The sequence below is a fragment of the Dendropsophus ebraccatus genome, chromosome 3 (genome assembly GCF_027789765.1).
Source record: "Dendropsophus ebraccatus isolate aDenEbr1 chromosome 3, aDenEbr1.pat, whole genome shotgun sequence".
In the NCBI taxonomy this organism is placed as follows: Eukaryota; Metazoa; Chordata; class Amphibia; order Anura; family Hylidae; genus Dendropsophus; species Dendropsophus ebraccatus.
In genome coordinates, this window is record NC_091456.1 from 115,674,050 (window position 1) to 115,746,138 (window position 72,089).

Below are 72,089 nucleotides of genomic sequence, written 5' to 3' on the forward strand. Positions count from 1 at the left end.
GTCCTGCACTGTGCAGTGGAATATGTAGACTTTCCGTACCTTTGTCATATGGGGTCAGTTCCTATGATTGCTGAAGTAACTGCCCTGCACTTTTAGGCTATGTTCACACTACGTATATTTGAGGCTGTATATTTGAGGCTGTATAGCAACCAAAACAAGGAGTGGATTGAAAACACAGAAAGGCTCTGTTCACATAATGTTGTAATTGAGTGGATGGCCGTCATTTAATGGCAAATATGTGCTGTTATTTTAAAACAACGGCTGTTGTATTGAAATAATGGAAGTTATTTACCGTTATATGGCAGCCATCCACTCAATTACAACATTATGTGAACAGAGCCTTTCTGTGTTTTCAATCCACTCCTGGTTTTGGTTGCTATGAGGACCTGACATGAGGACCAAATACAGCCTCAAATATACATAGTGTAAACCCAGCCTTAGAGAGGTCCCTGTATGGCTTCTCTCCCCTTGTAGAGTTCTAGCACTGCATAGTGGTTCTCTTACGGTGCTCATACGGAAGAAACTGTAGCTTTGCTTAGTTGTGTCCCTCTCACACTACATTCAGGCTACAACTGAACTGACTCCTCCCACCAGGAACTAAGTCCTAAATACAGGGGTCCCTCTAACCCTGCCTGTGATTGGTGTGCTGTGTGTGCAAAGAAAGAGAGTGAAGAATATGGGAGAATCACTCCGAAATTTGTCCCGCAAAGTTCGTGAATATTTGCACGAATTTGTGGTTATTCACGAATTGCATTGAATCGAATTTCATTAAAAATAGTGGCGAGCGAACATGTTTGTAAATGTTTGTATATAGGAATTTGTATAGGAATGGTTATAACAATAAGTTTTGAATATGCGAACGCTTATCTTGTGATGTACGCAGTTACGTAATATGCGTAACTGCGTAATATTAGCATCTGTGTAATGTTAGCAACTGCGTAATGTTAGCAACTGCGTAATGTTAGCAACTGCATAGGTAGAAGCTAACATGTGCTAACATGTGCGGCCGCCATGTTTAACGAATTTGCGAAGAGAATCTGGCAAATTTGCAAATCACAATAAGCCGAATGAAACACCCGATTTGCTGCTTCGCTCATCTCTAATATATATATATATATATATATATATACACATATATATATATATATATATATATATATACACACAACCCTAATAAAGCATATGTGAACTCTGTGGGGGGGATTTATCAAGACGAGAATTCTCATACGCTGCTCTTAAATTAGGCCCTGCCCTCTTTTTTCCTGGCTGGATTGACTAAGAGGCACTGTGGGCCCGATCCTGTGCCCGGCGCAACAAATATACACCTGCTTCCAGCAGGTGTAGATTGGGATCAAGAATTAAGCCTGCGTGCACGGATGAAGAAACCCCGCTTGGGTGAGAAGATCCAGGCGTACTGGAAGACTCCTGTAGCAACCCCTCGAAAGCCATAATGCGAGAGGGAACCAGGCCCTTCTGGGCCAGAATGGGAGAACCGCTATGACCGTGGCCTGGTCGTCCAGAATCTTCTTGAGAATTCTCGGGATCATCGGAAAGGGAGGAAAGAGATAGATCAGCTTGTTCTTCCAACTGATGGATAGTCCGTCTATATAATCCGGATGGTCTTGCTTGTAGATTGAACAGAAAGCTCTCACCTTCCTGTTCTTTCTTGTTGCCATCACAAGATGTTGGTTATCCAAGAAAAGACCTCGGGATGGAGACTCCATTCTGACTGGCATAGTTGATTCCTGCTCAGCCAGTCCGCTGTTGTATTCAGGACTCCTCTGATATGTACTGCTTTCAATTCCTGCAGATTCTCCTCTGCCCACGCCATCAGACACTGACATTCCTTGATCAGCCCGGGGGACTTGGTACCCCCCTGTTTGTTCAAATAGAACACGGTTGCTGAATTGTCCGACTGGATCAGGACATGCCGGTTTTGGACATGTTGAGAGAACAAGACCAGGGCACGATGAACCGCTCATAATTCCCTCAGGTTCGATGAACTCTGACCCTCCTCTGTGGTCCACGCCTGCTGGACCCATAGTTCTCCCATATGTGCTCCCCAACCTACCTTGGAGGCATCGGTGGTGATCAATATCTGAGGAGCACTGGAAAGTGACCTCCCCATGCAAACTTTGTCCCGTCTCAACCACCATAAAAGGTCTTGCCGGGTAGCACTGAGGAGAGACAGAGGCGGTTCCACCTGGAGAGAATGTCCTGTTGGAGCAATCTCATATGTGCGCATGCCCAAGGCACGGCCTCCAGTGAGGCTGTCATCGACCCTAGAACTCGCATGCCCATTCTGATCGTTATTTGGGGACAAGAGAGCAGAGACTGCACTTCCAACATCAGCTTGCATGATCTCTCTTCCGTTAGGTAGAGCTTCATTTCCCGCGAATCCATGATGAAGCCTAGGAACCTGCACACTTGGGAAGGTACTAGGTTTGATTTGTTCAGGTTTAGGATAAAACCATGACTCTCCAGAACTTGTCTGGTCATCTGGATATGAATCAGAAGACTCTCTTTGGACGAAGCTTTGATGAACCAATCGTCCAGATAGGGGACGATAAATACCCCTTGAAGCCTGAGATGAGCTGCTAGGATGACGATGATTTTGGTGAAAACTCTCGGCGCTGTAGACAGGCCGAAAGGAAGGCATCTGAACTGGTAGTGAAGAGTTTTCTTCCCTTTGAGTATGGCCACTCGGAGAAATCTGCGATGTGACGGCAGTATGGGGATGTGTAGATACGCATCCTTTAAGTCTATGGTGGCAGCAAAATTGTCTTTCTGGAGAATGGCAATGACTAATTTGAACTTCTTGCAAATGATAAAACGGTTCAGAAAAGACAGGTCTATTACTAGACGCCAACTGCCTTCTTTTTTGGGTACTGCGAATATTCTGGAGTAGACTCCTCTGCCCTGTTGATGAAGAGGAACTCTCTCTAATGCGTTTTTTTGTAAGAACTCTGATAGGAGCGCATGAAGTTTTTGGACTGTCTCTGTTGCGAAAGAACACGTTTGGGGCAAAGTGAGAAAACTCTATGGAGTATCCTCTCGAGATTACGGAATTGGCCCATGCGTCTGAAGTAGTTTTTCCCCATACTGATGCGAGTCTGGCTCCTACCTCTATAGGGAAAGATCTGGCGTCATTGTTTTTTATCTTTGTCCTCTGAAAATGTTTTTTTCTTCCTCGAGGTCTAAATCTGTTCTGTCTCCCCTGGGGAGCTCGCTTACCCGCTGGTGACCTTCGGAAGGTTTTACGAAAGGGACGATTCTGCTTTCTTTTGGGGTATGGAAAGGAAATTCCTTTAGATTCGTTGAGGGATTTCAATATGCCCTCTAACTGTGGCCCAAATAAGCCTTCCGGTTGGAACGGGAGGGAACAGAAATGAGTTTTTGAAGATAAATCTCCAGGCCAGTCCTTCAGCCACAAACTTCTTCGAGCAGTAGTGGCCATAGCCATGACTTTAGAATTTAGGCGCAGAGAGTCTAGAGGGAAGTCTGCCAGAAAATCTGAAGCAAGTTTCATTGTTTGAACATCCTTCAGCAAATCTTCTCTTTTGATTCCTCGTTCAATGTCTCTAGTCAGTTAGCTGAGCCAAACCCTTAAGGCTCGTCCTACTGATACTGTTGACAATGCTGCTTTAGCATTCAGCGCTGATGTAGAATCAATCTTTTTAAGAGTAGAGTCCGTCTTGCGATCTAGAGGATCCTTAAGTAGAGAGGCTTCCTCTGTAGGATACAGTGACTTCTTGGAGAGACGGGCAACCGCCAGATCTATTTTTGGTGGATTGACCGATAACTCAGAAGCTTCTGCAGAAAGACTGTATGCTGCCTTGAAACGAGAACTCGGATCAAACTTCTTCTCAGGCTTTTGCCAATCTTGTTCCATGAAGTCCTTCAGGAGCTTGTGGGAAGGAAGCACAGTATGTTCGGTTTTGGGAAAAAAGAAAAGCGCCTCTTTCTTTGGCAAACTGGAAGTAGAGGGTTCCCCCTCTAAAGTGTCTTTCACTGATTTGATGAGTTTCCTGGCATTCTCCTTTTTGAATAAAAAGAGATCCTCCGGAGAGCCTTTATCAGATGCTTCTGAGGCTGAAGAGATAACTTCTCCTTCTGACAAGACCTCTTCCTCCAAATCCGAGGAAGAAGCAACGGATGGTATCTTGATATGTTTAGCCCTCTTAGCTGGTTTTTGGGTAACTTCGCTCAGAGTCTCAGACAGCTGAGACTTGAACCATCCAAAAAACTGCTGAGCCTCTGACTGGAATGCAGAGCTCCCGGAAGCAGGAGCACAGATGATGCAAACATCCTTTCCATAGTCATCTGGTAGGGGCTGGGAACATGATTTACAGAGCCTGTGACAGGCTTTACTCCTCTTTTTACCCGCAGTATGCCGACTGGCCATCTAGAAAAACGAGGCAGAAAAACACATCCAGTAACAGCTACAAGATCTGAGAAGATACCACACTCTGACATAGAACCCTATGCAGAGATAGATACCTTCAAAATCCAATGACTGATGCTGCCCGGCAGAGTGCTGGATAGAGCAACCGCTCACCAGCACAGCTTTAAAGCATGTGAAGGATCCAGGCAGGATGGACCTGCGCAGGTGCAGAGAAGAGACCTAATGCGCATGCGCCTCCAAAGGATCCCGCCCCCTCAATTAGCCGAGAAGCAGAGGATGCAAATCTGCACTTAGACCTGCCTAATATTAGCAGGTAACATATATATTGTACGCCAGTACCTTTATCTTCAGAAGGAAGGAGATGCCAGCCGAGAACGGGATCAGATTACTGCTCCGCCGCACAGCACCACCTCCAAGATGGCGCTGATTACCGAAGACCGGAAGTCCCGCCTCCCTTGTGAGTCACCTCCTGCAAGATGGCGCCGGCGCTTCCGGTCTGGCTAGCCTACACACGGGAGATTCGGGACCCGATGCGAGGCCCGCGATCTACCGTACGCCATACCAGGAGTGCCGGGATTAACTGCATATAACTCGAACTGGTAGGCAGCCAAGACGGAGGACACACAGAACCCTGTGGTCAGTGCCGTCCGGCCTCCCTGAAGCCAAGGTAAGGCCATCCAGATAGCAGGGGAAGAGGCTGACTCCTCCATTCACAGGACCGAGGAGCAGCCTTATTACTTCAAATATAAAAAAATAAAAAAAAAGAACTTCTGCCTGCAGAAGAAACAAAACACGTCTGTTCCTTGTCTCTGGCGGGGTTTTATGGTGCTGGACCTAATGGTTTAATTGATTAATTGCCTTGATTTATTAATCTTGTTTCTTCTGCCTGGCAGTAGGGGATAATCTGGTTAACCCTTATGTCTCTGTGCTGCCGTAGGACGATATGGAAATGGCATATTCCTCTTGGGCGTTTCTAAGATTGGCCAAGATCTTTTCATCATTTACTAGCGAGTACTCCTTCTTGATCCTCCTCCTTCCTAGACTCCTTTTTCTTTACAGCTATATCTTTAAAATATAATCCCCTAATATAAGCCTTCAGGGCGTCCCATACTATCTGGACACTGGCTGTACCTGTGTTACGTTGCAAGAATTCTTCTAGCTCTTTACTAATCCTCTGTTCATTATCTAAAATGTGCAGCCATTGAAGATTTTTTTTTTTTTTAAAAAAACCTTTATTTAACAGTTTTCACAATATCAGTACATACAGCCACACATATGGCATAACCAAAGCAGCAGTGCACAATTCGTAGCACATCATACAGCAAGTGCAGGCAGTATACATGAAGTATTAACAGGGTGCAGTGCACCGGCAAACCAAAGGGGGATACAAAAATTTAGAAAATGAACAATCAACTGAGGACAAACTTGACACACACAAAAACATTCACTCAATGCGCTCCCTTCCCCACCCCGTGGGACCATGCTGGTTGAACCCGATACGGCTACAGAAACTTAGCTGGACCTTACATTAGTCGCTTCCAGAGATATCCAATGGATCCATATCTTTTTGAATTTTTGTGGGCATTTTCTGCTCTCATACAAAGCTTGGTACAGTGGGACATATGTGTTGACTAATCGTATCCACCTAGTTAATGATGGAACATCAGGACTTTTCCATTCCATTATAATGACTTTGCGGGCACAAAACAGAAGGAAACAAATGAACAATCTATAGTATTTGCTGTGTGTCACCTCGTTGATGAGACCCAGCAAACAGATCTCAGGTGAGCAGATATGAGGAAATTCAAAGTGTTCGGCCATAAAGGCCATAACTTCCCTCCAAAAAGGCGTAACTCTCGGGCAGTCCCAGACCGCATGCAAAAATCACCCCACTGCCCCTTGACAACTGAAGCAGACAGCGGATGTCATAACACCCATCTTGTATAGACGCTCAGGGGTATAGTATAACCTAAGTAGAAAAGTAAACTGTATGAGCACATCTCTAGAATTTACAACTGTGGGATAGAAAGCGGCTTCAACCTCTTTCCAGTGATTTGCTGTCAGGGTCGGAATGTCTTGCGCCCACACCTCAAGGGCTCTGGCAAAGGGGGAAGCACCCTCTGATTGCAACAGTTGATATGCTTGCGTCAGTGGCTTGGGCAGGTCCGCAGCACCCAGGAGAAGTTCCGGCTCAGAAAATGCCAAGGGGAGCATGAGTGTGTTAAATTGAGATCTCACCGCATGCCGTAGTTGAAGATATTGAAAAAGGCTGTCTGTGGTACCAGATTTCATTTGGTCAAAGGATAAAAATTAATGTGACTCAGAGAACAGGTGAGAGGGGAATTTTACACCATGTTTGCCCCACAAGACAGAGCCAGGGAGCAATAGCAAATTCGGTAGATGAGGATTAAGCCACAGGGGCATTCTAGGGGAGGATTTATCATTAGGCTTCATCCTGTGAGCCACAGACCATACCCTTGCCACAGTCAGAATTGGGGCTACGTACGAGGAGGAAGGAGTATAATGATAAAGGGCATTCGAGAGCCCTTCATAAGAGCCCATTAAGGCACCTGCCAAATTCACCGCGGGGTTTCTCAGGTCTAGGTCCAACCACCAATGAGCATATACAAGCTGGGAGGCAAGGAAATAGTTTTGGACATTAGGAGCAGCCAACCCGCCCTGACGTTTGCACGCCTGCAGCAAAGCTAACTTGATTCGCGGGGGTTTCCCCTGCCAATAAAACGATCTTAACATTCTCTCAATGCGCTTAAAAAAGGCACGGCTTGGGAAAGAGGGGGACGCATGAAATAAGTAAATAAATTTAGGCAGATAAATCACTTTGAAGATATTAACTCTCCCCATCAGGGATAAGGGCAGAGAAGACCACGCTCGAAGACGAGCCTCGATAGTGGTTACCAGGAGCTCCAGGTTCAGAGGAATGTAACTCTCAAGGGACGCAGTGACTTCAACCCCCAAATACCTAAATCGCTGAACCACCTGCAGAGGGACAGGAAGTGGGGACACGCTGGTGTAGGCAGCCGAAAGAGGGAGCTGGGAGGATTTAGACCAATTGACCCTTAGGCCAGACACAGCACCAAAGGAGTCAAGAACGGTCATCAAGTTCCTTAAGTAGGAATCTACATCAGCCAAATACACCAGCGTGTCATCCGCGTACATTGATACCTTCTCCACCAGGGTGCCCCTTGTAATGCCACATATTGAGGGAGAGACATGGATGGCCGCTGCTAAAGGCTCCATAGCTATCGCAAATAGAAAGGGGGAGAGCGGGCATCCCTGTCTCGTCCCTCGTTCCAGGGGAAAGGGTGTAGAAATATCTAAGTTAGTTCGAATTCGGGCCAGTGGAGCGGCATACAGCAAACGAACCCAGGCAATGAATTCGGGACCAAATCGAAGTCCCGCCAGGAGTGTCCACAGATATGGCCATTCTACCGAGTCAAATGCTTTACATATGTCAAGGCTAAGGACAAAGCCCGGAGAGGCATCTGCACTGGCAGCAGCTATGTTCAGGTGGAGGCGTTGAATATTAATATCTGTGGCCCGACCCGGCATGAACCCGGTCTGGTCCGGATGTATTATAGAATTGATGACAGTAACCAGGCGGGTTGGAAGAATTTTAGCTAGAACCTTCGCGTTGAAGTTTAACCCCTTCAAGACCGAGCCTATTTGCACCTAAAAGACCAGGCTCATTTTTCAAAATCTGACCTGTCTCACTTTATGCGCTTATAGCTCAGTGATGCTTTAACGTATGCTAGCGATTCTGAGATTGTTTTTTCGTCACATATGGCACTTTATATTAGTGGCAAAATTTGGTCACTACTTTGTGTGTTTTTTGTGAAAAACATCAAAATATCATGAAAAATTGAAAAAATTAGCATTTTATGAACTTTGAAATTCTCTGCTTCTAAAAAAAGAAAGTTGTATTACATAAATTAGTTACTAAGTCACATTACCAATATGTCCTCTTTATTCTGGCTTCATTTCATAAACATATTTTACTTTTTTAGGGTGTTACGGGGGTTAGAAATGTATCAGTAAATTACCACATTTTCGTGAAAGTTTCCAAAACTGATTTTTTTTAGGGACCAGTTCTTATTTTAAGTTGATTTAGGAGGTTTGTATACTAGAAACCCCCATAAGTGACCCCATTTTGGAAACTAGACACCATAAAGAATTAATCTAGGGGTATAATGAGCATTTTAACCCTACAGGGGCTGGAGGAAAGTATTCAACATTAGGCTGTAAAAAAATGAAAAATTAAAATTTTCCAATAATATATACATTTAGATTAAAGTTTCTCATTTTCAAAAGGAACATGAGAGAAAAAGCACCCCAAAATTTGTAACACATGTTCTCTTGAGTACTACGGTACCCCATATGTGGGCGTAAACCACTGCATGGGCACACAGCGGGGCTCAGAAGAGAAGGAGCGCCAATTAGCTTTTCCATTGCAGATTTTGCTGAAGAAGTTTCCGAGCGCCAGGTGCATTTGCAGTGCCCCTGTAGTGTCAGCAGAGAGAAAAAACCCCATAAGTCACCCCATTTTGGAAAGTACACCCCTCAAAGAATTCATCTTGGGGTGTGGTGAGCATTTTGACCCCACAGGTATTAGAGGAAAGTATTCAAAAGTAGACAGTAAAAATGAAAAACTCAAATTTTCCCAATAATATGTTCGTTTAGTTTGAAATTTCTCAATTTCACGAGGAACAAGAGAAAAAAAGTACCCCAAAATTTGTAACGCAGGTTCTCCTGAGTAAAAAGGTACCTCATATGTCGGTATAAGCCACTGTATGGGCACACATCAGGGCTCAGAAGGGAAGGAGCGCCAATTAGCTTTTTCAATGCAGATTTTGCTGAAGAAGTTTCTGAGCGCCAGGTGGGTTTGCAGAGCCCCTGTAGTGTCAGCAGAGAGAAAACCCCCCATAAGTCACCCCATTTTGGAAAGTGCACCCCTCAAGGAATTCATCTTGGTGTGTGGTGAGCATTTTGACCCCACAGGAATTAGAGGAAAGTATTCAAAAGTAGACAGTAAAAATGAAAAACTCGAATTTTTCCAATAATATGTTCCTTTAGTTGGAAATTTCTCAATTTCACGAGGAACAGGAGAGAAAATTCACCCCAAAATCTGTAACGCAGGGTCTCCTAAGTAGAACGGTACCCCATATGTGGGCATAAACCACTGTATGGGCACACAGCCGGGCTCAGAAGGGAAGGAGCGCCAATTAGCATTTTCTCTGCAGATTTTTCTGAAGAAATTTCTGAGCACCAGGTGCATTTGCAGCGCCCCTGTAGTGTCTACAGAATAGAATCCCCCCAAAAATCACCCCATTTCGGAAAGTACACCCCTAAAAGAATTCATATTGGGGTAGGATGAGCATTTTGGCCCCACAGGTATTAGAGGAAAGTATTCAAAATTGGCCAGTAAAAATGAAAAACTTGAATTTTTCCAATAATATGCTGGTTTAGTTTGAAATTTCTAAATTTCACAAGGAACAGAATAAAAAAATTTACCCCAAAATCTGTAACGCAGGTTCTCCTGAGTACAACGGTACCCCATATGTGGGCATAAACCACTGTATGGGCACACAGCAGGGCTCAGAAGGGAAGGAGCGCCAATTTGCTGGAGCAAAACCGCAGCTAGTAACAGTTATTAGAATAGCGCAGTTACTAAAATACAATAAAAAAAATTAGATTACAGGTAATGTGGGGTGGTTACGGGTAATCTGGGGTGGTTCCGGGTAATCTAGAGGTGGTTTCGGGCAGTCTGAGGTGGTTACGGGCAGTCTGGGGTGGTTACGGGCAGTCTGGGGTGGTTACGGGCAGTCTGGGGTGGTTACGGGTAATCTGGGGTGGATACGGTCAACATGGGGTGGTCACAGGCAACCTGCTGTGGTTACGGCAACCTGGGGTGGTTACAGGCAACCTGGTGTGGTTAGAGGCAACCTGGTGTGGTTAGAGGCAACCTGGGGTGGTTAGAGGCAACCTGGGGTGGTTAGAGGCAACGTGGGGTAAATACGGACAACCTGCTGTGGTTGCAGACAATCTGGTATGGTTACAGGCAACCTGCTGTGGTTACGGACAATCTGGGGTGGTTGTGGACAATCTGGGGTGGTTACAGGCAACCTGCTGTGGTTACGGATAAACTGAAGTGCTAATAGGTAATCTGAGGTGGGTACCTGTAATCTGGCGTGGTTACGGGCAATCTGGAGGGGGTCACTGGCAATTTGGGGTGGTTAGAGGCAAGGTGCAGTGTTCAGAGGCAAGGTGCGGTGGTCAGATGCAAGGTGCGGTGGTCATAGACGACGTGCGGTGGTCATAGGCGACGTGCGGTGGTCAAAGGCGACGTGCGGTGGTCAGAGGCGACGTGCGGTGGTCAGAGGCGACGTGCGGTGGTCAGAGGCGACGTGCGGTGGTCAGAGGCGACGTGCGGTGGTCAGAGGCGACGTGCGGTGGTCAGAGGCGACGTGCGGTGGTCAGAGGCTACGTACGGTGGTCAGAGGCGAGGTGCGGTGGTCAGAGGCAAGGTGCGGTGGTCAGAGGCAACCTGCGGTGGTTGCGTGCAATCTGGGGGGTTACATGTAATCTGGCATGATTACGGGCAATCTGGGGTGGTTATGCCCAACCTGGGGTGGTTATGCCCAACCTGCGGTGGTTAGGGGCAACCTGGAGGGGTTACAGACAATCTAGAATTGTTACGGATAGAGTGATTACATGTAATTTGGGGTGGTTACAGGCAATCTGGGGTGATTACGGACAATCTGGAGGGGGTCACTGGCAACGTGTGGTGGTTACGGGCAACGTGCGGTGGTTACGGGCAACGTGCGGTGGTTACGGGTAATCTGGGGGGTTACGTGCAATCTGACGTGATTACGGACAACCTGGGGTGGTTACGGGCAACGTGCGGTGGTTACGGGCAACCTGTGGTGGTTACGGGTAATCTGGGGGGGGGGGGGGGGGGGGGGTTAGGGGTAATCTGGGAGTAAACTGTAATTATTACTATAATAAAAAGTGTGTGTTTTATTTTTTTGTATGTTTGTCACTTTTTGTACTTTATACATTCATTTTCACTGTATTACTATGATTACTGTGATATTTTCTATTATCCAATTTGGTCTCTGTCACTTTAAATTTTCAGAGCTTGGCTGGTTGTGGAGCGCATGCGCACTTCATAACCAGCCAGGACGTCGAGGAGGAAGGAGCTCCGTGTATCCGGTGAGTATATGGGGAAGGGGGGGTGACTGGGGGACGGGGGTGACAGGGGGGGTGGGGGGCGACTTGGGGGGTGGGGGGACATCACTTTTTATCCCCTGTCGCCAATCATTCATGGTGACAGGGGATAAAAAGTGCCGGCGGCACATGGCACAAGCGATCAGCGGTATATCGTATATACCGCTGATCGCTTGTACCGGGACCCCACAGGGGGGGTCCCGATGACTGCCCCATGCTCTCCGCTACCTCCGGTGGCGGAGAGCATGGGGCTTTCATTCATTTTTCTTGCTTGATCACTGTGAACAGACATTAGTCTGTTCACAGTGATCGCGGCGGCCATCTTGGATCCGATGGCCGCCGCGGGAGGGGGGGTTAGTGACTGGGGCACTAGGGGGCTGATCTGGGGTCTGATTTTTACTTATTTCATCTCCCCCCACCGTGGATTCACGGTGGGGGGAGATGAAATACAGCGGCGGCACCGGCCCATTAGTGACCGCCGTTTCAGCGGTCACTAAGGGGTTAATGGGGGTCAGCTGCGGGATCGCAGCTGATCCTCATTATCTCCGGTGCTGTACACAGATGAGAACGGGATCGCTGTCCCTGCAGCGATCCCGTTCTCATCACAAAGCCCCGTCAAAGTAGGAACGTATATGTACATTCCTACTGCACGGGACATGTGCAATAGGAACGTATATATACAGATGGCTGACGTGAAGGGGTTAATATAGAGATTGGACGATAGGAGTCAGGTAACCTGGCGTCCTTACCCGGTTTTAGTAATAAAATAATAAGAGCCTCCCTGAGGGAATCCGAGAGCATACCAGAGTCCAGGGCACCCTGAAATAGGGAGAGCAACCAAGGGGCCAGAAGCTCACCATTGAGCTGATACCATTCGCCCCAAGCCCATCCAACCCAGGGGTCTTTCCCGGTGGCATTGCATTAATGGCTTCCACTACTTCCTCCACAGTAATAGGGGAATCTAAAAGCCCTGCTTGGGAATCCGTGAGGGGTGTTAAGGGGAGGTCTGCAAGAAACTCTTCGATGTCCTGAGGTGTTAGTGTATATTTAGAAGAATATAAGTCTTTATAGAAGTTAAGAAAAACTCTATTCACGTCTACAGGGTTAGTAACCTCATCACCACTGAAGTCCAGCACTAATGGAATAGATGTGAGAGGCCGCTCATTCCTGGCTAGATAGGCTAGTAGTCTGCCATTTTTATCCCCAAATTCAAATATAGAGGCTTCTCTGGCTAATAATTTCCTGTCTGTCCGCTCCTTCTGAACAACAAGAAGGGCTCTCTGTTTTTTGGCCCACACTCTATAATTATCATCCGAAGGGTCAGAGACAAGACGTGCCTCAGCTTGCAACATTTCCATGCTCAGCGTCTCTTCCCTTTCCCTACACCGAGCCCGCACTAACACTGGTGACGAAGGCATCCCGGATGGTAGCTTTATACGCATCCCAGCGTATCAGGGGATCAGTATAATCAGAGTTGTGCTCCCAGTAACTAGTGTGTGCAGAATGCAGTGCATCCTGCACATCAGGGGAGCTCAGCCAACCGGGGTGCATTCGCCACACTATCAGTGAGGGGTGAGAGTTCAAGCGCACAGAGAGAATGACAGCAGAATGGTCTGATATCCCCCGTGCAGTATACTCAATAGAGTGGATAAACGGCAAAAGATCAGGGGATACCAGAGCAAGATCTATTCTTGAAAAGGATGTATGCACTGAGGAGTAAAAGGAATACCTGGTGTCCGTTGGATATTTCCAGCGCCAAATGTCAGTGAGGTTGAGGGCCGAACTCCAAGACAGAAAGGGCGGGCCTTCTGCATCCACACCACTGGACCTATCTAATTGAGGATGAAGGACAGCATTAAAATCACCTATGTATATGACAGGATCTGGAGGAAAAGAAGCCAGTTTCCCAGAGATTTGCTCCAGTAAAGATATGGAGAAGGGAGGGGGAACATAGACACTAACAAGGTTAAAGGACAGAGAGTTATACCTGCAGTGAATAATAACATAGCGGCCGAAATGATCACAGGCCACCTGGGTGACGTCAATGGGCAAAGCCTTGGATATTAGGACAGAGACTCCCCTGGCATATGTAGAGTAAGTAGCATGATAGCCTCTAGCTAGCCACGCTTTCTTGAGTACCAGGACATTCTGGCCTGTAATATGAGTCTCAGAGAGACATACAATGTGAGGGGCATGTTTTTTTAATAAAATCAAAACATAGAGCACGTTTGTGTTTAGAATTAAGCCCTCTCACATTCTAACTAAAAATCTTTAGAGTGGCCATATTAGGGGAAGGTAAATTATATCATGCGGGTATCAATATCAGAGAATCCAAGATAACAGGGGAGGGAGGCCCACCATACATTCACATAAGCACACGACAAACACATAAACAAAACAGTAAACATTTTCAACTACTCTAAGATGAACCCGTAGAGCAACTATTCTGAAAAACTGAAGAAAATAAACACCCTGTCTAACACTACAACCTGTGCAGACCTATACCCTCAACTAATGAACCCCCTTGGGGCAAAGTCTCTGCCCTAACTGAAACTGAAACTAACTGTCAGACTAACACAGACACAACCAGACAGTGGGCCCTATCTGAACCACCCACTGTCCCTGCCTAATTGCCTCAGCCGACCCTAGGCGGTCGCGGACAACCACGGAGACGTTCCCTGCGCTATATACGTGATACACAAAACAATACGGACAGACAAACACAATAAGGAATAGTAAACCAGGCCGGGTCAAACCACACGAGCAACGCAGTACAAAATCAGCAATCCAAAAGAGTAGTCACAAGTCAGGCGGGAGGTCAGAATAACGAGTCGAGCAGTAGGAGGGATAGGACGGGGAACGCAGGAATATACAAGGGAGAGCTGGGACCAGGAATACACCTAATAGCCAGCGATCAGTGAATGACCGCTGGCTCTTTAAATACAGGACCAGGAGCCCAGACCAGGATGTGATTGGTCCGGACTCCTGATCAATTCACATGTGTAGGCTGCAAGCCGGGTGGCAGAGGCGTCTGCCACTCAGCTTGAGCCTAATACTACTCAGCTGAGCATACAACGCTCAGCTGAGCCGCCGCGCATCTTCGGAGCCCGCGGCGTCCCTGGTAACCAAGGACGCCGTCGGGTCTCCGTGACGTCACCCGTCATGGTTATCCTTAAGGGCAGTGATATGGTTAGATGGGGTACGACCTTTTGCTAGGTTGGCAAGTAACTTACCCGCCTTGTTCCCATATTTATGAAGGGTGGCCTCCAGTTCAGTCTGGAAGAAGCTCTCCCTCTGCACAGCCCAGTCATCAAAGACGTGTTTGGCCTGTACCCATGCCTCTTTGGTGTTGGAATCTGGATTCTGTAAAAAAGCAGTATAGCAAGTTCTGAGATGTTTACTATTATTTTCGTAATTCTTAAGTATATCTTTCTTTTTAGCAGATGTGTAAGCTATTATGTGACCACGGATGACCGCTTTTGCTGTGTCCCAGAAGAGGGCCGGATTGTCCCTGTGGGCGTTGTTATCAGTGGTGTAAGACATCCACCAACCTTTGAGGAAAGAGACAAAGGACTCGTCTGTGCCAAGAGAGGAAGGGAAGCGCCATAAGATATCCGTTCCTTTGAGGAACTGTTCTAGTAGTGAGATTGTTATTGGAGAATGATCGGAGATTACTAGAGGTTCTATGCTTGCGTGTCCAACTTTCGTGTAGAGGTTTTGCGAAACTAAAATATAATCAATACGAGACCATGAGTGTCTCTCGGCGCTGAGTAAAAGGTATATGCTCTCTACTGGGTTGTGAGATCGCCAGGAGTCCATCAGATTGGTGGACCTTAGCAAAGGTGGGAGTACCTTGTCTCTTCCCTGCGCTGGGGGACCAAACGTCCCTGATGTCCTATCTTCCAGTGGGTGTAGAACCGTGTTTAAGTCCCCCCCCCCTACTATCCTGTGCGGTACAGTGTCTGCTAGGAGGGATGTTTCCAAGTTTGCAAAGAAGGGGGCGTTTTCCCCATTTGGGGCATATACATTATAGATGCTCAAAACACCACAAGGCGAGTTCAGAATCATGTGATGTATACGTCCCTCATTGTCATGGTCTGTATTTACCAAGGAGTGCACCAGGTTTCTGTGTACCAAGGTTATGACCCCTGCTTTTTTGTTTACCGCCGGGGACCCAAATACCTCCCCCACCCAGAGTTTTTTCATTCTAACAAAATCCCCTTCCTCTAGATGTGACTCTTGCAATCGGGCTATGTCAGCCTTAAGTTTTTTAAGGTGCCAAAGCACCATCATGCGCTTCTGAGGGGAACGTAACCCCTTAATGTTCCAGGCTATAACTCTCATAATGTGTTAGTTGATAGGAGATTTGAGACAGTCCCACAGAAGACGTATATATGTATATGAGATTGTGATGGAACAGAGTACCCCAGGTCCAGGACACAGGACAAGAACAGGAACGCAAACATCTTGAAAATAAACAGAATAAAGATATTTTAATAAAAAACAATACTAACATAGCGCCATCAGGTGGCAGAATGGCTAAAGCAGGACTGTTAAGGCCCTATTACACCAACAGATCTGACGACAGATTATCTGCCAAAGATTTGAAGCCAAACCCAGGAACAGACTATAAACAGAGAACAGGTCATAAAGGAAAGACTGGATTTCTCCTCTTTTCAAATCCACTCCTGGGTTTGCCTTCAAATCTTTCGCAGATAATCTGTCGTCAGATCTGTTGGTGTAATAGGGCCTTTAGCCACAATTGTATAGGCGCACATTACTTTCTTTTTTCAGGGGAAGGAACACCCCAACAGACACTCAAACCTTTCCTGTAAGGGTATAGTGTGTGTGTGGGGGGGGTAGGTGGTAGGCAGTAGGGGGAAGTGGGGGAAGGGTCTGGTATGCTGGAAGTGGAGAGGGGAAGAGGGAGAAGGGAGAGGGAGGGAGGGGAGCCGCATACAGTGGGGAGATTCCCCTTAAGAGGGGGTACTCGTAATGTCTGTCTCACGTCCCACCATGCAGGATAGGTGGCAGATGAGAAGTAATCTCAGAGAGAGAGCATATTAGTTAGAATAAAATGACAATTAAACTTTTGTGAATGCTGTAAATACAGATACTGTGACCACGACCAGTTGTCTGTCAGGAACGAAGTTCAATTTCAGGTAGGCAGAGAGGTTGAATCGGCAGGAGACATATGCAGCTGTTTGCGCCTCTTCTTGTCCGGGCTCTGGAGGAAGGAGGAATCTTGTATCCCTTGGATTATGGCCTCCGGAACATTCAGGGGGTTATCTTCACCCGAGTGGAGTAGGGGGCACGTCGCTGCGTCTTCTGGAGAAGTGAAATTTTGCGGGCTGCCGTCATTGTAGAGGACTTGAAGAGTGGCTGGGTACCGGAGCCTAAATTTGACTCCTCGTTTATATAAAGCAGAGCAAATAGAGCTGAATGCTCTACGTTTTCTGGTGGTTTCTGCAGAGTAGTCAGCGAATAAGATCACTTTGGACCCTCTCAGTAGCAAAGGTGTGTTTCTGGCCCTGAACGCCCTTAGTATTTCCTCCTTATCAGTATAGTCCAGGTATCTCATGATCACTTGGCGCGGGTCGTCGGGGGCCGCCATGTTTGGGCCTAGTCGATAAGCCCTCTCCACCTTTTTGGGAAATGTCAGCCCTAGGGCCTCAGGTAGTTCGGATTCACAAATCTGCTTAAGGTGTTGCGGCTTTATCGCTTCCGGGAGACCGACTATTCGCAGGTTATTGCGTCGTGCTCTGTTCTCTTGGTCTTCTATTTTATCGCGCAGCATAGCAGTTTCTCTGGTGAGCATTCTGACCTGCGCCACAGTGGAGGACAAGACATTTTCCACCTGGTCCATTCTATGTGCTAACTCTCCAATATGTTTAGTATGTTGCTGCACCTCTACCTGGAGTGCTTGCAGAGAGGCAGTCAGCGTGGAGATCAGAGTCTCTTTCAAGTCAGGTGCCAGACGCTCCGCCACTGCGATGGCAAGGTGTTTATAATTAATAGGAATAGCCTGACCTTGTAGTGGAGAGTCCATTTCAGCTGGCAAAGATATTTGTGAGTCCTGAGATAGAAGGACGTAGTCATCGTCAGCTGGGCCTGCATTGTTCTGCGGTGTATCTGGAGCAGGGCTCGTTCCGGTCGGCTGTGAGAGCTCCCCATGGAGCGGAGACGGACATGCTGCATCCGCCATCTTGGGAGCCTGTTGCGCAGCCAAGTTGGCGGCTGTCGGGCCCGGCGGCACACGGCTTCCTTTGGAGGCTTCTAGTGCTTTCCTCAACTGTCTGTATCCCAAACACATGATCTTTTTTCCTGCTATTTCACTTAGTTCTTTCAGTTTTTTAATACCTCCAGCCTCACACATTTGAGAAATTTTGGTCAATCCCACACTTCTCCAATATTTCAACTCCTCTATCTTCTAAACTTCCAGAAAGTTGGCATTCTTAATGGTGTACATTCTAGGGCCCCAGTAACTCCCGTTATTTTCCTTATCCACCTCCAGACTCTTACTAACCTGCCTAGCAACAGATCCCTTGGGATATTATCCGCCTTTCTTACCTCCATTAACTCAAAGATGCCCTTTATTCTCCCTTCCTGCATTCCCACCAAATACTTCAAATAATCTGAATCCCTCCATTTTACTATCCACGCCAGGCCATTTGCAAGGAAGTAACCAAATATATTTGGTATAGATAACCCTCCCTTTTCTTGGGGTAGTGTGAAAATTTCCAATTTAATTTTGACCCTTTTCCAGTTCCACACCAGTTCACTTAAGAGTCTATCCATTTTTTAAAAATACCATCTGCAATCCACATTGGAGAATTAGCAATTACATAGAGCACCTGAGGTAGTAATATCATTCTTATTAACCCGATCTCATCTGCCCGAGATATTTATCAACGAGATATGCCTAAACAAGGCTGGGTCTTGCAGATCTTTCCCTTCTTTGGATATTAATATGATACTAGCATCGTACATGGAATCCGGTAAACTCCCCCTACTATATGCACATAGTAATACTAGGTGCAACCGATCCAGGGCCATTTTTATACACTGGTGGGCCTGGTGCAAAGCCCTCAAGAGTGGGCCACTCTCCCTTTTTGACGCCCACACTGTATTAAGAGCCCCAATACATACGGTAGTTATCTTAGAATATTACCACCATACAGTGATTACATAGTGCATTAAAACTGCTCTGAACAAAACAGGAATTTATCACCAATGATATCATTACATAATACCGCCACACCATGACCACTATCACTACAACGCTATAGAAGAGCGCAGTTACATCCAGTGACTCACAGGTGGCGTCTTCTCTAATCATGACGTTTTGTTTTGTTTCTCTCCATCCAGCGTGGGCCACTTTGAAGTCTTCCCCGGCTGTGAATCCTCTCTCCAGAATCTGCCAGACAAACATATTAGGCTCCAACACATACAGCAGTTAGGTCCCCTTTACCCCTATTTAGTAGTTACACCCCCACTGTGCCCTCATTGTTTTAAGGTGCCCCTTAAAAGACCCCATCGTGCTGCCACCAGTAGAATATAGACCCCATTGTGTGCTGCCCCCAGTATTATATACCCCTTGTGTGCTGCCCCCAATAATATAGACCCCATTGTGCTGCCCACAGTAGTATATAGACCCGTGTGCTTCCCCCAGTATAATATAGACCTCATTGTGCTGCCCCCAGTAGTATAGACTCCTGTGTACTGCCCCCAGTAGTATGTAGCCCCCGTGTACTTTCCCCACCCCCATGTGTTTACCCAGTTATATATAGACCCCTGTGTAATTCCCGTTATATACAGCCCCCGTGTGTGCTCCCCCATTTATATTCAGCCCCCTGTGCGCTCCCCATTATATACAGCTCCTAGTGTGCTCCCCCAGTAGTAAATAGCCCCCTTGTGCGCTCCCCCAGTAGTAAATAGCCCCCTTGTGCGCTCCCCCAGTAGTATATAGCCCCGCTGTAAGCTCCCTCCGGTTATATAGACCTAGCTGTGTGCTTCCCCAATTATATAGACCCCCGCTGTGTGCTCCCCTCGGTTATTTAGACCCCCACTGTGTACTCCCCTCCCCTGTATAACATAAAAAAAAAAACACTAATACTCACCTGGGTCCAGCGTCTCCTCCTCTTTTCAGTCACAAGAGGCCGCTGTCCCCTTGTCCTGGCGTTGTTGCTCCAGTGATGTTTCTCCAGCACTGGCACCAGAGACAGAGAGCAGCCTCTTGTGACTGCTGCAGTGTGGCCACAAGAGTGACCGACAGGGAGCCAATGGCTCCATCTCTGTCAGTGCTGCTGCAGGTAACTATGAGGTACTGTGCTGATTGCAGCAATGGGCGGGGGGGGGGGGGTCTTGCAGGGGGTGCTATGGATGGGTAAGTAGATTTTTCTAGCGTAAATAGCCCCAAGCTTGATAACCTGTCCTGGTACGATAACCCACCCATTCCATTAATGACCTTTGTTGCCCTCCTCTGCACCCGCTCCAGTTCAGCTGTGTCCTTCTTATATACCGCTGCCCAAAACTGTACACAGTATTCCATATGTGGTCTGACCAGTGATTTGTAAAGAGGCAAAACTATGTTCTCATCTTTAGCATCTATGCCTATGAATATCGGTCTGTCTAACACAGTATTCAATTCTTGCAAAACTCTTAGGGTGGATACCTTCTGGGCCCGGGCACTTATGGATTTTAATGTTTTTAAGGCGACTCCCCATTTCTTGTTGGGTTAGGCAGGTGAGATTTATGGGAGGATTTACATTATCCCTAGTCATGTCGTGTGTTATGGGATTTTCCTCTGTTAATACAGTATAGAAGAATGTATTTAATAGATTGGCCTTTTCCTCTTCCCCCTCCACCATTACACCCAGATTATTTTTGAGGGGACCAACATTTTCGGTTTTAAGTCTTTTGTGGTTTATATAGGTGAACATTTTGGAATTCATTTTACTTTCTGTGGCTATCCTTCTTTCTGTTGCTATTTTTGCTTCTTTTATTTGCTTTTTACACATTCTATTCTTCTAGTCTATAGTTGCTCAAATTGTCCAATCTGTTAACATATAACAGTATTATTCCTGTACGGTGAATGGTGTAAAAAAAAAAAAAAAGAAGAAAAAAAATACAGGATTAATTTATTATTCCACAGCAGATTTCATATCAATGTAACTAAAAAACACTGCATCAAATCTGCTGCGAATTCTGTAAGTGCGAATGCACCCTAAGAGTGGTCAAAACGCCTGATCAGCACAAAAATTATACTAATAAAAACTAGAGATCATGACCCAAAAAAAGATATCCCAAACAGCCTAGTAGGTGACAAAATAACACAATTATGAGTTACAACAGGGCAATTTTAATCATAAATATTTGCAACAAAAGTTTTGCTGTTAAAAAAAAAAAAAAGTAAAACCTAAGAACATTGTGTAAACATTTGTGTTTGATCTGACGAATAAAGATATCATGTCTTTTTTTTACAGTAAAGTGCATTACATAGATAGAGGAACCTCCCAAAAGTTACCACATTGCATTTTTCCATGTAATCGAGGTTGGTCCATGGCTTGCCTCCCGCAGTCTGTCCCATGTAGTGTGCAATCCTCCATTGGATGTCTAGGGATGATGGCTCCTCCCACTACACTTTCCTTACTGTTCTATAGGGATTTCCATCTTCGGCTGTCAGGGATGATCCCACCTACTTTGCACAACGCACTATAGCTCTCCACCGCTCATCATTCTGTCTATATGTTCAGGCTGTTTACTTTGCCAGTGTTTTATTGTAAACATGTTTGTCATCTACGTATGTATGTGCCGATTTGTGGTATTTTAAATTTAATTTGAGTTTTTGGCACTTGTTTTACCTTTTTAAACTTGCTTAATGTTATTACTTGCTATGTACTTTACCTGAGGAAGGGAGGTGAGCTACCGAAATGCATCGTTCATGTACATTAGACCAGGGTTTCTCAACCTGCACTACATGTCCCACTTTGAGGGGGTACACGGGAGAAAGGGTTCTCTTTCTAACTTCCTGCAGTGATGAACGTTAAACACATACAACAGAGTTGTGCAGCTTGCCGGCAGCCTAAGAACAGAGGTTGGAATATGTCAGTGCAGAAGCTCATAAGGCACAGACGTGACGTTTTGTGGTATTTAACCCTCTCAGCTCCTGCACTGATAACCTCCGGCCAGGGCATCTTCTGGGTCCCTGAGGAGCGGCACAATCCTGCCCTGTATTTTAGCATTAGCAGGAGCCCAGCGTGCACCAGGAGGCTGGGCACATCACCTCCCCTACACCCCTGCGGGCTGCATAATGTTTTTAAAGGGAAGTAGAGAGTGACACTCAATGTGCCTCTATAGCGGACTGGCTCTCATTCTGCAAGTGGCAAGATGTCTGGTTATTTTACCATTTACATATCATCTCCCGCAGGCACAGCACAGGCCCCATCTTCCAAGCCTCTAGCTGCAGGGACAGTATTGCTGGCAGAAGTCTCACTGATTATTTCTACTGCAGCAGTCACTGGTGGTGGATGTCTGACCTGAGAGGAGGATATCAGGAAGAATTTGTCCCCCTAGCTTCCTGAACCTGCTTGCTTTCTGTGTCGGGGTAGAGAGGAAGGGGGAGGGAGGCCCAGCACAGCAGCAGAGCTAAGTCCGGGTATGTCCACACTACGAAATCCCAGCAGATCCCACACTGCAAATTCCGCAGCTTGTCCCCGCTCTCATATACGCTGGTCCCATAGCCTTCATTCTATGGTTTGGCAGAACCCACTCATTCTCCGGGGGGATGGCGGTATGTACTAAACCATAGAATTCCGTAGTGTGGATATACCCCTCCAGATCAACCTAGTGACTGGAAGCTGTGTGCCCTGCCCTCTCCCATACATTCTTATAACCTGACCCCTCCACTGCTGGCCTGGGATGTAACATCTACCAAACAGACACACGTGTGTGTGTGTGTGTCTGTGTGTCTGTGTGTACACAGCAGATGTGCCCTGGGTAAGTATAGAGTGATCTCAATAGCTGAGCCCATCCATATGTGGTGTCCCACCACTGTTTTTTTTTTTTTTTTTTTTTGTCTTATTCACACCTGTCAGAAATGTTTCTCTTTCTCCAGGTTAAGGGTGGTGATGAAATGCTCAGAAGTTGTTTTTTTTTTTGTTTTGTTTTGTTTTGTTTCACCACTAGATATCAGTATTGTACTTATTTATATTGCACAGCTGTAGTTAACATTGGGTTAAGAATTTTCTAAAGCCATGTGCTTGTTTTTGACCTATCAAATGTGCTTCCTCTCTCAACCTATCACTCTCCTTCTCTCTTTGCACAATTTTTCTCCAACACTCACAGGGCCCCTTACACACCCCTGTAGGAAGTAGTCACTTGGTGGGAGGACGTGTAGCTTCTGTCTTACTCAGATTCTTGTGGGAGGAAGACACAGTAAGTATCCCTGCTGTAGTTAAAGGGGTTATCCAGTGCTACAAAAACATGGCCACTTTCCCCCTACTGTTGTCTCCAGTTTGGGTGGGGTTTTGAAACTCAGTTACATTGAAGTAAATGGAGCTTAATTGAAAACTGCACCTGAACTGGAGACAATAGTAGGGGGGAAAGTGGCCATGCTTTTGTAGCACTGGATAACCCCTTTAAGCCAGGACCCCTGCCTGGGACAGTACAATTGTGTTAGTGAGTCTGAGATACACGTGTATGAAGCAACCAGAGACACTCAGTTTATTCAGTCTATTTCCACTATGCAGTGTTAGACGCTGCAAGGAGGACAAGTCAGGAAATAACCCAGCGCACGCTGAGAACCACTCTACAAAGTTAAAGGCAGTATCCTAAGGTACAGAGGAACTGACCCAGATAGAACAAAGCTACCGTAAAGAAGGTCTACATATTCTATTTCGCAGTGCAGGTGAAACTGTGAAGGCTCGGACACTTAGCTTCACCCAGGTAATCACGACTGGGGCTTGTGTCACCTTAGTAGAATAAGTACCTCGACACTGTAGGGCAGAAGGTGTTCAGACAAAAGTCTAAAGAGTCTAAAAACAGGCACAAGTATCTCTCTCAAGTGTTCTGGCAGAGCACAATACTATCTTGGGTTAGGACTCCCTTGACAAACTCCTCTCCTCTGCTCAACTCTCAACTATACTTAATTCTAAAGTCTGTATCAAGATAAGCTATTCACTGCCAAAGTGTTCTGTATTTCCAAGAGACTGTATAGTAAAGCTGTTCTATTTGTTTCATTCTTATATCAGCACCTATAAACCTCCGCTACACACCTTGGATTATTCTTCCCCTTTCTGTGGGTGGCAGTACCAATAGTCCAGTTAGGTCAATTGACACTCAGAACTCTCGTGATAGGAGCACAAGGGACCCATTACAGCCTGGCAGGTCACCGACTATTGGGGAAGAGTACAGCCAGCCATAAAATAAAAGCAGGTATACCTGTGTGCTGAACTAGCACTGGCATCACGACATTACCATCACTGGCTGAGCAGTACACCTACACCGACCAACCAACCACCATAGAAGTGATGTCCCTAGCAACATCCCAGCACGTCACCGGTTGAGTGGTAGAGTTACCACACAAACAGGGTTGCCAGCTTCTGTCTGTAGCGCAAACCCCACGATCAGTGACTGTTTTTTTATTAAGGCACCCGCAGCTTGGACGTATATTCACCTGAATGTTCCCATGCCATTTAGAATCTGCTGATGTCCTCACTGAGTCTACAGTGTTTTTGAAGAGACCTAAAGTCCCTGTTTTCTATGCATCTCTATAAGAGCGCTATTATAGAGAGGTATATAAAACAGTGACTTCTGGCCCATATAGATGAAAGCCACAAAAAAGGTCACAGCAGGTTCTGAATGAAATCACAGATAAAACAATACACCATATGATCAACTCAGCTGAATATAACAATTTGCTGCTGGGGCCACACACAAAAAAAAAATTACTACGTTAAAGGGGAACTCTGGATAAGAAAATCTTGTTTTCTTTTAAAAGTACATTAAAAGTTATATAGATGTGTTTATACAATGTCTGTGCGGTTCTGACACACTGGTAGCTGATAGAAAGTGGAAAAAAATGGCCCCTGTGCCAATTCACATAGTCTCCTACTCCTTCTGCTATCCCCCCCTTAGGAGACAAATCTTCCATGCCTCTGTCTCACATTGTGTGTGTTTGCTGATGATGCAGACAGGGGGCAGGGCATGATCTCACAGGAGGCTTGGCTGGATCCCCCAATCCCCTGAGTGATCCACCATCTCTGAATGACCAGAAGCAGGTGCAGCACTAATTTTACTGATTGTGATGGGTGGGGGACTGTGATGATCATCTTAGGGAAAGCATTGCATTCTGGCAACTGCTCAACCAGGAAGGAAAGAAACACAATACAGAACAAAAAAAAACCCAAACAAATGGATTTTTGGTAGTTTCAAAACTGGGATAGACAGGTAAGTAATGCTATATGCTTTTGCAGAAGTTAAATTTTTTTTTTAACCTCTATCTGGGGTTCCCCTTTAAAGCGAATGTACCATCAGGTACATTCGCTTTAAGTGGTACACATGAATAGAACGGTGGCGGCGCAGGTAAGCGGCCCGGTTCCCATTTGACGCTGGTCTCTTACCGAGCACCAGCTCAGGCTAAAATTGGCCAGTCCGACCCCAGTGGGAGAAAAACCCCGCCCCTCTATGATGCAGCTCCATTGAATCTAATGGAGCTGCGTCACAGAGTGGAGGGGGGCTTCGTCACACTGGGGGCTGGTCTGGTACTGGACAATAGATCGGCGCCGTGTGCGGGAACTGGGCCGCGGTTCAAAAAAAAAAAAAAAAAAAAAGGACTGCGGCACAGTCTTTCCCGCACCAGCGCTGTTAAACTTATGTGTGCCACTTAAAGCCAATGTACCTTATGGTACATTCCCCTTAACCCCTAGATGCCATAGTCATAGCCAAACAATACATACCATAGTATTATACAGTACATACATTTTGCTGTGTACCGTAGAAAGGTTTTAAAAATATAAATAAATCCACGTAAAATTTAAATCACCCCTTTTTTTTTATATATTTAAAAAGTCTTCACATAAATATACATAACTATTAGACCATAGAAAATATAACCATAGAAAATATAACCAAACAAACCAACATTACTTATCCTGCATGGTGAACACCAGAATTGCCTTGCAAGTTTATGGTCACTACACATCCCAAAAAATATTACATAAAAGTTCATGAAAAAGCCCACTCTACCACGATAAAACTACAAAGCTATGTGAGGGTTCACGGTTTGTGGGCTGATATGTAAACAGACAGAAAAGTGTTTTAGGAATCAGAATCCTTTCCTGTACAGTAAGGGTGGGTTCACACTGCGTTTTTGCAATCTGTTTAACTGATCCGTTTTTTTTTAACGGTCAAAAAAAGTAGTGTCAACAGTACTTTATTGTGCGTAAAAAAAACGCATCCGTTTTGATCCGTTTTTTTTATAATGGAAGTCAACGGAAAAACAAATGCACACAAATGCATCAGTTTTTTGCAAAAACCGGATCCGTTAAACGGATGTTGAAAACGCAGTGTGAACCTAGCCTAACCTGTAGGGCAGGCCCCCAGAATCAATTCCCACCAGTGGTATTTATTCTGTGGGACCACTCTACTGGTTACTGTACATGAAAGGATACTGATTCCTGTAACTTTTTTCTGTCACTGACACTGATACTGGGGGTAGGTTACTGTATTAGGTGGTCTCTACCATCACAAGGAGGGCACTATGGAGGGTTGCTGTATTTTAAAGGAAATCAAAGGAGATGAACTATAAAGCATAGTGAGGGATAAGGTGAATTTGTGGGTCCTATGCTTTATACGTCATCATCTTGATAATCATCTTACCTTCTCTTAAAGAGCCAGTTTTTTTTTTGTTTGTTTTTTTGCAGAAATCAATAGCTTAGGCAATTTTAAGAAACTTTGTAATTGTGTTTATTAGGCAAATATGCAATTATCTGCATTTAAAAAGACTTTTCCCAGGTCCCCCCCTCTTTTACATTCACTGCAAAATATCAGGAAATTGTGACTTGCTGCATCAGACACAGCCCTGTCTGTTATATAGAGAGGTGAGGAGGGAGTTAGTAGGCAGCAGAGAGCGGAGAACAAAGGATTACACAAACACTGAGGTGGGTGACAGCTATTCAGAGGTCAGAGAGGTCAGTGCTGACTGTAAAAGGAGATAGAGGGTGATTAACTGTAGATTAACTCTTTGTTGTCCTGTTTCTGGGCCTCAACTCTCTCCACCCCCTCCTCTCTATAAGCAAGCCATTAAGACGGGGGGGGGGGGGGGGGGGGGGGGGGGAGAGCTTCAAACTGTTTTTTTCATGATAAAAATGCATTTTTCGACTAATAAACCCAATTACAAAGTTACTTAAAATCGCCTGTACTATTGATTTCTGAAAAAAAATTTAAACAGTGACACTTTAAAGCAGGGGTGGGGAACCTTTTCCCATGTCGAGGGCCGGTCGGGCATTTATAAAATCATTCGAGGGCCGCATACCGTGCGCAGCAGGGTAGCGAGGGTTTGCAGCACCTGGGGCAATGCAAAGTATTGTTCCCCTAATGCCCCTGCTTTTGTAGTTAACCCTCTGTGATGCCCCTTGTACCTGATGTGAATCCTTAGTGATACCCTGTAGCCTGAGTTAACCCCCAAGTCATGTCCCTGGAAGCCTAATTACCCCCCCCCCACTACACCCAATGATGCCTCTGGTAGGCCTAGTTAATCCCCCCAGTCATGTCCCTGCTAGCCTAGTTAATCCCCCCAGTTATGTCCCTGCTAGCCTAGTTAATACCCCCAGTCATGTCCCTGGTAGCCTTGTTAAGCCCCTCTGTGATGTCCGTGGTAGCCTAGTTTAGCCCCTCAGTCATGTCCCTGGTAGCCTAGATAACCCCCCAGTCATGTACTTGGTGGCCTTCTTAACCCCCTCAGTCATGTCCCTGGTGGCCTAGTTAACCCCTCAGTCATGTCCCTGGTGGCCTAGTTAACCCCCCAGTCAGGTCCCTGGTGGCCTTCTTAACCCCCCATCCCCCCCAATCATGTCCCTGGTGGCCTAGTTAATCCCCAGTGCCTGCCCCAAATAAAAAAAAACAAAAAACATCCCACTCACCTTTCCTCCGCTACCACGCTATCCAGGTCCTCTTCTCTCTCCTCTCTTCTGTGCCGGTCTTCTCCTGCAGGCGGCGCGCGGTGAAATGACGTCATCGCGCGCGGCCCGCAGGAGTCACAAGACGTGCGCCGCTCTGTTGGGGAAGGAGCCGGCACAGACACAGGAAGATGCTGTGTATGCCGGCTCCTGCCTCACCACCGCGGCGCACATGACAGGAGAGCCGCAAACCGCAGAAGACGTGTGCTGCTCTGGAGGAGAAGGAGCCAGCATACACAGCGTCCTCCTGTGTCTGGTAACGGTCACAGACACAGGAGGAAGCTGTGAATGCCGGCTCCTTCTCCTCCAGAGCAGCGCATGTCACAGGGGTGCCGCGGGCCGCATCCGGAGGTGTCAGGGGCCGGATGCGGCCCGCGGGCCGGAGGTTCCCCACCCCTGCTTTAAAGTCATCATAAAGACTTAAAAGGGGTAGTGCGGCACTAAAAAAAATATTCACAGAATAACACACATTACAAAGTTATACAACATACAAAGTTATACACATTACAAAGTTATACAGGGATTCGGACGGACGGACGAAACCCTGCCGCCCCCGCCCCCCCCCCCCCCCGCCGCGTCATAACTGTGCTCAGCCGCGATTGGCTGAGCACAGTAATGCTCAGCCAGTCGCGGCTGGGCAGCTGATGACGCAGCGGAGGGGGGACAGCGGCAGGGATTCAGCCGTCTGTCTGGAGATGCCGTTGGGACAGGATGGCGGACGGCCTCGACACGGATCAGGTAATGTATAATGCACCACACACTTCCGGGTACACGGGCGGGGGTGGTGGGACATGGGGAAGGGGGCAATTCACAGACATAACATACATTACAAAGTTGTATAACTTTGTAATGTGTGTTATTCTGTGAATAATTTTTTTAGCACCGCACTACCCCTTTAATGATGATAAACTATGACAGAGAGGGGGGAATGCTGGTAACTTCTGGTATATATTCGTTTGTGCAGTATATACACGGCTGGTACATGTATGTGGTATATGCACTGCTGGTATATAGAGTATTTACATGTGCGATATATTCACTGTTAGTATATATGTGCAGTGTATTCACTGTTAGTATATATCTGTATGTGTTATATATCTGTTTACGCGGTTAGCTACGTTGACTTCTTAACTACTAACTGGTAATATGGGGGGGGGGGGGGGGGCATTTTATTTCTCACCTCAGACAGCAGAAAAGCTAGAATGAGCCCTGCCTCCGACCTCCATTCCAAGGCTGTCAGCAAGCTGCCGGACACTCTGGTGTGTCAGTAAGGCAGAATGTCCTGTAGGGGTGTCAGTAGGTATAAATGCCTTCCCCTATCCAGTTCTTGCAGTGGACCGACAAGCCCTGCCTCTCTTGCTCTGCTTCCCGGAGCCCCGCTGTCACAGCCAGCAGTTAAACAACGCTAGCAGCAGAACAGGAGAAAAGTGGGTCCAACTCAACATGGGTGGCACATCCTTCCTGAGCACCAAGCAGACCTTGTGCTGAGAGTCCATGTCCTTTCTGTAATGGCCATTGGGAGCCAGACCTGAACTGACAAGGTGTCAATGGCATTTATGTAACATTATTGTACCCAGGGGTGTAACTAGAAATGTTTTGGCCCCATAGCAAACTTTGATTGGGCCCCTCCAGACTGTCCACAAACCCATCAAGTGTAGCCATGATCTTTAACTGCAAGTCCTTATCAGGAGCACTTGCAGTTAAAAGGATATATGCAGTACCCTAAAGGCCACCGGGTGCTGCAAATGATGACTTCTCAGGGGTCCCAGGGTATTGCAAGAGTGGGCCCTGTAGCATACAAGCATCACTCATCTATAAGCGCACAAAATGAGACAGGTCAGATATTGAAACTAGCTGCAGCACTAAGGGGTTAAGCATGTACATTTTTAAGAACTGATCTGGGAGATGAGAATAAAAATGTCCAAACTTTACATGCCTACTGCATAACACAGCTTTACTACTATGCAGACAGATATTATAAAGCTGCAGTATAATAGTGGAGTCTGATTTAAAGAGTCACTGTCATGAAATTTTCTTTGCAGAAATCAATAGTCCAGGCGATTAAGAAACTTTGTAATTGGGTTTATTAGGCAAATATGCCATTATCTGCATTTAAAAATACTCTTCCCAGGTCCCCCCTCTCCTTTCTGTCATCCACTGAAGAAAAAAAAAAAATAAATCAGGAAATTGTGACCTGTTGCATCAGACACAACCTGTCTGTTCTATAGAGAGGGGAGGAGGGAGTTAGCAGGCAGCAGAGAGCTGAAAACAAAGGATTACACAAACATGGAGCTGGGTGACAGCGTATTTGGAGGTCAGTGCTGACTGTCAGAGGAGATAGCCAGGTGATTAACTGTAGATTAACTCTTTGTTGTCCTGTTTAGGCGTTTTATTTCCCCCTCTCCATAGGAGAACAAAGACAACAGGGGGAGAGCTTCAAACTGCTTTTTTATGATAACAATTAACTTTTCGGCTAATAAACCCAATTACAAAAGTTTTTTTTAAATCGCCTGGACTATTGATTTGTGCAAAAAAAATTTACGACAGTGACCCTTTAATGTACAATTTTTGATCTATATAAACTAATCCTGCATTCTAAACTGTAATCCAGTTCTTTAGTTCATGACTGGCAAAAAGCCTCTCTCTATATTCAGCATTTACAATTAGGAGGCCAGCGCCTGGATTTGGCTAAGACCATTTGCATACTGAAAGTTCCCACTGTTCTCATAGTCATACATATCCAAAGCCACCTCGCAGCTCTCTCTAACCACTGGTTCTAGGTCCCTCATGTGTGTTTTAAGTGCTTCCAAACAGTCTTCTTGTGCAATAGATCCTAAAGCTTCAGCACACTCATGGCGGACCATTGGATTCTCTTCTAATCGATCCAATGCTGCTGTAAGCCCTGGAACTGCTGCTTCGTGCTGCATCTGGCCCAGTACATATCCAATTTCATGGCGAAAAAGAGAGCTGCCACACTGTAGCCCTTAAATAAAGTAAAAAAAGATATTACATATACAGTCATATATAAAAGAACTTAAATCTGAAACAGACAAAGCCTATGAAAAAACAAGTTTGTACGATTACAATGATACGCAACTTGCATAACTTATTTTATTTGACAGCTTTTAAAAAACTAGAACATTTAAAAAATAAAACACTAAAATATTTCCTAAAATTGCTCTATGACCATGCTTATAACCAGGGCTGTGGGGTCGGACTTGTGGAGTCGGAGCTAGTTTTGACTGGAGTTGGGAAAAATTTACCGACTCAAAGTTTTGAGTTTTGATATGAATTTTGAAAGTTTTGCTCATACAGTGGTACCTTGGTTAACTTTGTTTAAGGGTGCCTTCACACCTACCGTATCGCAGCAGAAAATCCGCTGCGGATCTGCAGCAGATTTAACTAAATGAACATAGCATCAAATCCGCACTGTCAAATCCGAAGCAGATCCGCAGCAGATTTGACAGTACGTATTTGATGCGGTGTTCATTCATTTAGTTAAATCAGCTGCGGATCCGCAGCAGATTTTCTGCTGCGATACGGTAGGTGTGAAGCTACCCTAAGGGTGCCTTCACACCTACCGACTCGCAGCGTTAACGCTGCGAGTCGGCTAGGTCCTGGCAGATCACTGTCAGTACATACACGCAGCGGTCTGAACGACCGCTGCGTGTATGTAAATCTGCTGGCTGCTTAAGCCCTTCTGATGCCGGCCACCTCCTGCTCCGCTCTGTATACATACCTCCTCGCTCCACAGGGTCCCGGCGTCCTGCTCTCCTGCAAACTGCCGCGATCCCGGGTGCCGCATGTAGCCCGGGATCGCGGCTATTAGCAGGCACGGTCCGATCGGCGTGCCCGCTAATTAAGTACTTAGAAGCAGCTGTCAAAGTTGATAGCTGCTTCTAAATACTTGCTCATATCCATCCCTGGTGGTCTAGTGGGGGGATCGCCCCCCCTGCGGCGCGATTGCGGGGGGGGCGATCCCCGCATACATCCCGGGCCGGGGTCTGCGCCGTAATGGCGCTGATCCCAGCTCGGCATTCTATTGCTTTTGGCTGCAGCAGCCAAAAGCAATAGAACACCGATCTCATGGATTCATGCAGTATAACTATACTGCATGGATCTCTATGAGAGATCAGAGTGCATATACTAGAAGTCCCCCAGGGGGGCTTCTAGTATATGTGTAAAGTAAAAGAAAAATGTATTTTTAATAACACAAAATCCCCTCCCCTAATAAAAGTCTGAATCACCCCCCTTTCCCCATTTTATAAATAAAAATAAATAAATTAATTAATAAACAAACAAACATGTTTGCTATCGCCGCATGCGTAATCGCCCGAACTATTAATCACATTCCTGATCTCACACGGTAAACGGCGTCAGCACAAAAAAATCCCAAAGTGCAAAATTGCGCATTTTTGGTCGCATCAAATCCAGAATAATTGTAATAAAAAGCGATCAAAAAGTCATATATGCGCAATCAAGGTACCGATAGAAAGATCACATCATGGCGCAAAAAATGACACCTCACACAGACCCATAGACCAAAGGATAAAAGCGCTATAAGCCTGGAAATGGAGCGATTTTAAGGAACATATATTTTCTTTAAAAGGTTTTAAGGTTAAGCCATCAAATCAAATAAAAGTTATACATGTTACATATCGTTGTAATCGTAACAACTTAAGGAACATAGATAACGAGTCAGTTTTACCCCAGGGCGAACATAGTAAAAACAACCCCCCCTAAATAAAAAAAAAAAAACATTTTTTTTTTTTCAATTTCACCACACAATTTTTTTCTGGTTTCCCGGCACATTTTAGGCAAAAATTACATCTGCCATAGCAAAGTACAATTAGTTGCGCAAAAAATAAGGGCTCATTTGGGTCTCTAGGTGGAAAAATGCAGGCGCTATGGCCTTATATACACGAGGAGGGAAAAACGAAAACGCAAAAATGAAAACTGGCTGTGTCCCCTAAGGGTTAAGAGCTCACAGTTTTTCAAAATTGTGACTTTGTTTAAAGGGAACCAATCACGCCGAAATTGCCCCCATTGATAAGGAAGCGTGCTGGTACATCAGCCAGCACGCTTCCCAAACATCCCCCTGTCCCCTCCGTCCCCTCTTTTGTTAGCCCGTAATCTTACTTTTGTGATGTCCCGCGCCGTATGCTAATCAGCCCTAAGTAGTCCAGGTGGGCTGAACTAGTCAAGGTGGGCTGTACTAGTCACGGTCCTGGGCGCTGTAATCACGCCCAGAGGGGCGTGATTCAAAGACCTCCGCTCCACCGACGTCATCTCTGGCCCGCGTTCACGTCGGCGGCGCGCCGCGTCTTTCGCATGCCGCGCATGCGCAGTACGGCGGGAGAAGACGCTGACGTACTGCGCGTGCGCGGCGTGCGGAAGACGTCAACGTTGGAACGCAAGCGCCGCTAACGTCTTCCGCACGCCGCGCACGCGCAGTACGTCAGCGTCTTCTCCCGCCGTACTGCGCATGCGCGGCATGCGAAAGACGCGGCGCGCCGCCGACGTGAAAGCGGGCCAGAGATGACGTCAGTGGAGCGGAGGTCTTTGAATCACGCCCCTCTGGGCGTGATTACAGCGCCCAGGACCGTGACTAGTACAGCCCACCTTGACTAGTTCAGCCCACCTGGACTACTTAGGGCTGATTAGCATACGGCGCGGGACATCACAAAAGTAAGATTACGGGCTAACAAAAGAGGGGACGGAGGGGACAGGGGGATGTTTGGGAAGCGTGCTGGCTGATGTACCAGCACGCTTCCTTATCAATGGGGGCAATTTCGGCGTGATTGGTTCCCTTTAAGAGCATTGCTTTGGTTATGAGCTCCCTGAACTGGGTGGGAAGGTGAGTGGGGGAGGGGCATGGTCTGCATAGCGGGGTCTACAGCACTGTACTCTGACCCAGGAAGTCGCCCTCACCTTCCAAATCACAGCAGATCCACTGAAGGCTTGGGCTTGCATCAGGGGACAGGACTGTAACCCCTCTCTCCCCAGAGTGCTGCATTTATGTGCCCACATCTGCCCTGCTCATTCCTTCATGCTCCCTGCAGTCTGTCAGCCCTTGTGTTTCCCATCCTCTCCATTACTGGACAGTAGCTTATAATATCACATTCAGCTGTATCTGAACGCTTGTTTCGTCTGTTTTACATGTTACTTAGAATAATAAAATCATTATTTTGGGGGTGTGGAACCATTTGTCTGCATTTCTATGACTTCTTATGGGAAAATTTGCTTTGGTTTAAGAGTGGATTTGGATTACATGCATGGCCCCGGAACAAATTATGCTCATAATCCAAGGCACCACTGTATTTTATGAGCAACATTCTTATAGGACACTGGCCATATTAGATAAGGGTGGTCGGGGAAAAGTTGTCGGTCACTATTTGGCAGTTTGTATCTGAGCTGGAAGAGTCCATTGTGTGTCCATCGTGTGCTGTTCTCTCCCTGGATGCTGGATGATTGTATATTAGCAGCAGTGTAATATGAAGATATCGATATCTTGTGTAATATAGAGGAGAAGACATAAGTTGTGCAGCAGTAACCTCTGTCCTCAATGTGGTGTTCTCTTTCTGGGAGAAGATTGTGTGTTTTTCTTCAGTGTTCTATGGGTGCAACTGTGTGTGTGTGTGGGGGAGGGTATAGCTGCAGCAGGCTGTGTGTGTGTGCGCGCTCGCGCTATGGCTGCAGCAGGCTGTGTGTGCGCGCGTGCTATGGCTGCAGCAGGCTATGCGCGCGCGCTATGGCTGCAACAGGCTGTGTGTGCCCGCGCGCGCTATGGCTGCAGCAGGCTGTGTGCGCGCACGCACTATGGCTGCAGCAGGCTGTGTGTGTGTGCGCGCACGCTGTGGCTGCAGCAGGCTGTGTGTGTGTGTATGCTATGGCTGCAGCAGGCTGTGTGCGCGCGCGCTCTATGGCTGCAGCCGGCTGTGTGAGTGTGAGGCAGAAATTAAAAGGGGTATTCTGGGCAACAGTGAAAAATCCAAGTGGTGATTGGTTAATAATAAATAATAATAATAAAGTCCTATTTACCTGTCCCCATGCCCCCACAGTGACCCCTTTCTCTGTCACTGGTATCTGGCATTGTTAGCAATGTTTGTGTATGGTGAACATTTAGTTAGAAACATAGAAGATTGTCAGCAGGAAAAGACCACCTGTTCCATCTAGTCTAGTTCTGAGTTGTTTAGGACATGGAGGCTGGAGAATGGCTGCATCCACTGCACGCACAGGAGAAGCTGCTTTATATCTTTTCTTATTCCATCAGAAGTCGCCCCAGGATCATGTAGGACCATAAGCGAAATTTGGGGGGTGCAGGGGGGGGGCAGTGGCTCCTGGGCCCACACTGGCAGGGGCCCACTGGAGGTCTCAGAGGCTTAATGCTGTCTGCAAAAGCTATTTCTTTTGCAGACAGCCTGCAGAGCGATGAGGAAGGACCTGTGGTGACGTCATAAGGGGGCGGGGCTGAGAAGATGCTAGTGCATGAAGGACATGTGATCATTGAGAAGATGCTAGTGCATGAAGGACTATAGTAGATAATTGATAGATGATAGATAGGAGATTAGATAGCAGCTCACATATCTTGGATTGTACATGTATGATCACAACCAGTTTACCCCTTTGAGGCTATGTTCACACTGCGTATGTTTCTGCACGTAGTTTTGAGGTTGATGCGTTCCCTTGAAAGTATACAATATACACCCACACAATGCACACTACATATGAGCTTACGGCCGGATCGTATGCGGCGCCGTGAAAAATGAACAAGACCATTGTTTGAGGACGGAAATGTTGAAACTCACGGCCGTGGATTTCCATGCGGTCCCGTACAAAGTACTTATTTCAGCCAAATTGAACTTGATTTTTCGATCCAAAAAGTTCTATGCGTTTTATTGGGCTGGGCGAAGATTTCCAAGTAAATGACCTGTTTCAGATCGCTTCGAATCAAGCTAGGGAAGCATAACTGTACTACGGGCGTATGTTTGCTGTTCGTACGCATCCGGCCGCATGTCGATTTTTCCCACGCCCGTAGTTTCAGCCGCACATGTACGCCAGCGTACAAATGCGACCGGACTCACACGCAGTGTAAACATAGCCTTAATGTCTAAAAAATTACTTATACCATTATTATTTTTAGGCAAAGATAATCTGGTTAAAAGGATTCTCCAGAACTAAGAAAAAAAAAAACAGTTGCTTTCTTCCAAAACAGCGCCACCCCTGCTCTTAGGTTGTGTGTGGTATCACAGCTTGGCACTATTCACGTCAGTCGAATACCACACACAAACTGAGGACAAGAGGGGTGCTGTCTGTGGAAGAAGGCAGCTATATTTTTCTAATCTTAAGCACTTTTACTTTTTTTGTGGTTCTAGATTTCAGATGTAGAAGCCTCTTACACTGCTCTTTATCCACTATGAGTAATGTAGAAGAATAATCCCTTTATTATTCAGAAAGCCTTGTCACCTGCTGAGGTTCCCTATGGGTAAGGTTGGTTAGGGGCCCACTCAGACTCACTCGCCCCCCCTAGGCTGAACACCTAGCTACCCCCCTGTGTAGGACATTAGGGAGAAGCTGCTGAGCCAGAGTGATAAATAACTCCCCTGGTATATGACTGGCCATTTATGAAGGAGCAGGAGTCGGTCCTGATAAAATTCAGGAGTCGGAGTTGTGACTTAGACTTCACAGCCCTGCTTATAACACTTATTTTTGGTCTACGGGGCTATGTAATGTTCTTTTTTGCTCCATGAGCTGTATTTTCGATTGGTATATTGCTTGCTTATATGCGACTTTTGCACTTACGCCATTTACAGTGCATGATCAAGAATGTGAATTTAATAGGCATTCGGGGGATACCAAATATGTTTACTTTTTTTATTTTTTTAAACCAAAAAATAACAGCGTTATGGATGGTAATGGAGCAATTTTATGGAACATTTAGTTTTCTTAAAAGGTCTTAATTTTCTTTAAATGCTGTCAAAATAAAAAGTTATTCAAGTTGCCTATCATTTAGCATATTAAAAAAAAAGGGGGGGGGGGGAGTGTATGTTATAAGGCATACTAAATTAAGTAAAGAGTAGAAATCAATACTATATTAGACATGATTAAAGGGGTTATCCAATGCTACAAAAACATGGCCACTTTCCCCCTACTGTTGTCTCCAGTTTGGGTGGGGTTTTGAAACTCAGTTCCATTGAAATAAACGGAGCTTAATTGCAAACTCCACCTGAACTGGAGACAACAGTAGGGGGAAAAAGTGGCCATGTTTTTGTAGCGTTGGATATCCCCTTTAACAAAAGAAAATTATCCCATTAAAACCACTTTAAAAGAATAGCAGCATCCTGGAGAGATCTATACAATACATGAGGTCCAACATCCACAAACAGCACACAAAACACAGGGCTGCGGTCAGGCAGGGTTTAACATTTTCCGGTGTATAAGGCGAACCCCTGACTATCTTCTTAAAAGTCAGGTGTCGTCTTATAAGACAGGAAATGTTACTTTTTGCACCTTATAGACGTAAATACACGTAATTCATATTTTTTTTTTCTGGCAGACATATATATCTTGATTGCTGGTCAGCGAGGGAAACCCTGTTTATTGTTTAAGGTTTGTGGATGAGAGGGACCTTATGTATTGTATAGGTCTGTCCAGGATGCTGCTGTTTTAAAGGACAACTCCCGCGGGACCCCCCAAAAAAAAAAAAAAAAAAAACACACACACACACAGACACCATACTCACCATCTCTCCGGTGACGATCGCCACTCGATTCGCCCGCCGTCCGCCTCTCCGTCGCCGCCGTCCGCCATCCAGCGATGTCTTCGACTTCCGGGTCCAGGGGATGGAAAAGGCTGCCAGTGCGCTTGCGCACCGGCAGCCTTTTCATTGGCTAGAGCGCATCACATGGCTTCCAGCAAGCTCAGCCAATCAGGGCTAAGCAAGCTGGAAGCCATGTGATGCGCTCCAGCCAATGAAAAGGCTGCTGGTGCGCATGTGCACCAGCAGCCTTTTCATCCCCATTCACTTTGCATGAAGACGCCGAGGAGGAAGAAGACCCGGACCGCCCCTCGGCTCTGACGTCGTCGTCACCAGATGCCGCCCCGGAGAAGAGGACCGTGACGATCGTAATAGGTAATGTATACATTCTTTAACTTCCGGGGTGGGGGGCCAGGCCGGGTATTTAACCACATTACAAAGTTATATAACTTTGTAATGTGTGTTAAATGAGCAAAAAAAAATTTTTGTGGGAGTTGTCCTTTAATTGTCTTAATGGAATTAAGGGCTTGTTTTCTTTTGTTAATCATTACTAAAAGTATTGATTTGTACTCTTTTTATATAATTTAGTTCGCCTGGTATCTTATGACATACAACAATTACCGTATAAAAAGAGGTAAAAGTTTCTGTATGTCGGCCTTTGAACACCTGTTACTGTGCTGTGCAATTCCTTCTCTTTGGCTGTTTAAAGTGTCACTGTCGTTAAAACTTTCATAATCTAAATCAACAGTGGATGTGAAAGAAATCAAGTTAGGCTACGTTCACATCAGCGTTTGACCATCCAGCACCATTCAGTCTACCTTTTCCGTTTTGGAGTAAGCAAAACGGAAACTGTCGGAACCGTTAAAACCCCCATAGATTCCCATGATATATTAGTGTGCTCCGTTTGCCCTAATTGTGCTCCATTTGCATGCAATCCGTTCAAGATCCATTTTTTTGAACAGAGGAAAAAAATAGCGTTTGCAGTATTTTTCTTTCCATTTCAAAAAACTGATCACAAACGGAAAGTGCACTTCCGTTTATGTTTTTTTTACATTGTAGTCAATGAGGACGGATCTAAAACAGAAGGTATTCCCGTTTACATCCGTTTGTTTTCATCTGTTTATGCACTGAGCATGTGCAGAAGCAGCAAGACACCAAAGAAAAATAAACGGATAGAAAAACGGATGCTGACTGATGCAAACGGATGTAAACTGATGTACAAAAGTCAGTTTTTTTTAAGCCAAAATACAAACTGACCATTAAAAAAAAGATGAACATTTTGCAATTTTTTTTTTGTTATCGTGCTGTAGAACAAAGCTGAACTTTGGTCTGGGAAACACAGGCCTTCCTGTTTTCTGACTTCCTGTTTTCCTTTTTATTCTGGGGGGGGGGGGGGGGGGGGGAGAGAGAATAAAATGTCAGAAAACAGGAAGTTCTGTGTTTTCCCATGATCAAAAAAAAAAAAAAAATATATATATATATATATATATATATATATATATATATATATATATATATATATATATATATATATATATATATATATATATATATATATATAATGAATGTAAATTGCAAACTTGCTTTATATTGCAAACTTGCTTTATATTACATCTTCTGCTGATTTAAATTTTGAAAGTTATGACAGTGACACTAAGTTGCCATCATAGTAATCGTATCAACATAGATATCAGTTTTACCATAGGGCAAATGGCGTGAAATTAACCCCCTGACCCCAATTAAAATAATTATATTTTATTTTAAATTTCACCGCACAAATAATTTTTTCCAGTTTTGCTGAATAGTTTGTGCAAAAATTAAGTCTGCTATTGCAAAGTACAATTAGTGGCGCAAAATATAAGGGCTCACGTGGGTCTGCAGATGAAAAAATGCAAGTTGGTATAAATGACAACTCAAAAATGAAAATTGGCTTGGTCCTTAAAGGGTTAATGAAAGTGACATTATATAATATTGTTGATCCCCAGAGTAGTAGAAATTTGAGGCGTTTTCAAGTCAACAGGTGGAGTTAACATTACCCTTGAGCTTCATAAACGTCAATGCAATTGAGCTGCAAAACCATACCCAAAACTTTCTGGAAGAAAGTGGCTAGAGATTAGCGAATATACAGTAAGGACGAAGCAAAGCGCTTTGTTCCTATCTGTATTCTGCTCATCGGACTGCGGCGCTTTGAAGTGTGCTCCGCTCCTTTCCAGGTGCTGGGAAAAGATGGATCCCGTCCTGGGAATCTTCTCCCAGTTTCCCAGGATGGGATCCATCTTTTTTCCAGCACCTGGAAAGGAGTGGCAGGGAGTGGAGCGCACTTCAAAGCGCTGCAGCCCGATAAGCGGAATTCAGATAGGACGAAGCAAAGCGCCTTGTCCCTTACAGTATATTCGCTCATCTCTAAAAAGTGGCCATGTTTTTGTAAGCCTGGATAACCCCATTAAACATTTTAAAAGTACAAGCATTTCTGAAGATCTCCTGTTTCTGGCTTTTAGTCTCCGATGTGCATGAAAGCATTAATAAGTGGCTTACCATCTGTCAATGCCAGGACTGCCTCTTTTCCACCAATATTTCGCAGCGCAAACATGGCACGATAACGTTCAAATAGTGGCAAGCTGTTGTCTAGTAAGACAGCACGCAGAGCTGGTACATCTTTTTCCACAGCAGGAGGAGCAGGGTCCACTGAGAAGAAAGGGTTATCATCAGGAGCATCTGGATTGCTCTGAAGCCATTCTATCCTTTTAATGGCAAGTTGACATGTTTCCGCGACCTGGAGATTTAAAAAAAAAAAAAAAAAAAAAAGGCTTTTTTTATCCATTCTGATACGGTCACCCCCTTTCTGTATGAGGAATTCTCTACACAGCTGTAAAGCCTAAATTCTGCAGTTTTTCATACCTTAATTTATAATAGATTTTCTAGTGCTTGGTCGAGTGAAAAATGCTTTTTATCACTGATGGATTGTGCCACCTGGGTGGGGCTTCACGGCCGCTGTGCCACTATGCCCCACACACATAAGCGCCATGGGCCCCTCCATGACACTGCTGTCTAGGCCATGCCCCTTCATCAGCCATTGGAATGGGCCGGCCTAGGAGGTCTAAGCCCCACCCCTTTAAGTTTGGCCCATTAGACTAGCCACCGAGGGGCGGGGCCTCAACGCAGATGACATTGCGGAGCCTGTCTATCCGCTCATTCCAACAATCAATTGTGGAACAAAACTTTTGACATGTGTCAATTTTTTTTTTTTTTTTTTATTAACGAAAGTACAGTTCAAGACAGGTACAGTGATGCAGAATGTTAATGTGGATTTCACAACAAGTCTCCAATATGTGAACCAAATGCCAGTGGGAGTCTCATTGGCTGGATCACCACCTTCACTGATCTCTGTTCCAGCTCCAAGGAGGACCTTATCGACATAAGTGATGCAGCCTGCAACATTCAATCATCCATGCATGTTATTACAGGCGAGCAGTAAACAGCAACAAGCCTAGGCTACTAAGGAAATAAGGTCATAGTAGCTTAAATCATTTTATTCAGCTGTTTTAGTATGCAGAAGAATAGGAATCTTGCCACACCCCTCCCCCTCAGCTGCTGATTGACAGGGGACCGCCTATACACAGCATGGATAGATAACTGCCAATCAGTAGCTGCTGGGAGGAATTTTCTGCTCCTTAACGGGGAAGCCCTGGCAAAATAATTTTAAGATATGTTACTGCCCAACAAAAGTTATGAAAATCACTAATAGACACGTATTATGGGAAATGCACCTATAGTGATTTTTCTCTGCACTTACTACTGCATGGCCTGTTTAGGCCTGTAAAGTCACGTCACAAAAACTGCCGAACCTGAAGCAGCAGTGGGACAGACTGGAGCCGCAGGAGACCTGAACACGCCATGCTGTAGTAAGTGCAAAGAAAATGCACTATAGGTGCATTTCCTATGATTGTCTATTAGTAAGTTTCATGACTTTTGTTGGGCAATAACATCTTAAAATTATTTTGCCTGGACTTCCCCTTTAAGAATATCCAGGACTACAGAGCTTATGCACATAATGGATGACACTACTTATTGTCCATATCAATCAGAAGGATTTCTCTGAATCAGCTGCACAAAACAATGTAAGTGATACATCATCCTGTTTAGATTCTCTGATAATAGTTTATGCTACCCTTAGATAGGACACTATAAACCTACTGACAGAGTCTCTTTAAAATGAATGTATCAGCACATAAGCTGGCAGATGTTTTTCATACTTATCGGCGCTGCACATCAGTGCTGTTCATGTGGAGTTCCACCGCCCTGTTGTGCAGTTATGGTCTGCTTTCAGTATATGTAGATGAGGATGTTTAGTGCATTGAAGGTTGGCATAGCGTCCCCAGTGCACCCAATTGTCCCCCTGTTAATGAGGCTCCTCACATGAATAGAAAAAGGCCTGTCATCAATAGGAGGAGAATTCTTCTTCTCCTCCTGCTTTCTAAAACTCAACATGGACAAAACAGGACTTATCTTTCCCCCATCTCGCTCCACCCCGCCTTTTAATCTGTCAATCACTATCAATGGCTGCACTCTGTCCCCTGTCCCCCAAGTCCGCTGCCTTGGGGTCACCTTTGACTCTGCCCTGTCCTTTAAACCACATATTCAGGCCCTGACCACCTCCTGTCGCCTTCACTTAAAAAACATTTCCAGAATGCGCTCTTTCCTCACCCCTGACTCCACCAAACTATTGGTACATGCCCTCATGTCCCGCTTGGACTACTGTAACATCCTCCTCTCTGGCCTTCCAGCTAACTCCCTTGATCCCCTCCAGTCTATCCTTAACACTGCTGCCCGACTAATACACCTTTCCCCTCGCTTTGCCTCAGCCTCTCCCCTCTGCCAATCCCTCCACTGGCTCCCCATTGCCCAACGTATTCACTTTAAATTGTTGACCATGACTTACAAGGCCATCCACAACCTGTCCCCTCCGTACATCTCTAACCTGATATCCCGCTACCGTCCCTCACGCAACCTTCGATCCTCCAGTGACCTCCGTCTGCGCTCCCACCTTGTTCGTACCTCGCACAACCGCCTCCAAGACTTTGCCCGAGCCTCCCCCATACCCTGGAACTCGCTATCCCGACACATACGGCTCTCATCCACCATCAAAACCCACCTCTTCAAACTAGGCTACAACCTACAATAACTCTGCATCACACTTGAATGGCTGCACTTTACCTCCTGTTTCTCTCCCGATACCCTATAGATTGTAAGCCCTCGCGGGCAGGGTCCTCTTCCCCAATGTACCAGTCTGTCTTTTGCCTTCATGTAATGTTTTCTGATCTTGTATTGTTACTGCCTGTTGCCTATCTATTGTATAGCGCTCTGGAATTAAGGGTGCTTTATAAATAAATTAATTATTATTATTATCATCCAGTGCACATAAGTAAATATAGCTTTGCTTGAATACCTTGGGGGAGGAGAAGTCCACAACAGAAACAGATAACCACATGAAAAATTCTTAAAGGGGTTGGCCACTTTATAGTAAAATAGTTCAGTGTACAGTGTTAGTAAGTGTACTCACTGTATATACTGACAGTAGCTACCTGTGTACCTCATTAGGGATGCACAGAAATATCGATACTACTATCGATATTTCAGGCAAAAATACGGTTCGGTACCAGGATTTCCTGGTATCGATACTTTATGTTAAGTTGCCTAATAACGCAGCTTAACAAAGTATAGAGCAGAGAACATGGCAGACGGCTAGCTAGGTGCTGGTCATGTTCTCTGGGTGCTGACCCCTGCCCTCTGGTGTCACCTCCCTCCCGGCCTTCCGTCCGTTCTAATAGCTGGCACACAGCTATGGCATGTGGTGGGTATGTAACTGTGTAGATGCCACTGTCACAACTGACAGTCTGTGGGAAATGACCTGCCCGGCGAGTAACCCTTTCCTGTCTGTCTGCTTTCAGACTGCCTAGCCTGCCTCTGTCTCCAGCTGCTCCTCGAGTGTGAGTACTTATGCAGCATGGAGGAAGAGAGCGATGAGGGGGCAGTGATACCGGTATAGGCATCCTCATAAGCAGCTGAGAGGAGCCGTGTGCAGGCATGGGTGATCTGTGTAAGGAGCAACTGCAGCGTCTGCCGGCTCCCATAATTACCCCTGCCCCAGCACAGGGCTCCTGTCAGCAGCAGAGTTTGAGTAATACTATCTGTGTGAGGCAGGGCAGTGTTGGGACACAGCAGAAAGAACAGGTAATAAATCACACTTCTCCTGTCTCTTCTGTGAGCAGTGCAGCAGGGGTTACAGGCTATCAGCAGAGGTCAGAGAGCGTGACCTGTGAGCCAATGAGGTGACAACTCTGCTCCTCATAGATAACACTCAAAGAGTATACATCATGAGCCACCTGCTAAGTACATGACCCCTGAAGAAAAGCCATTAATATTTAATTTTTCATGTAGGTTTTGCAGTACAAAACTGCCTGGCCTTATTTTGCTGTACACTGAATGGGGGTGCCCCTGCATGTATATCCTGTAGTGGCAGTTAGAGGAACATACCCTCAGGATGTGCTATACAGTATATGTCCAGTTATTGCAGGTGCCATCTGGGACCAGTACAAAACATCTGATCCCTGGACCCCACCAGCCTGGGTACAGCTGCCTCATCTGCTCCCTAACCACCTCTAGGGACCACAACAAGGCCAGAGCTCTCTACCCATTTTTCAGCCCCTCTTATCCCTCAAGATCAGCTGCCATTTTGTGCTCTCCTCCATGGAGCACCCTACCCACTCCCCAAATGCCCCTCCACCCCTTATGTCTAACTTGTGTCTCTCTGCTCCAGACCACCCATCACTTTGTGCCCCTTCCCTTTCAATATAGTCCCCAAACAGTCCCTGTCTTATTTTTCTACTACTTTCCCAATCTGCTCCAGCCATTTGTGTCCCCTCTGCTGTCTCCCACGTCATCCCTCAGACAAACCCCTACCACCTTGCGACTCATACTACCCCACCCACACAGTTTTCTCATACAATTTTATCACAAAGCTCACTTGCCATCTTGTGGACACACCTTGTTACCCCTAAGCCTGCTCTCACTTACTAAGGGGGGGAAGTGTCTAGGGCACTTTTCCTGAAGGCATCCTTGGCACTGTGTAACGTCTCTGATACATAGTAGACCAAATTATTCAGCTTTTCTCACTGACATACCCTGCAGACTGCTGCAGCTGTCGGTGAATAGACACAGCAGCCAGGCCTAGGGGCATTTATTGTGGACATGAAGAAGCAGTCCATTCTGCTATTGTCCTTCAGACACTTCTGGATTCCTTCCCTAAGCCTCAGTTAAAGGGGTTATCCAGCGTGGGGGCACTTTTTGGGGGGGACCGGGGAGGAGGTGGCTGAAATAAAAGACGTCCACTTACCTTCCCGGTTCCAGCGGCGGGTCCCGCATCACGGCGCTCCGGTGCCAGGCCGCTACGTCTCAGGGCCGCTCAGCCACTCAGTGAAGGAGGCGGGATCCGAGCGGACTTCAAACGGATCCCGCCTCCTTCACTGAGTGGCTGAGCGGCCCTGAGACGTAGCGTCTCGGGCGGCGTCAGACACCAGGAAGCGGCCGGGAACCAGGCACCGGAGAGCCGTGATGCAGGACCCGCCGCTGGAACCGGGGAGGTAAGTGGACGTCTTATTTCAGCCACCTCCTCCCCGGTCCCCCCAAAAAAGTGCCCCCACGCTGGAGCACCCCTTTAAAAGATATATAAAAATGGGACTACATGTTGGAGAAGACTTAAAAGGAACCTGACATCCGGGGCAGAGCCCGTCCAACCTCCTGGTGGAGCCTCGGATACTTACCCCTTCCTGGAAGTCCCGCTCCTAGACCCGGTGTGGAGAAATCGCCGCCTGAAGCTGTGAGCGCGCTATATGCTAATCATTAGAGACGAGTCCAACATCCATAGAAAATGACTGCTCCGTGTCCTTAATATAGTGATGATTAATCCATCAAATATGCTGATATAGTGCTGTACAGGGATTGATCATCACACTTTTGAGTCCAAGTCAAACATGTTAATGTCTGGAAAACCACCTGAATTATAGCCACTACCCCCAGCATAGCCTGATAGCTGAAGTGTTATTGCTCAAACTATAAAACGATCAGAGTAAACAATGTAAGCACTAAAAAAGCAAAGTACAAATTTGCTGATTTTTGGTCACATCCCACCCCCCAAAAAAATTAGTGATCAAAAAAGGTCACATATATACAAACGTGATACCGAATAAAACTGCAGATCACAGTGCAAAAAATAACCCCGCACACAGCCATACAAGGCAAAACATGAAAGTATTTGTAAATGTTTGAAATCACCATTATGGAACGCATGTACATGTCGCGACAGAGGTGTGTCCTGAGATGTGCGTATGCAACTCAAATGTTTGGAGACTCTTCTTGTCAACTCCTGAATAGTCTTACCGATCTTATTGCATACACCACTCCTCTGGAACTACAGTTTATAAATTGTCTAATCTGATAGATTTTGCCGTCGGTAGGATTGATGAATTCCTGTGTTTTACTCATATATTGGCAAAACCCGCAATGGCCACAAGCACATGAACCCAAAACGCTAGGGCCTCTGATAATTTGTCCACCACCATGATGACTGTGAACCAGCAGGTCACGTAAGTTTTTGCCTCGCCGATACGCAATGTTAGGTCTTTGTCCAACCACTTCCCTCAAATCTTCATCTAGCAATAGAATGCCCCAATATTTCTGTAATCTCTTAATTTCAATTAAGAGTCATAAGTCCCTATGCACCTGATGATATTGTTGGGACTAGATACAGTGGTGTTTGTCGCGAGAAGGGTCGAGCGGTCACTGGCACATGCTCTATGATATGCCCTTTTCAGGGGTTTTCTTGGATATCCACATGATGTGAAACGAGACTGTAGATTTCTGCATTTACGTTAGAAATCTTGTTCACTGGAACAGTTCCTTTTGGCACGTAAATATTGTCCCGTTGGTATTCCATTTTTTAACGGGACAGGGTGCCAACTTGTCCAATGTAACAAGTTGTTTGTCGCAGTAGGTTTACAGAATATATCCGTTTGGATATTCAAATCATCATCAATACTTATTGTGATATCCAAAAAATTAATGGACTGTTTCTGAATTTCAAAAGTAAAATGCATCCCCAAGTCGTTGTTATTTAATGGACTGTTTCTGAATTTCAAAAGTAAAATGCATCCCCAAGTCGTTGTTATTCAATATGTCGACAAAGTCCACAAACAAATCCGTTCCCCCGCCCACAAAATCAAAACATCATCAATAAACCGCCCCAAAATAAAATGTGACTGGTGAAAAAACTCAAATCCTCATTAAAAACGTGAAAGTGCTCCCACCACCACAAAAATAAATTTGCGTAGTAGGGATGCACGATGCACCGAAATATCGATACTACTATCGATATTTCGGGCAAAAAAACGATTCAATACCAGGATTTCCTGGTATCGATACTTCATGTTACGCTGCATAATAGTGCAGTGCATAAAGTACAGTGCAGAGAACACGGCCGGCGGCTATCTGAGCGCCGGCCGTGTTCTCTGTATGCCTCTCCCTGCCCCCTGCGATCACCTCTGCTGCGCGGCTCTCCCTCAGCTCCCAGCGGCGCCATTTTCAAATAGCCGGCACTTGTGTAGATGCGGCTGTCACACTGACAGCGGCATCTAACCACTCCGTATGCAGCAGGGGTCGGCTACTGTGTGTAGCAGACCCCCGCTGCCGGTGTCTCTCTGATAATAGAGTCCGGCTCGGCCAGACTCCGTTATCAGGGAAATGATTTCTGCAGCGGAGCCGGAGCTGCACAGAGGTCTGGGCGGCTGGGGAGAGAAGACTGAGAGCAGGAGGTCCAGGAGAGGAGGACGGAGGAGGCGGGTGGATGTGCAGCACATGTGAGGATCCAGCCGGCAGGCAGGTGGGGGAGGGGACGGGGCTGTGAGGAGCAGACATCAGTGATGTGGGGGGTGACAAGGGGGGGGTCGGCCTTGCTCTGGCTATAGTCTGTGTGGGATCCTGTGTGACCTCCTCTTCCTCAGCAATTTTGGTGATTGGTGCAGATAGCAGCTGTGTGGGCAGTCAAGGTATCTGATGCAGCAGAGCTGCCTTGGTGACAGCTGATGCAGCAGAGCTGCCTTGGTGACAGCTGATGCAGCAGAGCTGCCTTGGTGACAGCTGATGCAGCAGAGCTGCCTTGGTGACAGCTGATGCAGCAGAGCTGCCTTGGTGACAGCTGATGCAGCAGAGCTGCCTTGGTGACAGCTGATGCAGCAGAGCTGCCTTGGTGACAGCTGATGCAGCAGAGCTGCCTTGGTGACAGCTGATGCAGCAGAGCTGCCTTGGTGACAGCTGATGCAGCAGAGCTGCCTTGGTGACAGCTGATGCAGCAGAGCTGCCTTGGTGACAGCTGATGCAGCAGAGCTGCCTTGGTGACAGCTGATGCAGCAGAGCTGCCTTGGTGACAGCTGATGCAGCAGAGCTGCCTTGGTGACAGCTGATGCAGCAGAGCTGCCTTGGTGACAGCTGATGCAGCAGAGCTGCCTTGGTGACAGCTGATGCAGCAGAGCTGCCTTGGTGACAGCTGATGCAGCAGAGCTGCCTTGGTGACAGCTGATGCAGCAGAGCTGCCTTGGTGACAGCTGATGCAGCAGAGCTGCCTTGGTGACAGCTGATGCAGCAGAGCTGCCTTAGTGACAGCTGATGCAGCAGAGCTGCCTTAGTGACAGCTGATGCAGCAGAGCTGCCTTAGTGACAGCTGATGCAGCAGAGCTGCCTTAGTGACAGCTGATGCAGCAGAGCTGCCTTAGTGACAGCTGATGCAGCAGAGCTGCCTTAGTGACAGCTGATGCAGCAGAGCTGCCTTAGTGACAGCTGATGCAGCAGAGCTGCCTTAGTGACAGCTGATGCAGCAGAGCTGCCTTAGTGACAGCTGATGCAGCAGAGCTGCCTTAGTGACAGCTGATGCAGCAGAGCTGCCTTAGTGACAGCTGATGCAGCAGAGCTGCCTTAGACAGATATCACTAACTTTATTTTTAACACAATAAAATAAAAATAGTCCAAAAATTGGTATCACTGTAATAGTGCAGGGGTATTCTATTTCTACCACTGTATTTTGTTTTTTTATACTTTACTAAGTATCGAACTGGTATTGGAGTATCGAAATAAAAAAGTTAGTATCGGTATCGAACTCAAAATTCTGGTATCGTGACATCACTATTGGGTAGGTAGGTGCACAAGTGCTCCCCATCGCGGTCCCTTTCTCTCTTTAACCCCTTAACGACATAGGGCGTATATTTGCTTGTGTGTTGCTTGTAGCCCGGGACCGCAGGTATTAGCGGGCAGGGTCCGATCGCCGTGCCCGCTAATACAGTAATCAGATGCAGCTGTCAAAGTTGACAGCTGCATCCGATTACCGGACGCAGCGTCATCCCTGGTGTCTAGTGGGGAGATCGCTCCTCCGGGATGTTATCCCGGAGGAGCGCTCTCCGTTACTGAAGCCGGCCGGGGACTGCTCCAAGATGGCGCCGTCCCCGGCTCGGCACTCGTTTACTTCCGGCTGCAGCAGCCGGAAGTAAACGAGTGCCTATCTCATGGATCTCTGCAGCATATCTATGCTGCAGAGATCTCTATGAGAGATCAGAGCTCTTATACTAGAAGTCCCCCAGGGGGGAATAACCCTAACCCCAGGGGGGCTTCTAGTATAGGTGTAAAAGTAAAAAAATACACACAAAGATACACACATATATGAGCACTCACCGCCTGGGACACCTTGGGAGACTTATCAGGCGCAGCAGCGGCTGCCGAGGAGGAAGAGGACTCCATCCCGACTGATCAGACCTCATCAGATCGGACGACCCGCTCCTCTTATGTACTCTGTCCCAGCGGTTTGAATTTTGCGCTTCCGGAGTACTACTTCCGGGTGTGATGTCAGTACGTCCCCACGTAACGTGAGGACGTCACTGTGACCCGCCGCCCCACTTCCGGTGAAACCGCGCGACCGGAAGAGCGTCAGAACGCCAGGCCGCACCGGAAGTAGGCCCCGCACTCGCCTCCAGGCAAGTCCGCTATTACTTACCTGGCGGCGGGTCAATCCTGAGTCTGCCTGCGCCTGGAGAGCCGACCCGGAGGGCGGGATTCCAGCAGACTCCGCACACCAGGATGGCCAGATGACTGGACCACCCCGCTACCCCGGACCCGAAGATCCACAGCTGCTCCCGGGAGGAAGGAGGGTGAACCTCGATCGACCCAGCTGAGGGGTAATGCTTGTCTTCTTTCTTCATGGGGGTTCTCATCTTCCCGACGGATCCCCCACCTCTCGTGCCTGCCCTGTTAGGGACAGGAAAAAGCACTGGTGATTGTGGGAAGGGGAGGGGCTTTTAACCTCTCGTGTTTGTGCTTTTTCCTGTCCCTAGGGGGTAGAGTTAACTCCTGTGGTGCCGTCGTGAAGATGAGGAGAGAAAAAAGTGTTGTTAATAGTAAAAAGCCCCCTCCCCTAATAAAAGTCTGAATCACCCCCCTTTTCCCAGGTTATTAATAAAAGTAAACAAATAAATAAACATGTTTGCTATCGCCGCGTGCGTAATCGCCTGAACTATTAATCACATTCCTGATCTCGCACGGTAAATGGCGTCACCGCAAAAAAATCCCAAAGTGCAAAATTGTGCATTTTTGGTCGCATCAAATCCAGAAAAACTGTAATAAAAAGCGATCAAAAAGTCGTATATGCGCAATCAAGGTACCGATAGAAAAAACAAATCATGGCGCAAAAAATGACACCTCACACAGCCCCATAGACCAAAGGATATAAGCGCTATAAGCCTGGGAATGGAGCGATTTTAAGTGACGTATATTTGTTGACAATGGTTTGAATTTTTTTACAGGCCATCAGATACAATATAAGGCCTTATGCACACGTTCAGTATTTTTTTCTGGTCCTGAAACAACCCGTGAGAAATTGCGGATTGGACATCCGTATTCCATCCGTATTTCCGTAATTCCATTTTTTTACTACTCATTGCTTTTCAATGCACTTCATCCGGATTTTTTTGCGGAAATACGGATGCCAACATGTTACAATCCGTACGCAATTGATTTCAATGAGAGGATCCGTAAAAAAATCAGGGTCCGCACAGGGTCCGCACTAGGACATGTCCTTTTTTTTTTTATGGATTGATTTTCATCCATTTCTGCTACTGATCGTGTGAATAGCCCAATGGACTTCAATGTGCACTAACTCGGATACGGAAATACGGATCCGTAAATTACGGAACGTGTGAATAAGGCCTAAGTTATACATGTTACATATCGTTTTAATCGTAACGACTTGCGGAACATGGATAACAAGTCAGTTTTACCCCAGGGCGAATGGCGTAAAAACACATTTCCCCCAAATTAACAAAATGCGTTTTTATTTTCAATTTCACCACACTTTGAATTTTTTTCTGGTTTCGCAGTATACTTTATGCAAAAATTCAGCCTGTCATTGCAAAGTACAATTAGTGACGCAAAAAATAAGGGCTCATGCGGGTTTCTAGGTGGAAAAATGCAAGTGCTATGGCCTTTTAAGCACAAGGAGTAAAAAATGAAAACGCAAAAATCGAAATTGGCTCTGTCCTTAAGGGGTTAAAATAATAAGTGCCATTTTTGGATATCACAGTAAGTATTGATGATGATTTGAATATCCAAACGGATATATTCCGTAAACCTACTGCGACAAACAACTTGTTACATTGGATCAGTTGGCACCCTGTCCCGTTAAAAAATGGAATACCAACGGGACAATATTTACGTGCCAAAAGGAACTGTTCCAGTGAACAAGATTTCCAACGTAAATGCAGAAATCTACAGTCTCGTTTCACATCACGTGGATATCCAAGAAAACCCCTGAAAAGGGCATATCATAGAGCATGTGCCAGTGACCGCTCGACCCTTTTTCACGACAAACACCACTGTATCTAGTCCCAACAATATCATCAGGTGCATAGGGACTTATGACTCTTAATTGAAATTAAGAGATTACAGAAATATTGGGGCATTTTATTGCTAGGTGAAGATTTGAGGGAAGTGGTTGGACAAAGACCTAACATTACGCATCGGCGAGGCAAAAACTTACGTGACCTGCTGGTTCACAGTCATCATGGTGGTGGACAAATTATCAGAGGCCCTAGCGTTTTGGGTTCATATCCTTGTGGCCATTGCGGGTTTTGCCAATATATGAGTAAAACACAGGAATTCATCAATCCTACCGACGGCAAAATCTATCAGATTAGACAATTTATAAACTGTAGTTCCAGAGGAGTGGTGTATGCAATAAGATGTGGTTGCAATAAATTATACATCGGTAAGACCATTCAGGAGTTGAGAAGAAGAGTCTCCAAACATTTGAGTTGCATACGCACATCTCAGGACACACCTCTGTCGCTAAACGTACATGCGTTCCATAATGGTGATTTCAAACATTTACAAATACGGGGTATATGCCACATTAAACTGGGAGAACGCAAGGGCAATCTGGATCTACAGTTGCTCCCTGAAGAGGCGAGGTGGATTTTTCGTCTTTCTAGTCTGAGTCCGGATGGACTTGATGAGGGTTTCTCATATGCTGCTTTTCTGTAAATATTACATTTCACTTTTTCATTGTTTTCAGTGTTGAATTTATGTTACTTATTATCACCCGTGATTTTTTCTTTGGTGCGGTTTTATTTTGGTTTTGGAACTAGTTTGGACTTATTCTCGTAGGAGGGGTGTCAGTGGCAGCCAATAATATCATAACCACTTTTTGTGAATATTTGTGTATTGGGTAATACAAGGCTTATGCCAATGTGACTTTTAAATGGAGTTTGATCCTCTCTATTAAGATCGATTTGTGCCATGGCATTGCCCTATGCAGGAATTTAGGCTTGATACTTATATGCAATTACTTTCCATGGATTGTTTATATACTTACCTGTTTATGTAATTTCCTATCATATTAATTCCCTAATGTTACCCCTCAGTGATGGATTGTGGCTGACATTTGTCTGGGTCCCTGCGGCTCTACAGCAGTGGGGGTCTTGTGATAGCTAGTGTCATTTATAAGTATTGAGGTCAGCTAGTTCATGTTTATTGTATATTCTCTGTATTATTTGTTTTTTGGCGTTGGGGTTCCTTTTTTGGGGAATTACTTTTGTCATTTAATTATTACATTCTTCCTAATACTTTTTGTATATTAAGGCAATCTATATCATTTCATTAGCCTCACTAATTTTTCCTCACAGTTAGCTTCACTAATTTTTCTTCATTCTTCATATTTCTTTAAGTCCGCACGCATGCGCCAACCATTATCTCAGTTTTACATGTTAAAGTCCTCGTGCATGCGCCGGTATATACCCTCTAGTTGTTATAGATGCGCAGGCGCAATAGATAGATTGTACAAGTGTTTACCTCTAAGTGAGGGCGCCTGCGCTCCACTGGACATCGGACGTCATTACTCATGTGACTGATGACGTATCTCCATCCAACATGATTGGAGGAGGGTCTCTGGCAGCAGATTGGTTTACTTGTATCAGTGCCACTGATTGGCTGTCGCCACGGCACTGATTGATGATGTATAGTGAGGTGAGTGGTGAGCTCATTCTAGATATAGGCTGTTACGTAATTCATTTCATTGGCTGTTATTTTGTTCCCCGCCCCCCATTACGTCATGAACGGAGCATATATAAGTCTTTACCGCACCAGGGGTCACCGCCATTTGCCCTACACCCGAGGACGCCCGTTTAGGGGTGAAACTTGTTGTGGTGGCGGTGTGTTAGGTTTTAATCAGCTACTTCCACAGTCTCTAGATAGAGTAGTCTGCAGCTATTCAGTGTTTATATAGAGTACCACCGGCTGGTGGACATAGACATACAAGTATTAGCGGACTGTGGGAGAGTGTTTTTAACTTTATCACGGTGTTCATATATTTTAGTATCTATTAGTTTATTAAAAGTTACGTTTTAATTGATTTACCAGAGGTGATCCGGGGCCCTTTGGGCTAATGGCCCTTTGCGCCAGTGTGTATTTTGTATGTCTATGGAGGACACAGGGGGGCGGGGCATGGTCACATGCTGCTCCATGACGGCCATCTTATGGACAGAAACAAAACAGAGCAGGGCAGCCCAGCCTGGAGGGGGGAGCCTGATTTTAGCTCTATGAGGTACACAGGGAGCTGCTGTCAGTATATACAGTGAGTACACCTAATACTGTACACCGACTTTTTCTTCCTGTGTGAACATCCTCCAAATTACTCCAATTGAGTTTTTGAACAAATGCTATAGAGATTTTATGATTGTGGTACCAAAGTTCAGAATAATCACTAGTAACTAGACATAGACACTTACCTCTATAACTGAATCCTGGCTATACTTTATCAGCAGCTCCAGAACTTCTGGATCTCCAATAGCCCCCAAAGCTTCACCTGGTGAGAGAATAAATGGAAAACAAGTTTACTTGCTTTTCAGAGGTGATGGAGGTAAAGGGAACCAAATCAGTACAATTGTGCTGGTTTGGCTCCCAGCAAGGCTGCATACATGTGTTAAGTCAGCTTGCTCTGCAGGGATGATTGACAGGCAAAGAGGCCTGTAAGACCATTGTCTTTATTACCGTATTTTCCGGCATATAAGACGACTTTTTAACCCCAAAAATGGCAAGCATCCCCACCATATGGGGCGACCATTTAAAAAAAAGTTAACTCACCCGGGCCCATTCCCAGCCTTCACGCGTATTCGCCTCAGTTCCCGGCGCAGCCAGTGTGACGTACACTGACTGCACTGGGGATGCCCGAAGGTCTTCCGAGCAGCTGAGCGTCTAATCGGAGACGCTCAGATGCTTGGGAGAGCTTCGGAAGAATGACACAGGCTTCGGGAGGCTCCGGAAGTACCCGAAGCCCTTGGCTGCTTGGGAGAGCTTTGGGCATTCCAGGCACAGTCATTGTACGTCACACTGGCTGCGCTGGCAACGGGAGCGGAGGAGAAGACGCGCGGAGGCCGGGAACAGGGCCCGGGTGAGTTAACTTTTTTTTTTTTTCCCTTAGTTTAGCTGCAGTTAACCCCTGCCTGGGGCTGCGGTCAGGTAGGGGTTAACATTTTCCGGCATATAAAGCGAATCCCTGACAATCTGATTAAAAGTCAGGGGTCGTCTTAAACGCCCAGTCGCCTTATATGCCGGAAAATACGGTACATGAAACAATCTGACGAATTGGCCTGATTGGGCAGATCATCACTCTGTGTAGTAGGGCGTTTACTTGCAATGGAAAAACAGATTAAAAAAAAAAAAAACTTGATTTAAGGGCCCTATTACACCAAAAGATGTCTGACAGATTATCTGACAGAATTTTTCAGCAAACGTCTGGAACGGACTATAAACAGAGATCAGGTAGTAAAGATAAGACTGAGATTTCTCCTCTTTTCAAATCCATTCCTGGCTTTGGCTGAAAAAAATCTGTCATATCTTTTGGTGTAGTAGTGCCTTAAGGGTCCATTTACACAGAAAAATTATCTGCCAAAGATTTGTAGCCAAAGCCAGGAGTGGATTCGAAAAGAGGAGAAATCCCAGGCTTTCCTTTACGACATGATCTCTGTTCATAGTCTGTTTCTGGCTTTGGCTTTAAATCTTTGGCAGATAATCTTTCTGTGTAAGTGGACCCTTATTTGGCTAAATCAAAGCACTAATTCAGAAATCTTGGGGACTGTGGCTGAATAGAGATGTGCTAGAATGTGTAATCAGAAATGTATTAATTTAATTAGGATTATGTTAAAGGGGTTGTCTAGCTAAAACAACTGGTATCAGAAAGTTTTACAGATTTCTAAATTCATTCTGTTTTACCATCTCAAGTCTTCAGCTTCTATATGACCTGCAGGAAATGGTGTTTTTTTTTTTAGTCTGACAGTGCTCTCTGCCACCCCCTCTGTCCATGGCAGGAACTGTCAAGAGCAGGAGAGGCTTTATTTAGGGATCTTGCAGTTTTGGGTACTTGTCTTAAAACTAAAATCTCTATTAAAAGGGGTGACAGAGGAGCAAACGGGCGCTGTCAGCGCTCGTTTGCTCCTCATTCCCCGCTCACTGCCACCGGCACTACATGCGGCGGCAGCAAGCAGGTGAGTACAGGGGGGGCTGCTCGGGTGATTGCTAGATTGTCCGGGCAGCCCATAGAGGATATTCCACGGAGCGACAGGAGCATATCCCTGCTATCACAGTCGTTTGTCTTTCAACATGTTGAAATACAAACGACAGCAACGATCAGCTGACATCGTTCATGTTAGCTGATCGTTGCCTTCTGTTACACAGGACAGTTGACAGCCGAACATGGCTGATAATCTTTACGTGTAATAGGGCCTTAAGCCGAGACCTATTCTGTATGGATGGTTTCACAACAGTGCCCTTCTTATCAGCAGATACAGGAGTACAGTGACAGGTGACACCACCATAAAGATAACAGAGCCACACACAATAGCTGTGTTGTAGGGCTGGGCGATATACCACTAAACAAATGATACCAAGTCTCCTGCGCTACCGGTGAGTGGGGAGGCTGGTGCTGCTAGTACTATAAAGACTTGGGCCCTAATACACCAACAGATTATCTGACAGATTGTTCTGAGCCAAAGACAGAAATGGACTATAAACAGAACAGGTAATGGAAAGACGGAGATTTCTCCTCTTTTCAAATCCATTCCTGGCTTTGGCTTAAAAAAATCTGTCAGATAATTTGTTGGTAATAGGGCCCTTAGTCTATTTTTTTGAAGAAGCAGCCCTAGTTTAGTGCAATTAAAGAGTATCTATCATTTGGAGCGGGTGGCAGGATACACTGCAAAAATCCTGCTGGTGGGCGCCAGAGACAGTTCTTCCGGCACAGCCTTTGACTGCATTGTAAGTATATACAGTCAAGGGGTCAGGCAGAAAAACTCCACACAGGCAGCCCACCAACTTTTTTGCAGTGTATCCTGCCACTATATGATAAGTACTCTTTAAACAAAAAAAAAAACAAAATAATTCTAGTTTGGCGATATCCATTATACACTGAGCCCACACAGGCCAGGCACTGCGATATCCATTATACACTGAGCCCACACAGGCCAGGCACTGCGATACACATTATACACTGAGCCCACACAGGCCAGGCACTGTGATATCCATTATGCACTGAGCCCACACAGGCCAGGCACTGCAATATCCATTATACACTGAGCCCACACAGGCCAGGCACTGCGATATCCATTATACACTGAGCCCACACAGGCCAGGCACTGCGATATCCATTATGCACTGAGCCCACACAGGCCAGGCACTGCGATACCCATTATACACTGAGCCCACACAGGCCAGGCACTGCGATACCCATTATACACTGAGCCCACACAGGCCAGGCACTGCGATACACATTATACACTGAGCCCACACAGGCCAGGCACTGCGATACCCATTATACACTGAGCCCACACAGGCCAGGCACTGCGATACCCATTATACACTGAGCCCACACAGGCCAGGCACTGCGATACCCATTATACACTGAGCCCACACAGGCCAGGCACTGCGATACCCATTATACACTGAGCCCACACAGGCCAGGCACTGCGATACACATTATACACTGAGCCCACACAGGCCAGGCACTGCGATATCCATTATGCACTGAGCCCACACAGGCCAGGCACTGCGATACCCATTATACACTGAGCCCACACAGGCCAGGCACTGCGATACCCATTATACACTGAGCCCACACAGGCCAGGCACTGCGATACACATTATACACTGAGCCCACACAGGCCAGGCACTGCGATATCCATTATGCACTGAGCCCACACAGGCCAGGCACTGCGATACCCATTATACACTGAGCCCACACAGGCCAGGCACTGCGATACCCATTATACACTGAGCCCACACAGGCCAGGCACTGCGATACACATTATACACTGAGCCCACACAGTCCAGGCACTGCGATATCCATTATACACTGAGCCCACACAGGCCAGGCACTGCGATACCCATTATACACTGAGCCCACACAGGCCAGGTACTGCGATATACAGTATATGCAAAAAGCACTGGAGTACATCAGTTATACAAGAAATATAAAATATTAACTTGTCGCCATCTAATGTTAAAGTACAACCCGGTGTACCCTACCACACCAATAATGTGCATTATACTGCCAGCTACCTGCTTCATGGCGCACCATAGGTTCCTGGCTGCGGTCCTCCAGCACCGCTCTCAGTATGGGCAGCGCCCGGCAATCTCTCATCTGCCCCAAGCAGTAGGCCAGTTCATGCTTTAAAAGCGCCGACTCATCACCAAACCCGCGCCCGATCCACTCCACGGCCTCAGCTCCACCAAGGTTGCGAAGTGTGAACAGTGCGCGGAATCGGGCCGGTAATGGGAGACTCGTATCCAGCAGTAACCGACCGACACTGGCCACCTGCTCGCTGCTGAGCGCCGCCATTTTACACTGAAAGACGCGCGGCGGATATGACGAGAGAAGAGTCGTCACATATGGTGCTGTAGGAATTATCTCATCCCTTCCCCCCTCCCTCAGGTTCCGAACAATCAGTAGCTATTTCTTTGTGCATAGAGGGGCGTATAGCCCACTTAGAGGGAGAGAGGGGAGTTCACTGACTAGTAGCTGAGTTTGTGCTGGTGTGTAAGAGTTTGGCACATGCATGCACATGATAGTGTCCAACTGAGGAAACTGATGGGGGAAAGGTGTGTGGTACTGCTGAAAGTACATGACAGTGATGGGCGAATAGTGATGAGCGGACATGTGGGTATTCGGGCTTGGCCCAACCAGAAAGAAATACAGTTTGGGAACCCACACTAAACCCGGGACATACTAAAAAGCATGAACAAAAAGAATGAAGAAAAAGAATGAACATTATTTCCTATGGGGAGACATCTAAAATATGGTTTTAATTGGTTTCATTTGTTAGAAAGACCAGGAATGAACAGCATTTTTCTGTAGTGCTCAGTGGACTGAGTGTATGTACTGTAGAAACCGATGTGTAATACCTTACCTGTGCAAGGTACATCTGGAATGAATAGGATAAGTAGTGAAATTAAGGCATATTCCATCATAAAAAGAGGTGTAGTTCTTTCCCCATGCAAGATAGACCAGGAATGAACAGCATTTTTCTGTAGTGCTCAATGTACTAAGTGTATGTACTTTAGAAACCGATGTGTTTTACCCTACCTGTGCAAGGTACACCTGGAATGAATAGGAAAAGAAGTGAAATTAAGGCATATTCCATCAAAAAAAGAGGTGTAGTTCTTTCCCCGTGCAAGATAGACCAGGAATGAACAGCATATATCTGGAGTGCACAGAGCAAGGAGCATTTGTACAATAGAAACCGATTGGTAATACCTTATCCGTCCAAGGTACACTTGGAATGAGTAGGATACATAGTCGATGCAAGGGCAGAGAGATCCATCCTTCTGGACAAATAACCCTGCTCCAGCTAAAAAGAGGAAGACTTTCGGAAGAAGCCCTTTTGCAGGTTATCCTTGATGTACGCAGAAATGGCTTCAGTTTCCGGATCAGAGGGTGGATACACTCTACCACGAGTGGGTGTAGCACTGAGAAGTAGATTTATAGGGCAATCTTATGGCCGATGAGGTGCTAACATGTCAGCCTTCTTTTCGGTGAACACATCAGCAAAGTCCTGTTACTGGTCTGGAAGAGGCAACGGCTTGGAAGAGTCAGAAGGTGGTGGAGGCACCCGGTTGTGAGAGGTTTGCAGACATCATCTGAAGCAATCTGGCCCCCAACGCAAGACCTCCCTGGTCTTCCAGTCAAGGCTAGGGGCGTGCAGCTTTAGCTAAGGGAGACCCAACAGGGTGGCAGAAGAGGAACGGGACAGAATGTAGAAGGTGATCTTCTCTGTACTGGGACTTGCCAGAAGTTTGTCGAGCAGGACCACAGGGAGCAGCCACTTCTGGACCAAGGATGCTGCAACAAAGTTGTGTGCTGAGCCAGAATCCAGGAAGGCGGTGGACTGGAATCACTGTCCAGACGAAGCAGAGATTGTAATCGCCAAGGACAGGCGTGGAGAGGAAGCATTCACACCTAGGGAGGCCTCTCCTACCTGGCCTAGGTGTAACAGTTTCCCGTCTGCTGAGGATGTTGAGCACAATTCAGGTGGAAGTGGTTGGGTCTAGCACAATAGAGGCACAGGTTTTGGTCCCGGCAATGAGTTCTCTCTTCTGCCGTCAAATGACCTATGTCCACCTGCACGGGCTAATCGGAGGCTGGCGGGGACAAAGAACAACTCCTTTGTCAGGTAGTATGCAAAACTGTTCAGCACGCTGGCTCACAAACTCGACAGGGATAATGCTGCCTAGTCGCCACCTTTCCAGTTGGGCAAAGGACATGCTTTCCAGCCAGGACCTCCCTTCCTCTTTAAATGACCTGATCCACTTGGCCACTTAGATCGATGTTCCTTTCTCCGTAAGGGAAGAGGAGTTTTGTCAAGAACGTGTTGGTATGTCCTCGCCGTATACAACTGCCTTCAAAAGACCACCTACTGCTTTGTCCCCGCCAGCCTCCAATGAGCCCGTGCAGGTGGGCATAGGTCGTTTGACGGCAGAAGAGAGAACTTATTGTCGGGAGCAAAACCTGTGCCTCTATTGTGCTAGACCCAATCACTTCCACCTGAATTGTGCTCAACATCCTCAGCAGATGGGAAACTCTTGCACCTAGGCCAGGTAGGAGAGGCCTCCCTAGGTGTGAATGCTTCCTCTCCATGCCTGTCCTTGGCGATTACGATCTCTGCTTCTTCTGGACAGCGATTCCAGTCCACCGCCTTCCTGGATTCTGGCTCAGCACACAACTTGCAGCATCCTTGGTCCAGAAGTGGCTACTACCTGTGGTCCTGCTCGACAAACTTCTGGCAAGTCCCAGTACAGAGAAGATCACCTTCTACATTCTGTTCCCCGGTTCCTCTTCTGCCACCCTGTTGGGTCTCCCTTAGCTACAGCTGCACGCCCCTAGCCTTGACTGGTCTTGCGTTGGGGGCCAGATTGCTTCAGACGATGTCTGCAGACCTCTCATAACCGGGTACCTCCACCACCTTCTGACTCTTCCAAGCCGTTGCCTGGTCTCCCAGACCAGTAACAGGACTTTGTTGATGTGTTCACCGAAAAGAAGGCTGACATGTTAGCACCTCATCGGCCATAAGATTGCCCTATAAATCTACTTCTCAGTGCTACGCCCACTCGTGGTAGAGTGTATCCACCCTCTGATCCGGAAACTGAAGCCATGTCTGCGTATATCAAGGATAACCTGCAAAAGGGCTTTTTCCGAAAGTCTTCCTCTTTAGCTGGAGCAGGGTTCTTATTTGTCCAGAAGGATGGATCTCTCTGCCCTTGCATCGACTATGTATCCTACTCATTCCAGGTGTACCTTGGACGGATAAGGTATTACCAATCGGTTTCTATTGTACAAACGCTCCTTGCTCTGTGCACTCCGGATATATGCTGTTCATTCCGGGTCTATCTTGCACGGGGAAAGAACTACACCTCTTTTTTGATGGAATATGCCTTAATTTCACTTCTTTTCCTATTCATTCCAGGTGTACCTTGCACAGGTAGAGTAAAACACATCAGTTTCTACAGTATATATACTCAGTACACTGAGCACTAGAGAAAAATGCTGTTCATTCCGGGTCTATTTTGCACGGGGAAAGAACTACACCTGTTTTTTTGATGGAATATGCCTTAATTTCACTACTTATCGTATTCATTCCAAGTGTACCTTGCACAGGTAGGGTAAAACACATCAATATTTATGGTCTATATACTCAATCCACTGAGCACTACAGAAAAATGCTGTTCATTCCTGGTCTATCTTGCACGGGGAAAGAACTACACCTCTTTTTTGGATGGAATATGCCTTAATTTCACCACTTATCCTATTCATTCCAGATGTACCTTGCACAGGCAAGGTATTACACATCGGTTTCTACAGTACATACACTCAGTCCACTGAGCACTACAGAAAAATACTGTTCATTCCTGGTCTTTCTAACCAATTAAAACCATATTTTAGATGTCTCCCTATAGGAAATAATGTTCATTCTTTTTCTTCATTCTTTTTGTTCATGCTTTTTAGTATGTCCCACTAAACCTAGACCCAAATCCAGTTCCCATTGAGGCCATACAGACCTGGTACTGCCCTGTACATTACAGTGTGAGACCACACAGACCTGGTACTGCCCTATACTAGTGTTGCACGATGCACCGAAATATCAATACTACTATCGATATTCCGGGCGAAAAAACGATTCGGTACCAGGATTTCCTGGTATCGACTTTATTTTGAGCTGCCTAATAGCGCAGCTTAAAATAAAGTACAGTGCAGAGTAGGGATGTCCCGATACCAGAATTTTGAGTTCGATACCAATACCAACTTTTTTATTTCGATACTCAATACCATTTCGATACTTGATTCAATATAATGCTGTTTTCTGATTCCCATAACTTTTAAAATCTTTCAGCCGGTAGGGCTGTCTGAGAGTCTTTTTTTAGTGCGCAGTGATTTGCAGCTTTGATTGGTACCGTGTTTGCATATATGACTTTTTTGGTGCAAACACTGTATACTGTGCTAGATTGGGAAGGTAGTATGGCTGACACACAGTATAGTATGTTGGGGGTAGTAGTTGTATGGCTGACACACAGTATAGTATGTTGGGGGTAGTAGTTGTATGGCTGACACACAGTATAGTATGTTGGGGGTAGTAGTTGTATGGCTGACACAGTATAGTATGTTGGGGATAATAGTTGTATGGCTGACTCACAGTATAGTAGGTTGGGGGTAGTAGTAGTATGGCAGATGCACAGTATAGTAGGTTGGGGGTAGTAGTAGTATGGGAGATGCACGGTATAGTAGGTTGGGGGTAGTAGTAGTATGGGAGATGCACAGTATAGTAGGTTGGGGGTAGTAGTAGTATGGCAGATGCACAGTATAGTAGGTTGGGGGTAGTAGTATGGCAAATGCACAGTATAGTATGTTGGGGGTAGTAGTATGGCAAATGCACAGTATAGTATGATGGGGGTAGTAGTAGTATGGCAGTTGCACAGTATAGTAGGTTGGGGGTAGTAGTAGTATGGCAGATGCACAGTATAGTAGGTTGGGGGTAGTAGTAGTATGGCAGATGCACAGTATAGTAGGGTGGGGGTAGTAGTATGGCAAATGCACAGTATAGTATGGTGGGGGTAGTAGTAGTATGGCAGTTGCACAGTATAGTAGGTTGGGGGTAGTAGTAGTATGGCAGATGCACAGTATAGTAGGTTGGGGGTAGTAGTAGTATGGCAGATGCACAGTATAGTATGATGGGGGTAGTAGTAGTATGGCAGATGCACAGTATAGTAGGTTGGGGGTAGTAGTATGGCTGACACATAAAACAAGTAAAGTATATTGGGGGTAGTAGTAGTATGGCTGACACATAACATTAGTATAGTATATTGGGGATAGTAGTTGTATGGTTGACACATAGCTATACAACTACTATCCCCAACATACTATACTAGTGCTGACCCAGCACTAGTATAGTACATTGGGGATAGGAATAGTTGTAGTGGAGCAGAACCCTCACCTCCTGCTCCATGCTGCCCGGTCCCAGCATCACTCCTCCCTCCCTCCCAGCCCCCACACCACACAGGCCGCAGCCTCCTCACTACGGGACAATCTCTAAAGCCATCGGCTGAGGCGCACGGAGCCGCTCGGATGCTGCTGACACAGCGGCATCTACACAGTTAAATAGCCGGTGTAACTGTGTAGATGCCGCTGTGAAGTGTCAGCACTCAGCAGCATCCGAGCTGCTCCGTACGCCGCAGCCGATGGCTTTGGAGATTGTCCCGTAGTGAGGAGGCTGCGGCCTGTGTGCGGGGGCTGGGAGTCACAACGGAGCACAGCCCAGTATAAATACCGCTCCATTAGTGACAGCGGCATGCCGTACCCGGACGGCCCGCGCAGGTTGCAGACCAGGGGTCGGCCAGTGGGAAGTGTGGGGTTAACCCCCGGCCGTGACACATGTGCTGTGGCACGCTGGCTCACTAACCTGCTTGACCGGGCAGCATGGAGATGGAGCAGAAGTTGGTGAGCTGCGTGGGGGAGAGAGATGACACCGAGACCAGGCAGCATGGAGAAGGAGTTGGTGAGCCGCGCGGGGGGGTGGGGAGCACACAGAGAACACGACCGGCGCTCAGATAGCCGCCGGCCGTGTTCTCTGCACTATACTCTATGTTAAGCTGAGCTATTGCACATCTTAACATAAAGTATCGATACCAGGAAATCCTGGTACCGAACCGTTTTTTTGCCCCGAATATCGATATTAGTATCGATATTTCGGTGCATCGTGCATCACTAGTGCAGAGAACACGGCCGGCGGCTAGCTGAGCGCTGGCGGTGTTCTCTGTGTGCCGCCCCCTCCTCAGCCCGCGCACCCTCTGCTCACAGCCGCACGAACTTCAAATAGCCGACACTCAGCGGTGGCTAGTGCCGGCTAGTTTACTGAGTGCATACCGCTGTCACAACTGACAGCGGCATATGACAACTCCTAAGCAGCTCCAGGGGTGAGAAAAGAGTGAGAAGCGTACGGAGAGGGTTAACTTGGACTGAGGAGGAGGCACGGACAGCAGCTGCACGGGGGAGGGCAGACACACAGGAAGCGCTGCAGGAGACACGGCCCTCCCGGAACAGCAAGTGATAGATGTGGTGCCGAACACTTAATCACCAGCACTGAGGCACCCTCCGCTGACCCTGCCTGAGTAGAAGGGCTGTCACCCTGGGAATGCTTGTCTTATCCGGGGAGAAAGGTGAGCGCTGTGCTTGCTGAACATTTAGAATGACTGCAGCTGTACAGTCTGTGCAGTCTGCGGTACCGCTCTCCACACGCTACAGGGGTGGCCTGGGATGGCCTGCTCTCTGTGTTATTGACAGACTGAGACACCCCTGGTGGGCATACACCTTCCTCATAGCTCCTCCACCTGTCCTTGTTGCAGGGCAGCATTATAATAATGACAGGGCCTTATTGGAGCCCCCTACACACTGGAAGCTGCCATAGTGATTTATATGGAGCCCCTTACACACTGGGGGCTGCCATAGTGTATGATCAGCATCCCCCAACACACTGGGGGCTGCCATAATATGTGGTCAGCAGTCCTCTATAAACTGGTGGCTGCCATGGTGTACTTAAGAAACTGCTAGTGTGCATCTATCCCCCTCCAGGAGCCGTTGCAGTGGCCATTCATGTCCCCCTGGGGGCCAGGGGCGGGTTGGGCCGGGGGGCAGGGGGGCATATGCCCCCTGGGCCGGGCTTCCCCCAGCTGTCAGGGCCGCATGGCTGCTGACAGCTGGCTGGAGTCCTCAGTGCCTCCCCTGCTTACAGCCCCGGCCCTCTTCAGTCATATTTACCTGTGGCTGTGGTGGATCCGGACTGTGATGGAAGCGGCCGCCGAAGCCCCGCCCCCATACCGGTAAGCCCCGCCCCCTGTATGGCCACTATGCTTTCTATAAGCCTAAGAGGCTTATGGTAAAAAGCAAACTGCTGTATGCAGTATCTTCCTCCGGCCACCAGAGGCCGCTCTCTCCTCCCAGCTGGTTCTCCTGCAACTGGGCTAGAAGAGCCTGAAGACGGAGAAGATGGTGTCTGCAGCAAGCAAGGTACCTACACAGGAGGAGATCTACACAGCAGGCCATAGGGCAGGGGGAGGGAACCAAGGCCCTCCAGCTGCTGCAAAACTACAACTCCCATCATAGCTGGAGAGTGATAGGCTGTCCATGGATGATGGGAGTTGTAGTTTTGCAACAGCTGAAGAGCCAAGGTTCCCCCTCCCTGACATAGAGGATACATATATACAGGAGACCTACACAGGAGGATACATATATACAGGAGACCTACACAGGAGGATACATATATACAGGAGGAGACATACAAAGGGGTACATAGAGCATACATATATACAGGAGGAAGCATATATACAGGGGTACATAGTGGATACATATATACAGGAGGAGGCATATATACAGGGGTACATAGAGGATACATATATACAAGAGGAGACATACTGAGGAGTATATAGAGGATACATATATACAGGAGGAGACATACAGAGGGGTACATAGAGGATACATATATACAGGAGGAGACATACAGAGGATACATATATACAGGAGGAGGCATATATACAGGGGTACATAGAGGATACATATATACAGGAGGAGGCATATATACAGGGGTACATAGAGGATACATATATACAAGAGGAGACATACTGAGGAGTATATAGAGGATACATATATACAGGAGGAGACATACAGAGGGGTACATAGAGGATACATATATACAGGAGGAGACATATATACAGGGGTACATAGAGGATACATATATACAGGAGGATACATCTATACAGGGGTACATATAGGATACATATATACAGGAGGAGACATATACAGGGGTACATAGAGAAAAAGAAATGGTGTGGAGACAGCATCCATCCAGTGAAAAAATATTTTTACTTTATTTTAAGCCATTGCATATAAAAAGATTACCGACGTTTCGGCTCTAACACTTAAGAAAGGCTCAGGAGTGTTAGAGCCGAAACGTCGGTGATCTTTTTATATGCAATGGCTTAAAATAAAGTAAAAATATTTTTTCACTGGATGGATGCTGTCTCCACACCATTTCTTTTTCGCTATTGAGTATCAGGTGTGGGCCCACCTGACGGAGACTGTGCATCCCTGGGAGGTTCCGCTGTTCCAACCTTGGACTTTACCAGGGGTACATAGAGGATACATATATACAGGAGGAGACATATATACAGGAGGAGACATACAGAGGATACATATATACAGGAGGAGACATATATACAGGGGTACATATAGGATATGTATATACAGGAGGAGACATACAGAGGGGTACATAGAGGATACATATATACAGGAGGAGACATACAGAGGGGTACATAGAGGATATATATATACAGGAGGAGACATATATACAGGAGGAGACATACAGAGGATACATATATACAGGAGGAGACATATATACAGGGGTACATAGAGGATACATATATACAGGAGGAGACATACAGAGGATACATATATACAGGAGGAGACATATATACAGGGGTACATAGAGGATACATATATACAGGAGGAGACTTATATACAGGAGGAGACATACAGAGGATACATATATACAGGAGGAGACATATATACAGGGGTACATAGAGGATACATACATACAGGAGGAGACATATATACAGGAGGAGACATACAGAGGATACATATATACAGGAGGAGACATATATACAGGGGTGCATAGAGGATACATACATACAGAGGAGTTAGGGCTGGGCGATTAATCAAATTAATTTGCCCAGAAGGTTAGAATCAATTTCGATTAAAACCGTAAATTCAATTTTCACAAAAAATCATTGCAGGTGGAGCAGCGTAGAGTGACGGGTTGGCGGCCGGGCAAGAGGTGCAGGTCAAGCAGTCGGCGCGGAGGTGAGGTGCATGGCGGGCGGCGGTGCGTGGAGTGTCGGGCCGGAGGTGAGGTGCAGGGCGGTCGGCAGTCCGCCTAACAGAGCCGCGACTGACCTACCCCAGCTATACATATCACGTCCTGCTCCCCTCCCGGCCACACGTGCAGGTCCCCGGTCTCTGGAGGAGGCTGCAGGGACTGTAGTGGTGATAACGTTGCTTCGGGTCCTGGAGCTGAACAGCGGGATCTGCATCCCCCGATCCCGCAGTACAGCTCCAGTAATGGCAGTGACGCTATCACCTCTACAGTCCCTGTGGCCTGCTTCAGAGACCAGGGACCTGCACGTGTGGCCGGGAGGGGAACCTGTGTGCCGGGGTGAGAGGAGGAGGGATATGTGCACTCCTGCCCCAATCACCCCCAGCTGCCCAATCCCTCTAGAGTCACCCCCAGTCTGCCTTAGTCCCCCTCTGTCACCCCCAGCTGCCCCAGTCCCCCTAGAGTCACCCCCAGTCCCCCTCAGTCATCCACAGTCTGCCCAGTCCCCCTCAGTCACCCCAGTCTGCCCCAGTCCCTCTCAGTCATCCACAGTCTGCCCAGTCCCCCCTCAGTCGCCCAAGTCTGCCCCAGTCCCTCTCAGTCACCCCCAGTCTGCCCTAGTCCTCATTCAGTCAACTCCAACTGCCCCAGTCCCGCTTAAGTCAACCCCAGTTTGCCCCAGTCCCCCTCAGTCACCCCCAGCTGCCCCACTCACCCCCCAGTTTGCCCCGTACACCCCCAGCTCTCCCAGTCATCCCCAGCTGCCCCAGTTTCCCCCAGTATGCCCCTATCACCTCTCATCTATACCTTTATTCCTACTACACCCCTCATCTTTACCTGTACTACTACAGCCCACATCTATACCTGTACTACTAATCCCCCTCATCAGTATTACTAATACCCCCCATATCTATACCTGTACTACCTCACCCCTCATCTTTACCTGTACTACTACACCCATTATCCACTATACCTCCACTACTACACTCTACCTAGATGGAGGCACCATGTGTCCCGCTACCCCCCCCCCCCTCGCTTATCCCGGAAATGCCCCTGCCTGCATGTGTCCCTGCTACATAGAGGATACATATATACAGGAGGGCATAGAGGATACATATATACAGGAGTACATAGTGGATACATATATACAGCAGTAAATAGAGGATACATGTATACAGCAGTACATAGAGGATACATATATACAGGGGGAGGCATATATACAGCAGTACATAGAGGATACATATATACAGGGGGAGGCATATATACAGTAGTACATAGAGGATACATATATATATACAAGAGTACATAGAGTATACATATATATACAGGAGTACATAGAGGAGGCATATATACAGGAGGACATAGAGGATACATATATACAGCAGTACATAGAGGAGACGTATATACAGAAGTATATAGATGATACATATATACAAGAGGAGACCTACACAGGAGTACATAGAGGAGACATATATACAGAAGTACATCGAGTGATATAAACTATTGTAAAAATACAGTAACCCCAGCTTTCCCAGCATCTTGCGTAGTAGTCAGTATAATGAGGGTCAGGCAGCTTTCCCAGCATCTTGTATTTGTAGTCAGTATAATGGAGGTCACCCAGCTTTCCCACCATCTTATCCTCAGTATAATGGAGGTCACCCAGCTTTCCCACCATCTTATACTCAGTATGATGGAGGTCACCCAGCTTTCCCACCATCTTATACTCAGTATGATGGAGGTCACCCAGCCTTCCAGCATCTTGTAGACAGTTTTATGGGGGTCACCAGCTTTTCCACCATCTTATACTTAGTATGATGGAGGTCACCCAGCTTTCCCAGCATCTTATACTAAATATGATGGAGGTCACACAGCTTTCCCAGTATCTTGTAGTCAGTATGATGGAGGTTACCCAGCTTTCCCACCATCTTATACTCAGTATGACGGGGGTCACCCAGCTTTCCCACCATCCTATACTCAGTATAATGGAGGTCACCCAGCTTTCACAGCATCTTATACTTAGTATCATGGAGGTCACCCAGCTTTCCCAGCATCTTATAATCAGTATGATGGAGGTCACCCAGCTTTCCAGCATCTTATACTCAGTATGATAGAGGTCACCCAGCTTTCCCACCATCCTATACTCAGTATAATGGAGGTCACCCAGCTTTCACAGCATCTTATACTTAGTATCATGGAGTTCACCCAGCTTTCCCAGCATCTTATACTCAGTATGATGGAGGACACCCAGCTTTCCAGCATCTTGTACTCAGTATGATGGAGGTCACCCAGCTTTCAAGCATCTTATACTCAGTATGATGGAGGTCACCCAGCTTTCCAGCATCTTATACTCAGTATGATAGAGGTCACCCAGCTTTCCCACCATCCTATACTCAGTATAATGGAGGTCACCCAGCTTTCACAGCATCTTATACTTAGTATCATGGAGTTCACCCAGCTTTCCCAGCATCTTATACTCAGTATGATGGAGGACACCCAGCTTTCCAGCATCTTGTACTCAGTATGATAGAGGTCACCCAGCTTTCCTAGCATCTGTCTATGGGACCGTTCTGTGTCATCACTGAGCCGCCCCATAGACTTATACAGGAAAGTGAGTTCTGACCCTTTCACAGGGCACAGTAGGATATTTGGTCACAAATGACTGGAAGGACCGAAGATGTTATAGGTAAGAGGTAAGAGGCCAGAGTGGTCCTTTAAGGATGGGCCGCCAGCCTGCTACTCATGGGCCAGTGTTGTGTACTTGCCCCCCGGGCTTAAATTTGCCAGCCAGCCCCTGCTGGGGGCCCACTGATACAGTGGCAGTAGATCTGGTCCAGGACTTGGGGTGAAGGGTTGGGGGTCTGCTGCACAACTGCAACTCCCAGCATACCTCCTTGTGCACAACTCCCAGCAGGTATGTTGGGATTTGTTGTGCACAATGAGGTATGCTGGGAGCTGCATCCCAGCATCATAGCCGCAGTTTGGTCGGGGGGGGGGGGGGGGGGGGGGAATGTCATTACATTTGTATTTTTTTAGCATTTTCTTCCCAAACTTTATTAAGTATCGAACTGGTATCGAGTATTGAAATAAAAAATCTGGTATCGGTATCGAACTCAAAATTCTGGTATCGTGACATCCCTACCCTATACATTACACTGTGAGCCCACACAGACCTGGTACTGCCCTATACATTACACTGCGAGCCCACACAGACCTGGTACTGCCCTATACATTACACTGTGAGTCCACACAGACCTGGTACTGCCGTATACATTACACTGTGAGCCCACACAGACCTGGTACTGCCCTATACATTACACTGTGAGCCCACACAGACCTGGTACTGCCCTATACATTACACTGTGAGCCCACACAGACCTGGTACTGCCCTATACATAACACTGTGAGCCCACACTGCCCTATACATTACACTGTGAGCCCACACAGGCCAGGTACTGCTCCATACATTACACTGTGAGCCCACACTGCCCTATACATTACACTGTAAGCTCACACAGGCCAGGTACTGCCCTATACATTACACTGTGAGCCCACACAGACCTGGTACTGCCCTATACATTACACTGTGAGCCCACACAGACCTGGTACTGCCCTATACATAACACTGTGAGCCCACACTGCCCTATACATTACACTGTGAGCCCAAACAGGCCAGGCACTGCTCTATACATAACACTGAGCCCACACTGCCCTATACATTACACTGTGAGCCCACACAGACCTGGTACTGCCCTATACATTACACTGTGAGTCCACACAGACCTGGTACTGCCCTATACATAACACTGTGAGCCCACACTGCCCTATACATTACACTGTGAGTCCACACAGACCTGGTACTGCCCTATACATTACACTGTGAGCCCACACAGGCCAGGTACTGCTCTATACATAACACTGAGCCCACACTGCCCTATACATTACACTGCGAGCTCACACAGGCCAGGTACTGCCCTATACATTACACTGTGAGTCCACACAGACCTGGTACTGCCCTATACATAACACTGTGAGCCCACACTGCCCTATACATTACACTGTGAGTCCACACAGACCTGGTACTGCCCTATACATAACACTGTGAGCCCACACTGCCCTATACATTACACTGTGAGTCCACACAGGCAGGGGCGTAACTAGAAATGGCTGGACCCCATAGCAAACTTTCCAATGGGGCCCCCCCTCCCCCCCACACTGTGACTGGATAACACCACCACACCAGACCTGACCAATACCACCATACAGTGACTGCGTAACACTGCCACACCAGACCTGACCTATACCGCCATATTGTGACTGGATAATACTCCCATACCAGACCTGACCAATACCGCCATACTGTGACTGGATAATACTCCCATACCAGACCTGACCAATACCGCCATACTGTGACTGGATAACACTGCCATACCAGACCTGACCAATACCACCATACTGTGACTGGATAACACCGCCACACCAGACCTGACCAATACCGCCATACTGTGACTGGATAACACAGCCATACCAGACCTGACGAATACCGCCATACTGTGACTGGATAACACAGCCATACCAGACCTGAACAATACCGCCACACTGTGATTGGAGAACACCGCCACAACAGACCTGAACAATACCGCCACACTGTGACTATATAGCGCTGCCATACCAGACACCTCCATTCTGTAACTGCCTGCCTACTTGCTACTGCACTGCATACAAAATTGCCATAAAAAAAACTGTGATTTTTTGCAAATCATGGCGGAAGTGTAGCCAGGAGACAGTACACCACTGAAAGTATGAGTCTTTTTGGGTGGTCATGGGCCCCCCAGGAGCTCAGGGCCCCAGGCTGCCGCCCGAAACGCCCCTATTATAATCCACTACTGGCTCCAGTAGAAATAAAACACACGCACACGCACACACCTCTTATCAGAGACAGTTTACACTTACATGAG

General features: G+C 46.7%; 1 protein-coding gene across 1 annotated transcript; it reads right to left on the minus strand.

The window, feature by feature from the left end:
* Positions 1–29,755: 29,755 nt before the first annotated feature.
* Positions 29,756–58,266, minus strand: DOHH (deoxyhypusine hydroxylase). Its single transcript, XM_069962561.1, has 4 exons — positions 57,782–58,266; positions 53,959–54,035; positions 40,121–40,358; positions 29,756–30,811 (listed from the first exon to the last, which is right to left on the minus strand). The coding sequence occupies exons 1-4, from the start codon at positions 58,059–58,061 to the stop codon at positions 30,492–30,494; spliced, it is 915 nt and encodes a 304-aa protein (XP_069818662.1). The 5' UTR covers positions 58,062–58,266; the 3' UTR covers positions 29,756–30,491.
* Between the last annotated feature and the right edge of the window lie 13,823 nt (positions 58,267–72,089).

Excerpts from the sequence above, each read along its gene's own strand:
- DOHH (XM_069962561.1), bottom strand. The coding sequence starts at position 58,061 with ATGGCGGCGCTCAGCAGCGAGCAGGTGGCCAGTGTCGGTCGGTTACTG. Across the intron at positions 54,036-57,781 it reads TATGGTGCGCCATGAAGCAG|GTGAAGCTTTGGGGGCTATT; the intron begins GTAGCTGGCAGT and ends TTCTCTCACCAG. Across the intron at positions 40,359-53,958 it reads GCCAGGATTCAGTTATAGAG|GTCGCGGAAACATGTCAACT; the intron begins GTAAGTGTCTAT and ends TTAAATCTCCAG.